We start from the raw sequence: 72,089 nt of genomic DNA, 5'->3' as shown, positions 1-72,089 counted from the left end.
TACCTCTGTGTGTTAGTTGAATGTATATTCTTTCTATTTCTAATTGTGTCTCCATGTTTCACTTTTTTCTTTTTCATTACCTCATGTCTGAGGAGTTTTAGTTTACTACTTCCTTATTTTTGCAAAGTTTGAAAATAATTATTTAATGTAAGAGGCACAAGATTCCTTGCAAAATTCTACATGTTCATTTCTGTGTCTGAATTTAGAATAAATTATTTTAATGGATTTCAAAGCAAACCACCTGACCCTAATAAATAATTTGGATAATTAATCATTACTGCAGGGCATGCAGGTAAAAAGTCTTATTTTTTAATTTCCCTTGAAGTATAGATATAGTGATGAGTTGGTTAGGGTCTAATTTTTCCTACTTATATTTTCTGTTTAGTGTTTAATATTGAAATACCATTCACATCACAGTAAAAAAAAAAAACAAACACTGAAAATGCACTGCTTTAATGCACAGCTGACTTATGTAATTAAACATTCACAAAAACTTAATTATACTTTAACTTTGGCTAAAATACAGCTTTTAATTGTCACACTTTCAGTGTGACAGTATTTAGTAGTAGATTCTTTGATTGCCTGTGCAGCCCAGGTTCAATAATTCCTTAGTAATTTCTGTTGAATGGAAAGAAAACAGCTTTGTGTAAGCAAATCTTCTATAGGCCATTTCTAATTTCTCGTTTATGATTATGATCAACTGTGTAAGGGTTAATGTAGAAATTTGTGGCTTTTAATTTTCTTTGAAATTTATTTATGCTTATACTTTATAATTGTATTCATTAGTGTTTTTGGTGTTGGTTGTTGTTGTTGTTGTTTTCCGTTCAGGCAAGAGATGTAAACTTTGAGGTAATAAGAATTGTCATTTTATTTACCTTATAGTTTCTTTCCTGACTTTTCATTAACTTTTTTAACCTGATTGTCTTTATTCAGTCATTGGTCTAAAAAAAAGAGTCCATTAGCTAGATTAAACTTTAATTAATTTAGGAGAATAATGTACATAAATTAGATTTTCATTTCAATGATATATGTTATTCTGTCCTGTTATAAATCATACAAAGAACTTTCAACTTTGTTTTCCCTGGAACTAAGCACTATTTTTCATTTTCCAAGTTTTTTTTTTTTTTTTTTTTTTTTTAAGACCATATAATTTTTACCCTAGGAAGGAGTAGGTAAATGAGCTCAAAGTGGCACATGTTTGTTTCTCACAGAATTTCGCAGTAGCCAGTAAATGTTATAATGTACTATATGGAAAATGAGTTGGTAAAAAATCATCCAATTCTAGAACCCAGAGATTATTATAAACAGTAAGTAGGTGAAGTACACTTATGAATTATGAAACATGTTGTGACAGTGTATTTAAATGCATTTTTGAATTACTTACATATATTATTCTCACATTGATTTGTTGTGCAGTAGTTCAGTTTATAAGAAATTTTCCTAGATCTATGCATCATTTACTTTATTTATTTTCACAAGTATTTGCAGTGTGGTAGAATTAAAAAAATGATTGTAAGCTTAAATTAAAAATGTAAAAATTGCTTATATATTATTCTGAAAGTCATTAGCTTGAAAAATAAGATTATTATGGTTGCTGTTGTCTCTTGTCCACTCTGTTTTTTATTACAAATACTGTCTTCATTTTTGAACCAATTCAATAAAGACAGAAAGCAAAAAAAAAAATTTTCAATTGGTCTTTATTGACATCATAGCTTTTAGCCAGACATAGGTAGAGTACACTGAAATATGAAGAAAATATTCCAAGTCAAAATACAGATTTTTTTAATGAGATAGTAGCTTTTCATTGGCAGGTTTTTTTGTGCCATCAGCTTTTGAAGAAATTGCTATTATTTTGTAGAATTGAAGTGTTTTATGGCATCTAAGTATTACAAATAACGTTTCATTACAAGATTTCTAAGACAGAAAAATTTTCTTTATTCTAGTAAAATATAGCAGTTAAAAACATTAGTGAAGTCAAGGTTGATAGGAAACATTGTGGATATTTCTAGTTAGGTAATGTACAGTTTAATGGCAAACAGTACTGGTTTGTGATCAATACTTAGTGATTTAGATGATCATATTTAAAATTTTAAACAGTAGTTGTCTCTAGTAAAAATACAATCAAATTAGACACGTTTGGTTTGTATTCAATCTTCCCTGGGCTAGAGGCGAATACTTTTACCATGAATAGAAGCTCAGGGAATGAAAAATAATAGAAGAGGTACATAATTACAAAGAAATCTTGTGTCTTTATTTGCATTGCAGGTATATATGTATTTTATATACTGGATGTATTTTTAGTACTAAGATAGGTTAACTTTTCCAACTGACTATATTATTGAATAGAGCAGTGGAAATATCATTAAAACTGATTTAATGATAGCCACACTTTCATTTAGAAATTTTTGAGATTACTACTGTCAGAATACTCATAGATAATATTGCCTGGTTTATATGTGAACTGCTTTTTGCCACTAGAGGGTGCTTTTAGATTATTTAATATTGCCAGCTTCCAATTCTTATTTTAAAGGCCACTTAGCAATATAGGTATGAGATAGATATCATGGTGTTACAGAGATTTATAAAAGACAGTTTTTATTTTGTTGTGATTTTAGTAATTCATATGTTGATTTTTTAAAAAAAGATTTTACTGATTTATTTGAACAGAGAGAGAGAGATCACAAGTAGGCAGAGAGGCAGGCAGAGAGAGAGGGGAAGCAGGCTCCCTGCGGAGCAGAGAGCCCAATGTGGGGCTTGATCCCAGGATCCTGAGATCATGACCTGAGCTGAAGGCAGAGGCTTTAACCCACTGAGCTACCCAGGCGCCCCTCATATGCTGATTTTTAAGAATCTTAGTCTAGGGGTTCCTGGGTGGCTCAGTCGTTAGGCATCTGCTTTTGGCTCAGGGCATCTGCTTTTGGCTCATGATACCAGGGTCCTGGGACTGAGCCCCGTGTCGGGCTCCCTGCTCATCCGGAAGTCCATTTCTCCCTCTCCCACTCCTCCTGCTTGTGTTCCGTCTCTTGCTGTCTCTCTCTCTGTGTCAAGTAAATAACAAAGATCTTAAAAAACAAAAAACAAAAAACCTTAGCTCATTTTGGGTACCAGGGTGGTAGTAATTAATAGAAATGTTTAGTATTTCCCCTCATACTATTTTGTTAGCAAATTTGTGCATCTCAAACATATTACTTAAATATTACCAGATACTCCTTGTACTATTTATTTCATCTTAGTTGCACATTTCCTTTTAAGATAATTTTTTTTTCAATCATTTAACCCAACTTAATGATATCTAATATAGGAGAGTGACATCTACTTATTATTTTTTATTATTTTATTTTAATTCCATTTAGTTAACATACACTGTTATATTAGTTTCAGGTGTACAATATAGGGAGGGATTCAATACTTATATACATCACCCAGTGCTCATCACAAGCGCACTCCTTAATCCCTGTCACTTGTTTCATCCATCCCCCATCCCCCACACCTTCCCTCTAAAAACCGTCAGTTCTTTATAGTTAAGAGTCTGTTTCTTGATTTCTCTCTCTCTCTTTCTTTTTTCCCCTTTGTTCATTTGTTTAATTTCTTAAATTCCCCACAGAAGTGAAATCCTATGGTACTCGTCTTTCTCTGACTGACTTATTTTGCTGATCATTGTACTTCATGCATGTTGTTGCAAATGAAAAGATTGAGAGTGACATCTATTTAAATAAGTAAGTTGTTAGACCAACTAATATGAGATACACAAAACTAAAACTTTAACTTATATTTACTTGACACTTTAAAACTTTATACTTGCAATATTTAAAAGAATATACATGTTCTTCATTCTCTGATATGCTAGGGATAGAGAGCAATAAATAAGATGTGATTAAGTCCTTGCAGTAATGTTGATGTAACTTATTTGGAGAAGCTGATATATACACAGGCAATTACAATTTAGGACAAAAAGGAGGATTCGTTTTCATGAACTTTTATTATAAAGTACCAATAAAATACCACTGAAATGTTGAAGGTAGATCTTCTTATCACATGTTATACAGCTGCTTTTTTTTTCCTGCTTTTTTTCTTTTCTTCCCTGTCCCAGTGCTTAGGAGGAAGCCTGGGAGAATGGGAGTGAGAGCTGCGCTTTCTGCACCTTTGCTGGGGAAAAGGCAAGGGTAGTAGAAAGGGTGTGTGTGCAATGGAATGTCCATTGGAATGTAAAGTGTGAACTACTTGGGACTGTCCTGAGCATTGAGGAAAAATGATGCTGAGTAAAAATTACTAATTCCATCTGTTCATCTCACTTCATATAACTCTCCACTCTCCTTGTCCTTTTTCTCTCTGCTCAAATACTTGTTTCCTATTTTGAATTTGTACGGATAAGGTTGGAGATTGCCAGTAGTTCTGAGTAGTGGTGCATATGCTTAACAATGAAATGCTGATTTTCATTCATCAAATCAACAATCTTAAATTATATTAAAACTGAAAACTGTCATAGTGCACCAGGATGAATGCCCTTATCCACTAATGGTGGAAGTAAAAATTGATAACACTTTTTGAAAAGTTGACTAATTTTATTTTAAAAGCCTTTAAAATAGTCATGCCTCATAACTTAGTAATTTTGTTTCCAAGGTACATACTGTTTCTTGAGAAAATAATCTGAAGTACAGAAAAATACTTATGCAGACCATATTTAATAGGACTGTTATTTGTTGTGATAAAAATGAAACCATTTGGCCAACCTATAAACACAGAGAACACACTGATAGTTGCCAGAGGGGAGGGGAGTGGGGGAATGGGCAAAATGGGGAAAGGGGAGTGGGAGATTTAGGCCTCCAGTTAGGAAATGAGTAAGTCATGGGAATATAAGGTACAGCATATGGAATATAGTCAGTGATGTTATGTTGCATGGTAACAGACGGTAGCTACACTTGCGGTGAACATAGCATAATGGATAGAGAAGTTGAATCACTATGTTGTACACCTAAAACTAATGTAATATTGTGTGTCACCATACGTAAATAAAAAATAAAAATAATAATAATAAAAGGCCAATTGAAATCACAAAATTTCATTTAGTAAGTTAATAACTAAACTGCTTATTTTAAGAGTTTTTATTTATTTATTTGACTGAGAGAGAAATTACAAGTAGGCAGAGAGGCAGACAGAGAGAGGAGGAAGCAGACTCCCTGCTAAGCAGAGAGCCTGATGAGGGGCTAGATCCCAGGACCCTGAGATCATGACCTGAGCCGAAGGCAGAGGCCCAACCCACTGAGCCACCCAGGCGCATAAAAGGCCAATTGAAATCACAAAAACATTTAGTAAGTTAATAACTAAAGTGCTTTTAAATAATTTTTAATGGTATAACAAGGTTCTGTTTTATCACTAAGACAACTAGTCTAATACATATGTAAAGAATGGCACAGATAAAGTCTCGAAATATATTCCTCAGAAACCTTTGAAATTTTTTATTTTAAACCTTAATTCCTCAAGGGTGATTCTCTTTGGAAACATACTATCCAATTAACTATTAATTTGAAAATTTAAAACAATAGGCTTGTTTTTTAGTATGTCTTACTACAGATAAAATCAAAACTCCATTTAAACAAGCAGCATGTACGCTAGACCAGCTCTTTATCCTCAGTGAGGCACTATGTTCACATGGTCTTCCCTTGGTCAACACTGGCGTTGTTCTCCTTCTTGTATCCATAGAACGGTTCTATCTCACTGATGCCATTACCAAAAAACCTGTATGAAGAGGAGGGGCAGTTATTCATGGCCTTAAATACTTTATTATAGTTTAAGTAGAAAACATCAAGCAATACTAGGAATTAAAACCTGTCCCAAGTCCTACCTAATAGTGAGAAATTTTGATCTATTTTAAATCTAAATTTTGTTACTGTCTGGAATGGGCATTTGTTAAACATTTGTGGTTAGCATCTTTTAGAAATTCTCCTCTGTGTGTGGTGAGTTTTTGATTTGGAATCCCACTGCCTCAAGAAGATCATAACCAGAGTTTAGTTTTCCATCCTTTCTTGCAGCTGGGGAGTAGTCCTGTCACCTGACGACTGAACAGACTTGGATTCTACAACAAGCAAAGTGAAGAAGCAGCCGTAGAAGCAGAAGCATCTGTTGTTGTGGGGGGAGGGTTGGGAGGGTTGGTGAAGTTTGCTGGAGAGGCACGAGCTTCAAAGGTGACAGTGGCAGAGTCCAGGTGTGCTTTGTGCCCTATGGTAGCACTTGGTCTGACTTTCCTCCTCTGGAGCAGTCTGTCAGTCTAAATTGGGTCTTGTTTCTGGCTACAGAGCCACCAGCATTGATTATCTGGCTCTCCTAGAGATTCTGTGAATTACCCAACAACTTTTGATAGATTTTTTTTTGCTTAAACTAACTGGACTGAGATTTGTTATTTATACTTAAAAATTCTCCAGTGATAAAATTTGACCTGACCTCATGCTTCCCTTTTATATGGCCATGGTAATGGGAAAAATGCTTACAATCATATTCTACAGGAGGGAATCTTCAACATACTGAATCAAGATACCTTTCCTTATCCCAGTTATGGTAGCAAATAATCACAAACTGAATTTTTTTTTCAGGAAGATAGAAACATTTTTATTTATTTTTTTATTTAAATTCAGTTAGCCAACATATAGTATATCATTAGTTTTTGATGTAGTGTTCAACAATTCATTAGTTGCTATAACACCCAGTGCTCATCATATCACGTGCCCTCCTTAATACCCATCCCCCAGTTGCCCCATCCACCCACCCACCTCCCTTTCCACAACCCTCAGTTTGTTTCCTGGAGTCAAGAGTCTCTCATGGCACAAACCGAATTTTAAGAAATATGCTATAATCATAATTACACCTATTGGGCAGGGCTACTTTGAGGATTATCAGAAATGTGCCCAAAATCTCTGTGCAATGTTTGACACTTAATAGGCTATCAGTAAAAGGGCAACAATATTTAGTAGCAGTAATAATTTTGGATATATGTGTATGTTACATGTTCATCAAATTTTTTAATTCCTATGACGTGCCGGGCACTGTTCTACGTGCAGTGAATGAAGCAGTTGAAAATCTGCATCCCTTTGAAGTTCACATTCTAGTGGAGGAATACGAAAACATACTAGATAAATTAGTAAACATTTATTATTAGAATGTGACAAGTGCTATGGAGTAAAATAAAGTGGAGAAGAGGTGGTTAGAGACAGTAGGCGAGTGGAAGAGGGTTGCAATTTTAAATACGGTACTTCAGGGATGATTTCATCAAGGAAGTGGTATTTGAGCACAGACCTGAAAGGGGAATGAGGCATGAATGTTCATCTCTGTTATGTATTGCATTGCTTATTGGATTGTTCCCCCTAATGTTCGGTGTTTTCTGCTAAAAAGAGTATTCAGTATGGTTGAAGCACATGGGTGGAAAAGAGAGTAAAGGGTATTTTATGCAGAGGGTGAAAAGGGCAAAGGCTCTGAGGTGGGAGCCGAGTACCTCTAGAATGGTTTGAGCAAGGAGGAGATTAGAAAATTAAGTCAGGTAACGCAGCAGCCAGACTGTATATGCTTTGGAGGCCACTGAAATTATTTTACTCAGTCAGATAGGAATCAGGGGATGACATGACCTGGCTTCAACATACAATCTGTATATGTTCTTTGGCCTCTAAATTAGTGTGAAATAAAAGGCAAGAGGAAATAGCTGTTGTCATTTCACCCCAAAGTGTGTATATTGATCAGATTCAGTACTCTAAACACAGCGCTCAGAAAAGTGTCACATGCTACAGTGTAGATTGATATTTGATTATGTATAATTTAGATTGAAACTGAGACTTTTCAGCTCCACCTGAGTATAACAAAATGAAAGGTATCCCCATTTCTCCAGACTGCCATCCCATTCCCTAATCTTCCACTCATTAGAAGTAAAACCCTAATTTTTTTTTTTTATTGACAATTACTCTGTCTCATTTAGGGAGGCAGAAGTTAGTGATTAATTCTACTTTCTGAATTTAGTACCTAATATTCATAAACTTGTCTTTCATTCTTATTTCCTTATTCATCATTGTAGAATAGTCTTACTAGAACCTTCAAAAGTAAGGGACAGATATTCTAAGTTACATTGAGAAAGAGGGTTTAATATAAGATGCATGTGAATTAAAAATGGAAGGTCATTAGGTGCTGAGGCAGCTCCAATAATTAATTGGTCTATCTGCCAGCCTGTATTCTTCTCAGAGCTCATTTGTGCATTCTCTGTTGTCTATCTTCTTCACTCACTGCTATGTATCTTTTTTGCTCTCCCATTCATTCAACTTGTCAGTATCCAGCTGAATTAAACCTCACAACTTTCTCTTACTCATACTCATTTTGGCCAAATTCATTTGGAATTGTGGTTCAAGTTTCTGACACAGAGCACCTGAATTACTTCATCTTTTCAGGCTACATGACCTACATCACAGATCATTCATTAGTCAGTCTATCAATTAGTTGTTCTTAGGGCTGATTCCCTTTACTCCCTTCTCATTAGCTGGGATAGAGGTATGAGTTCACATGCCAAAGAACAGAGCCACTTAGAAGAAATCTTGGATGTTGGAGAACTCCTTACATGAAGTATGGACATCACAGAGAATGATTGACATATTTAGAAAACAAGTATCTGTTTATATTTCTAAAAACTTCAAATGAGCAAATCTGAAAATTGAAGTGAAAGTGTTTTATGTAGAAATGTGTCACTAACTATTAGTATTAATTTAGAGCCAATATTCTCAATGGCAGTGGAGAGATAAAGCCCTGGGAAATCTGTAGCCAAAATTTAGTGAAGGTGGAGCGTTGGATAGTTTTAAAAGGCTAATTCATTATGCCTGTTACTTTCACAATACAAACATTAGAAAGTAATGCTTGACAAAATCTCTGCTGGTGGGGCTATGCTGAAAGTAAATTAAGAACTTAAAAAAACGAGAGTTTAAGTTTTGCATTCGGGGAAAGACACGACCTCGCTTGCAGATGACAATGACTGTCTATGTAGAAAATATATATATATATATTCCTTGACATATATGTGTATGTATATATATATAACTAGAACTGGTAAGTTCAGGTTTAAGAAGATCTTAGGATACAAGGAAAATATAAAAAAACAAATCTTTCCCATCTACCAGTGATGAATAGCAGAATTTGAGCTTTAGATACCATTCACAGTAGCATGTGGGCATGCATACGCACACACACACACGTAAATAGTTATGCATAAAGCTAACAAAATTTATGTATGCTGAAAATTCAAACACTGATGAAAGAACTCAAAATATTTAAATAGAAAATATAGTGTTATTAATGCAAAGAATAAACATGGTGAAGATATCAGTTCTCTGCAATTTAATCTATAGGCTCAATGCAAAATGAATCAAAATTTCAGCAAGATTTTTGTGGTATTACAGGCTGAATCTAAAATGTATATGGAAAAGCAAAAGAACTACAATAGCCAAAACAATTCTGGAAAAAATTCTGAAGATTTATTCTACCCAATTCCTAGATATAAACGTAGAGTAATCAAGTCAGTGTGGTATTTGGAGAAAAGGTAGATACTGATCATTGGAACAGAACAGAACATCCTTAGGTTCAGACAGATACGACAAATTGAATTACAAAGGGGCAAAGACAATTCAATTGACAAAGTACAGTTGACCCTTGAACACCACAGGTTTGAATTGCGTGTGTCCACTTTTATATGGATTCTTTTTTTATAAATATTATAAAGGTATTTCTCTTATGATTTTCTTAACATTTTCTTTTCTCTCACTTTATTAGAAGATTACAGGGTATATGAAGAGCTATATTAAAAAATTTAAAAAGATTACAGGATATAATACATATAACATACAAAATATATGTTAATCAACTGTTACTGGTAAGGCTTTCCGTCAACAGTAGGCCATGTTGTTCAAAGGCCAACTGCATAGAGTTTTTTTTAACAAATGGTACTAGAAGAACTGAATGTCCATATGCAAAAAAAAAAAAAAAAAGCAACTGTGATACACACCTTATATTAAAAAATAACCCTAAATGAGTCATGGACCTAAACTGCAAAATGTAAAATTATGAAACTTCTAGAACATTGGTTTCAACTTTTTTCCTGAGACACTTTGGCATTGTCTGCAGACATTTTTGATTATCACTACTTGGGGGAGGATGGTACTGGCATTTAGTGGGTATAGACCACATTCCACAATGAACAGCCCCCCACCCCCACAACAAGGAATACTAATTTCTTGGTTTGGATAAATGTACCATGGTTATGTAAGATGTCAGCCTTAGCGGAAACTTGTAAAGAGTATACAAGACCACTCTGTACTATCTTTGCAGGTCTTCCATATATCTGAAATTATTTCAAATATGTAAGTAATAAATCTCTAAAAAAATTGTGATAAGCTTCAAAGGTAGAAATTGGCAAACTCACATCCATCTCTCACATGGTAGCACCTGGTAGGTTATTGAATTATTTACAGAGATTAGCAATGAAGGCACAAATGAAGGAATCCTCAACTCCACCTGGTAAGTGTGGGAAGGCTTCAGAAAGGAAGAAAGCCTTAGACTAGGTCTTAAGGAAAAGAAATAAATCAGCAAGCAAGAGCAGTAAATCCTGAATTGTAAATGTTGTCACTTGTCTTAATTTTCATCATGTAAAATATAGATAGAAAATTGATTCACTTTGATGGGGCACCTGGGTGGCTCAGTTGATTGGGTATCTAACTCTTCATCTTGGCTCAGGTCTTGAGCTCAGGGTTGTGAGTTCAAGCTCCACTTAAAAAAACTGATTCACTTTGAGAATAAAGTCCTAAAGTGTATCTAACCTCCCTCACTTGGAAAGTTTGTCCTATACAGAAAGAATGCACTTCTTTCTTACCATTTTGTATGGAGAGGATGTAAAATAAGCAAGTGAAAGTAAATCCTAGGGTATTCCCAAACCAAAGTAACTATTTTGCATCTTTCTCAAATACTAAATAATTCATGAATCTAGGTGCATACATATATTTTAATACTGAGATTTTAGGGGCGCCTGGGTGCCTCAGTGGGTTAAAGCCTCTGCCTTCGGCTCGGGTCATGGTCCCAGGGTCCTGGGATCGAGCCCCACATTGGGCTCTCTGCTCAGCCTCTCTCTCTGCCTGCCTCTGCCTACTTGTGATCTCTATCTGTCAAATAAATAAATAAAATCTTTAAAAAAAAATTTAAAAAAAAATACTGAGATTTTAAAAACTGTTGGAATTGATTATCAATGTACCTACCTATTTTATTTCTCTTGTCCTGTTATACTTCTACAGATTCTATTATTCTATTATTCTAGTCTATTATTATTCTAATGTAATTTTTGATATTAATATGCTGGTTTAATGTAATTTGTTTTTACTTATTAACCATGATATGTCTGGCTTTTCCCATTAAGAGCTGGAGGGAACACAAAAGATCATACACTCTTTCAGGAGAAAACATAAATAGAATTATGTAAATAATAGTTATATTTAAGATAAAGTATTAAGATGAATCTGATCAGATAATAATGCATATACAGACAATTAAGTGCTAGGCAACTAAAGGAAGAAACAGTAACATTATCCAGAATTATCATGGAAGCCACAGCAATTGAGGAGAAAGAAACTGAGATGCCCTTGAAGTTTGAGCAGGATCTGGAAAGAATTTGGAAGAACTTTCTAAGCAGTAAGAACATAATAACTAAAGACATGAAGATTGCATGGAGAGAGTACCATAAAGATTATCTGACTTAGAGTTTCTGGAGAAGTATTTTCAGTTGATTTGATGAAATATCCTTTGTAAGCTGGCTGTCAATGGAAGTATGAGGTAAGGCAAAGAAACTTTTCTAGTTTTAATAGAACTATCTTAACCCTGAAAGGAGTATTTCCTTCAACAGATTCCTTGAAAGCCTATTTTAAAAGACCCTTAACTGAGTCCCTTTGTATAATTCAATATTCCCTGAAGTACATTTAGGTAATGGTTTTTACATAAAACTAGCATTCTCTAGTCAAATTTTGAAAATGTTACGTTAGTGTTAAAAGTTAAAAAAAAAACAAAACTGTATGAGCTTACACAGCCTTTAATAATATACTGTATAAACTGTGACTCTCCAAAAGAAATTTATCTGACCTGAGAACATAGAATCCTCCCTCTTTTTCTTTTTCCTTTTTTCATTTCTTCTCGTTCCTCCACTTTTTTCTTCATCCTCTTCGTCTCATTGTCTTATTTTTTTGTAGCATTGTTGAGGATTAGGGTTTCTTGGAACAAACTTTAGAAAATGCTGATTTAAAGCCTCCACATACATATTTGAAAGAAAAATTCACTGAAATAAAACAAGTCTTTAATTGGGGAGTAGAAATAATAAAACTATAATATCCAAGTTTGTTATTAATTAGCCTGCCTGTCTCTACTTACCTTGCCTAGTGGTAACAAAGAAGGCAAATACAAACACGAATGCATGGGTATTTTTTCCCCCAAGTATTTGACACAACCATGTATGCTGAATGCTGTTTTGAGTGTAAATTTTCTCTAAAATTCAGATCTATCATAAACAAATGAAAATCAAGGAAGACAATTTTGATAACCTTCAGCAAGCATTTTAAAATATTGTTCCTTATTTTACCATAATCTCAGAATGTTTTTTTCAACACTTGTTAGGGATGTTTTAGACTGCCTTTAAGGAAACACTTTCAAGGACAGTTTTAAGAGTTTACCTTTAGAAATGTGAAGTTCCCTCATTTCTATTGCTAATGGTTTACCAACAATGCCAATTCATCAGGGTGGAGGTGTATCACACAGCTGACCATGTTTTATGGTAGAAGGAAGCACAGTTACTTGGAAAAGTCCCTCTGAAGATAGGGTTTGGTGAGGAATCGTCTGCTCCTAAAAATATTCGTCAGCTCCCTTTCTGGAGTTAATATGAAAACCAAACAGAAAACATACTTGATTCAAAGCCTTGTGAACGGAGCAACCCGTGAACTCCATACAACTTTCTATACAATTCTACACAGCTGTCTGCACCTGTGAGGGTGAAGGGCATAGGGGTTAGGGAGAGTGAGACATCCACACAAACTGAGAGGATGGTCTTTACCACCACACAGTGAGGGCGAGACCTGAGCATCACTTGAAGCTCAAATCAAGCCAGTCAGCACTTAATTAGGGGCTGAAGAAGATGTTCAAGAGCAGGAAGGATGTGAGTTGAGCCGACTGGTGACTGCGGTAGAACTCTGACCTGTCTCCACTAGGGTTTTCATTTCCCTTTATAAGCAAGCGAGGACCATTGACAGACCTTCTAAACTGGATCTGGTATATACAAAAGTCTCTTTTAAAAGATTAAAATTTAACATAGAAAGTAATGTTCCTGTTCTTATATAGTTTTGGTCTCATGCACATTCTGAGTAATAAGGTTTAAAGTCACATATTCAATGACAGAGCTCAAATAGTAGTACAGTATTAAAAATATTGTCTTAAAAATTCTTCAAAATTCATGAAGTGAATCTGACAGTGTTATTACATAGGTCATTTATTATCAAAGGAGAAATGTTATCCAAAGCCAGCAATTTGCTTGTAATACTGTATGAAAATATTTTTATATAATACAGATATAGTGTCAAAATTAAATATACATTCCATTAATTAAAAGGTCAACATATATTATTCTGTTAAAAATATGCTTCCCAAATTGCAAACTCATTTAGAAAAACTTTATTACACATAAATGACAAAAGTAACTCAGTATTATGGTTGGCATCCTTAGAACAGGTGACTTTCTATTTTGTGAAATCATTCTTTATGGTCATCTTAAAACATTTGCTATACCATTAATGAAGGCACTGTCTTATGCATTCAAGTTTAATTACACGTCTTAATCTCACTGAAGTATCTTGGACTCCTCCATACTGCTTCTTTAACCCTTACTCTCTTTGGCATTACCCACATTTGTTAACTCTGAAACACAGAGACAGCACAGAAGACAACAATTTCCACTCTCCTTGTAGCAGGCTGGTGCATAAAATTATTTGGATAATAAAGCAATGTTAATTTTTAATTCCTGCAACCTTTATATGCTTCACAGATTTTACATGTCTTCTGAAATTTTAAAACAGTTTTAAAAAGTATTATTGCCTTTAATACCTTACTTGGATTGTCTTGCAAAAAAATCACAGAATTAATACTGATTGATATATGTCCAAAAACATATGAAGGTTTGTCGAGTGCAGCATTTGGTTTGCACTGTTTATATCCATCTTCTAGTACTACGGTATGAATTTCTCAATTGCTCTAATCCACTTTTACCAGGATGCATTCTGTAACTTCTAGGGTACTCTACCCCCCATATGAGCAGATATATTCTTGAAGGATACAAGTGAAGTTCATATGTCTTTATATTGCCACTCCATATTTTTCAATGTTCTTTAGAGCCCCTCAAAATTTTATTCCAACAAGTTTTTATCTTTTGTAGTAGTATCCCTAGGGAACACAAGCTCTTCTGTTTTCTCTGTTCCTTTACAGATTTATTGTCTTCCTAGAAAAATATATTAAAACAAATTTTAAACTTACATTGAAAAAATACACATTTTCAAGTGTTCAAACTTTAATTTCCATCATGTTAGGTTATGCTGAAGGTTTGCTAACTAACCAGGATGGCTACTTTCTTCATACACTTGTTTTCTAGTTTATGTGCTCCTATAGAAGTGGTTTGCTCATGTCTTTTGCCCATTACCTATTGATGTTCTCATTTTGTTGCTTTATTAAAAAAAATGGTGCTCTGATATTTTCCCTAGCCTCTTTTATTTTAAAGTAGTGGCTTTAAGGGTCACCTGGGTGGCTCAGTTGGTTAAGCTTCTGACTCCTGATTTTGGCTCAGGTCATGGTCTGAGGGATGTGAGATGGAGCCCTGCATGGGGCCTAGGCACTGCATGTGGTGCCTGCTTAGGATTCTCTCCTCTACCTCCTACCCCCACACACTGTCTCTCTCTCTCAAATAAATAAATAAAACTCTAAAAAAAAAAAATTAAGCAGTGGCTTTAAAAACTGTAGCTTAAAGGAATCCAATTTCTAAGGGGTACATCCCATCTCCTTTTATTAACAATATAATGATTATTTTCAAAATGAACCATAGAAAAGAAAAAAAAATTCAAAGGGAAACATAAAGGAATTAAGTTGAATAAAAAGCTGATGAAGAAAGAAAATTATACAATCATTCTCACCAAGTTTTTAGTGGGTTGGACTTCACCCTGGGAAGGTAGCTTTATTCCTTCCTCAAAAACAAAGTCACTTTGATAATATTGAATATTAATTGTCTATTGCTCCTTTCATTAATGTCTGCTAAATTTTATTTTGTTTTATTTTATTTTCATGGCTAAATTTTAAAATGCTGTCAAATTCATCTAATCTATTTGAGAATAATTTCATTTAGAAATAGAATATCAGGAAAAAGGAAAAAGCAAGATAGGTTAGTTTTCTTTTTCCTTTTTCTTTTTAACAATTTAGGATGTTTATTTTTAAATTTTTTTATTCCAAGTTTTTATTTAAATTCAAGTTAGTTAACATGTATGGTAAAATTGTTTTCAGGTGTAAAATTTAGAGATTCATCCCTTATAGATTTATAGAAAAGAGAACAATAGAAATTTCATATAGAAGACTAACATAAGTAAGGGGGCAAAATTGGAAATAAACTTGGCGAATCCAGGACACCAAGAGGAGACTGGCTTGCATCAAGTAGATAATGTAATGATAAATGAAGTGATTCACATTCTATCATCTTTATTTTCATCTCTGTCAATAAGGCTCAAGGATAATCTTACCATCTTACCGCCTGGACAACTATAGGTATTAAAAAATAAGAACACACAGGAACCCTTTTATGTCATGAAAATGTTAAAAATTTCTTTTTAAGAAATCATAAGAAACCTTTTGGCTTTTGTGGCCATTGGTAAAAATTTCTGAAGAGGGGGGTAGTGGTAATAATAATATATCATTTATTGAAACCTTTCTAGTACTAAGTACTTTACATGAATTATGCCAATTAATTAACCCTGTCACCATCCTGTAATGTAGATATTATATTTTTCTCCATTTTGCAGATAAAGAAACTGTGGCCTAGTATCAAGATTGTGTCTTCCAAATTTTGTTTTATTGCTTATATTTCATAACCACTAGAAGACAAGTAGGGAAAATTAGCCCTATACTTACAAAATTATTGAAGCAAAAAAATAAAAAAATTGGACATATATATATTTATATATATATTTTCACATGTGAAGTTTTAACATATAAAGATATTTGTTAAATGCTTTTGATTATCTGTTTTATTGGCTATGAGTTCTTATAAATGTGTACATATATGGACTAAAATTATTAATGAGTTTTAGAGGTAAAAATTCACCATTCCCACCCAAGTTATGACATTAACCTCCACCAACATTATTATAGCAATGATGTATGCACTTCCTTATTTTTACTCCGCTTCTGTAAACTATTTGCCCTAGCAAAGAATAGGTGCTTTCCTATTCTAGAGTTAAGTAAATATATTTCAACTTTAAGTGATGATAAGCAGTTAGAATTCTATGATACCAGATATGATCACCAGAGAATTATAGTATCCTATCACAGGACTAGTTGATATTTTTGTTCAAAGTAAACAACTTACCTTGGGGGTACAGTTCAACAATTGTAATGTGCCCTGTGAAACTCTTAATAAGTGGAGATTGAAATCCTCACTGTCATTCACTTTCACAAACTGCTTCAACTTGTGAGCAGCACGATATAAAAATATACCTTCCTATTACAGAAAAAAAAATCAGAAGGGTTGTGGTTCAAACAAAATATCAAAAAGTGATAAGCTTTTATAAGGAGTCTAAAGCCAGAGAGGTATTGCCAAATATTGCCCCACCTCCGCCCCAGATTTCTATTCCAGTTAATCATATGACTGACAAGTAACTAGACTAAAACTGTTTAGCTCCTAAGTGACAATCTGGAGTGCCTAGAATTTGGCTTAATGATTATTTGACTTTTTGAAGCCTCCTTTCTTTATAATATAAATTTATGATCTTATCACTTATGGATGAACCTATAACAGCATTATTCTATTTTAAGTGAGTCAACCAAAGGAGAGGGCTTCAGGAGACAACAATAATGGAAGGTATGTGGTTTCTCTTCTTATTTTTGTACCTGTTGAGCTATGGATGAATAGCTGGCAATTAGAAAAAAAAAAAAAGGTCCATTCCCACCTCAAACAAGCCTTTCAAATATTTAAAGTAAGAAATTAGAATAAAAAGAATTTATGAATATATAATGTGATACTATGAGGTTAACTCAGCTACTGTGAGTTTAAAAAAGACTGAATATCATACTAGTTTCTATAGAAGGAACTAATACAAACTTTCGTTGTAAGGTTTGTAAATTGTAGTATTGCACCAACCAGAAGCAGTAGTTGTTTGAAGATAAGCAAATATTGAAGGAAGAAATTTCAAAGGCCTAAAAGTAAATTATTCCCATGACTTATGTTTGTGTGTGTGTGCAAGTAGTCACTCTAACAAGGATTTTCCTGCACAAAAATGTCACAAATAAGGGACGTGTATCTTTGAATTCAGCAGTTCTAGCATTTTCCAAAGTGAAAACTGAAATGCTAAAATAGAAAAAAATATTTACTGAGTAAACATAGGATTTTTTGTAAAATCAAAGTATAAAAGAAGACCATAGTATAATTTAATAGGTCAGTGAGAATTATCAGGTTAGAATGAAAAGATTATGTTATTAATATAATCAATATAATTATCTAACACTTAACAAATAATATAAGCTTCTATAAAATCAAGTTTGAATGACATATAAATCCCAAAAAATTATTATTACCTTATTATCATCACATGCATGTTTTTTTAAAACTTTAGGTTCATTGTTCGGGCAATTGGTACGATTTTTTATCATGGTGTCCTGTAAAGAGTAATTATATAATAGTATGGTTAAATTGGGGACTTTTCTAATATGTAGCAATTTTAAAAACAACGTTGTAATACTTGCTCTTAATATGTGCACTTTAAGGAAAATAACTTCAGCATGGCTCAGCTGACTAGGCATAAAGAATAGTTTTCTACAGTTAAAGAATAAACCAGTATAGACACAAACCCTCACATATTTAGAGCTTCCCCAGACTCCCTAATTTAATCCCAGAAATCACGGTAAGATTCTGATTCATTGGGGAAATAGAAGTGCCTATTTTAGAGGTTATACTATGTAGACAAAGCACAATAAATTCTGAAATCACAAAGTTGAGATGCATTTAAGAGGTTTTCCGGTCCAATTTCCTGCCACTGCAAAACAGCAACAAAAAGAATTTACATAAGAATAAGAGAAAACCTCTTGACAGAGAGAGTGAAGCTGAAATTTATTTTGCAGCATTTTTAATAACCCAGTTTGTCTGGGATGCTTGAGATAGAACTTTGCTAAGAAACAAATGGGATTGACTGTGTGTGTATTGTTATGTAGGAGTAGGAAGGCAGATAATCCATGTTAATTTTTAATTTCTAAGGAATGTAGTAGTAGAATGTGGAGATTACCCAAATCAGGAATTTAGTTGAGGTATTAGGAAGAATTTCCTAAGGATTCAGATTCTCTTATACACAGGATTAGACTGGTTTTGTCAAGCAAACTAGCAATTCTATGCTATCAGAGCTTCCAGAAGGACTTTAAGCAATCACAGCCTGTATGTTGTCACCAAAGAAACAGGGTAAGTGGAGTAATGGCAGCTTTAATCATGGGGTTCTAGTCTTCACCTGCCTTTCAGAAAAGTGTGCATTACTCTGGTCACCAGTGAAAAGTATGAATGGTCTCTGGGTTTATCCTGACTTTAATTGTATTTACTATCTGCTTTACTGTAGGAATGAGTGTGTGAACATTCATTTAACCACTCAACACTTACTATCAGTCAATGTGCATGGTCCCTGCCAAGCCCGAGGAGTAAAAGAGACTAAGAAAGCACAGTTCCAGTTTCTTGTGCCATTTGATATAAGGGCAGATATTGCATCATCCCTTGGACACTTTTCCATCACTTCTTATCTTTGTAAAAGTATGCTTTGTAAACAAAATATTTGTTAGTACCAACCTCCCCAGTCATACTGCAAATATCTTAGGTGCAAATGGATATATTTTCCTATAACTAACTTCATGTTGCTATTATACACACTCCTGAAGAGGTAGTGAGGAATTAACATTTTCCTATTAAATTATCTTCCTATAGATTTCCATTTAACTTCAAAAAACCCCCAATAAATCATATATACATTTCTCTCTGATAAAACATGGAGCATTTCATTTTTGCCGTACCATTATTTAAAAAAAATAAGAGATACTCTTAACTTTAGAGAACAAATTGAGGGTTGATGGAGGGAGGTGGGCAGGGGATGGGGTAAATGGGTGATGGGCATTAAGGCATCATACACTTGTGATAAGCACTGGATGTTTTATTAAGTGATGAATCACTAAATTCCACAACTGCAACTAATATTACACTGTATGCTAGCTGAAATTTAAATAAAAATATGAAACATTAGGAAAAAAAGAAGATAGACAAATGTGCATGTTTCCAAATTTACCAAAAATATTATACAAAAATACATCACAGAATTAGCACTCATTTCTTGGATCATTTTAACAAATTGCATGGCACACGAATATATGAAAAACCACTTGGTTAAGCCCTTGTTCCAATGAGTTTAAAAACGACTCATTTATATGTAGTCATATGTTGTTATATGTATGTACAACATAAGAAAGATAATATTATGTCAGTTGATTTGTTTGCTAAATATATACTGTTTGTTACAGTATACACACACACACACACACACACACACACACACACACTGTTTGCTACAGTATATAAAGATTTATTATACACTAAAAGATTGACTCCTATAGAGGTAACAATTATTGGCTTCAGTGTTTTTTATGAATACATTAGCAGGCATATATAAGTGCCAATTACAGTTAGTTTCTGAAACTGTTTTTATTCAAGCCTGGTGAGAAGGATGGCTCAGTCTAAGGTTAATAGAATCACAGAGTTGGAGAGAATCTTAGATATCCATCTCTTGAGTCACTTTACTTGATTTACTTTACCAATAATAATTTCTTATAAGCATCATGACATGTTTGAAGATTTCATCATATTTAATAAGGATATGGAAAATCAAAAGAGAAAAGCCAGGATCACAATGACTGTAAACTGCAATATTTTCCAGTATAAAACATGGTGTTATATAAATTGTTCTAAAAATACATAATGTCCTTTCAATCTGTAGACTTACGTGTCTTCCATTTCAGTATAGTTTTCTTTGAATTTTTTCTGTTACACCTGTAACAGTATCTTCTTCAGAAACACTAATTGTGTTTACAATGGATTTTCTATTTCATCTTTGCTTTTTATATCTTTGTCTTTGATTTTTTAAAATTTCATATTTTGTGGTTTTCTCCACCATGTCTTCCATGTGCCTGTTCTAACAGGGCACTTATTTATGGTTTCCATTTTATTCTCTATTTTTTCCCTAAATCCAAAGAGCTCACCTTCATTTTCTCTGTTATCTCTTCTCCTCACACTGTATTATTTTTTAGATTTTTTTACTTCAGTTTCTTAGGGAGTGTTATGAAGAAAAATCTGACATTTTCTACTGCTTTCATGGGTAATTGATCTTTGATCCGAATTCTTCATTTTCCTTATCTATGTATTCATTTGCTTTTTTACATGTTCACTTGCCCATTTCTTTTGGTAGTATCAATGCATAGTTTTTTTTTTATTTTCTGGTTATATATATTTTTAAATTTAAAATTAATTAATTAACATATAGTGTATTATTAGTTTCAGAGAGAGTTCAGTGATTCATCAGTTGTATATAACACCCAATGCTCAATATACATCATGTGCCCTCCTTAATGCCCATCACCCTGTTACCCCATCCCCCCACCGACCTCCTGTCCAGCAATCCTCAGTTTGTTTCCTATGGTTAAGAGTCTTTTTTGGTTTGTCTCTCTCTCTGGTTACATCTTGTTTTATTTTTCCCTCCCTTCCTCTATGCTCCTTTTTTTTTTTCTTAAATTCCACATATGAGTGAAATCATATGATAGTTGTCTTTCTCTGATTGACTTATTTCACTCAGCATAATACCCTCTAGTTCAATCCACATCATTGTAAATGGCAAGATTTCATTTTTTTTGGATGGCTGAGTAATACTTCATTACACACACACACACACACACACACACACACACCACACATACCACATCTACTTTATCCATTCATTTATCTGTGAACATCTGGGCTCTTTCTATAATTTGGCTATTGTGGACATTGCTGCTATAAACATTGGGGGTGTAGATGTTATTTTCTGGTTATCTTTTGAAGGGATGCAAAACTAAATTAGATTATCTTTTCAGCCAATATTCAACTCTTCCCTCTACCCCATCAGAGGATATATCCGTTTCTTAGGGCTGCTGTGGCAAATTACCAAAGTTTAAACAGAAGTTTATTTTGTCACAGTTCTGCATGCCAGAAGTCCGAAAGGAATGTATCGGTTGGAGAATCTAGGGGAGAATCCATTTGTTTGCCTCTTCTTTCTTCTGTTGGCTACCATCATTTTTTGGTGTTCCTTGGCTTGTGGCCACATGGTTTCAGTCTCTGTCTGAAACTCTATCACCTTCTTCTCTATGTGTTTGTCAAGTCTCCCCCTGCCTTTTTCTCTCTTTTTTCCCTTCCAAGTTTTTATTTAAGTTCCAGTTAGTTAACATACAATGTAATATTAGTTTCAGGTGTAGAATTTTGTGATTCAACACTTACATGCAATACCTGGTGCTTATCACAAGTGCCCTCCTTTATCTCTGTCACTTATTTAACCCACCCCTCCCCCCCCGACCACCCCCACTTTGGTAAACATCAGTTTGCTCACTAAACTTAAATATCTGTTTCCTGATTTGCCTCTTTTTCCCCTCTATGTTCATTTGTTTTGTTTCTTAAATTCCACATATGAGTGAAATCATATGGTATTTTTCTCTGACTTATTTTGCTTAGCATGATACTCCCTAGCTCCATCCACGTCATTGCAAATGGCAAGATTTCATTTGTTTTCATAGCTGAATAATATTCCTATGTGTGTATGTGTCTTCTTTATCCATTTATCAGTCAATGGACATTGGGGCTCTTTCCATAATTTGGCCATGTTTTTAAATTTTTTAAAGATTTTATTTATTTATTTGAGAGAGAGAGAATGATCATGAGAGGGGGGAGAGTCAGAGGGAGAAGCAGATTCCCCACTGAGCAGGAAGTCCAATGGAGGACTTGATCCTGGGACTCCAGAATCATGACCTGAGGCGAAGGCAGTCACCCAACCAACTGAGTCACCCTGGAGCCCTTGGCTATTGTTGATAATGCTGCCGTAAATGTCAGGGTGCACGTATCCTTTCAAATCAGTATCTTTATATCCTTTGTGTAAATACCTAGTAGTGCAAAGTGGGACTTTTTTTGAAAAACCTCCATACTGTTTTCCAGAGTGGCTACACCAGTTTGCATTCCCACCCCCAGCTTTCTCTTACAAAGATACTTGTGATTGCCATTTGGCCCAAGCATAAGACATAATCTTGTGTCAAAATTCTTAACTTAATAACATCTGTAAAGACTCCTCTTCCCTATGAATTTCTAAAGATTTGAACCTGATATCTTTTAAGTGGCCTATAGCCTCCTTTGGAGAAATATTTCCATGACTGTTGATGTTGAGTTTGACCAAAAGACTGTGTTTTGGATAGTGGCTTTTTGCAAACTGGACAACAGCAGAGGTTTGAGATGTATTTGCACAACTGAATTTGCCTACTTGTATTCATGTGTTTCAACATGAGGAGAATAAGCCTCTGGTAGCCGTTTGTTCATTATTTATTACTACAAAATAAATTATCACAAACCTTAATAGTTTAAAACAAACATTTATTACTATATAGTTTCTGTAGATTGGGAATTTGGGAGGCGCTTAACTAGGTACTTCTAACTCTGTGTCTTCCATGAGGCTATAGTTAAAATGTTGTCCACGTTAATAATCACTTAAGGCTTGACTAGGACTAGAGGATCCACTTTCAAAAGGCAAGATTGTTGCAAATGGCAAAATTTCATTCTTCTTTTATGGCTGAGTAATATTCCATTATATATTGTGTGTGTGTGTGTACACCCTTCCCCCCCCCCCCCGCATATTCTTTATCCATTTTTCAGTCAATAGATAGTTGGGTTCTTTTCATAATTTGGCTATTGCTGATAATGTTTCTATAAGCATTGGGGTGCGTGTATCCCTTTGAATTAGTATTTTTGTATTCTTTGGGTAAATACCTAGTAGGGAAATTGCTGGGTCATAGGGTATCTCTATTTTTAACTTTTTGAAGAACCTCCATACTGTTTTCAATAGTGGTTGAACCAGTAAGTATTCACCAAGAATGCAAAAGAGCTCCCATTTCTCTGCATCCTTGCCAACACCCGTTGTTTCTTATGGTGTTGATTTTAGCCATTCTGACTGGTGTGAAGTGATATCTCACATTGTGGTTTTGATTTGTATTTCCCTGATGACCAAATGGTGTTGGGAAGACTGGACAGCAACATGCAAACAAATGAAACTGGACCACTTTCTTACAAAATACACAAAAATAAATTTAAAATGGTTGAAAGACCTAAAATTGAGACAGGAAACCATCAAAACCCTAGAGGAGAACACAGGCAGCAATCTCTTTGACATCGGCTGTAACAACTTAATATGTCTCTGGAGGTAAGGGAAACAAAAACAAGAATAAACTATAGGGACTTTATCAAAATAAAAACCTCTTGCGCAGTGAAGGAAATAATCAACAAAACTAAAAGGCAACTTATGGAATGTGAAAAGATATTTGCAAATGACATACCTGATAAAGGCTTAATACCAAAATGTATAGAGAACTTACAAACTCAACACCCCAAAAATGAATAATCCAGTTAAAATATGGGCAGAAGACATGAAGAGACATTCTTTCACAGAAGATATGCAAATGGCCAAAAGACTTATGAAATGATGCTCAACATCAGTGGTAATGACTTTTTAAATAAATTCCAAAGGAATGATTCATGAAAGAAATAATTGATAATCTGGATTTCATTAAAATAAAAACTTCAAAACACATACATATACATACATATTTTCCCTGATTATAGTAATTATAGTAGCACTATCTATATTAATATATGTACATAATGTAATATATCATGTATGTAATATATAATATAGTAACACTGTATACAGTATAATTACATTTATATTATATTATATTATATTATATTATATTATATTATATTATACTGACACACACATACACCTATCTCTTTGAAAACAAAGTTTGCAAAGTAAACTTTTTAGAGACTTGTTCCTTAGGGTTGTTAAGATAGATAGGGAATCAACAGAAGATTAATATGTTATCATCTAATGACTACATCTATGATTAGCCTTGCAGCCATGGTAAAAAATTAAGAATCTAAGTGTTTCTAAATGAGGTCTTTCCACCCAGAGTGATTTTTATCTAGATAAGATGAATACCAACGTTGGAGTACAACATTATTTTGCCACACAAAGTCACATCAAGTGGCTCAGCATACATTCCAACAGTAGATTCTTGCCTTACCCATATGGATGCCCCAGACATTTCTTTTTACTTGAGATGTAACTGGCATGTAACATTAGTTTCAGGCATACAACAATGATTCAGCATTTGTGTATATTGCAAAATGATCACTCCAATAAGTCTAGATAACATCCATCACTATACAGTTAAAATTTTTTTCTTGTGATGAGAAGTTATAAGATCTACTCTATTAGCAACTTTCAAATATACAATATAGCACTAAATAATCATAGTCACCATGCTTTACATGACATTCTCATGTCACGTGTACCTTTTGACTACACTTACCCATATCCACCCCCATCCCCATTGGAATTTTTAGAGCTTATTTGGCTCTATGGCAGGCACTAGCACGCAAACATGCTATAGATACAATGTTGCACTTTCAGGCACAGTCTGTAGACTGGAGGAGGAAGAAACAATTTTAATTGCACTGAGGCAACACTAAGAAAGTTTATAGAAAAAGTAGAGAAAAATCATATCTTAGTAATAATGATGATATAATTGACTTTTAAAGTTTAACAATATTTTCTAACCAACATCAAGATTCAGGTGTGGCTCTAGGTACTTAAGATCCACAGATCAACAAGTACTCCTGTGATACTTTGAATCATGGTGTTGAATGTGTGTTTCTGTAAAAGACACAAATCTTAACTACTCTCTCTTATTCTCAGAAAGATCATTTGAATTCACTGCTATTATTACTCCATTATTACACTGGGATATAATACACAATTTCAAAGGAAAAAATGGAGGCATAAAGAGACAGAGTAATTTGTCCAAAGGCACAGTTAGTGAATGTTAAAAAATTATGCCTAGGCCATCTAACTCCAGAGTCCTTTTCATAACTGTAATGCTTTATCTGCTTTCTTTTGGAATAGTTAAGTGAAATATTTGTTATATAATGGGAATTTTTCAGTGGAGAAGCCAATGTTTCAAGGAAAAGAATAGATAACTAATTAAATAAAAATTGAGTCTTAAGAGGAGGCCATGTGGAATAAAATCTCAAGTGCATTTTTAAAGTTGTTACTTTTGGATACAGGAAGATATGTCTTTCTCCAAGACAGAAGGGAAAGAGAAGATTGCCTTATTTCTAAGAATTTTTGCATTAGTATTGCCATATATTGTATGTGAAGATTTCTTTACAATAATTTTTTATTAAAATAAAATATTCTTCTTTGTAGACATACAGATGGCTAACAGACATATGAAAAGATGTTCAACTTTTCAAGCAGAAGATGCTCCCTGATGAAGTCAGGGAAATGCATATCAAAACTGCAATAAGATATCACCTCACACCAGTCAGAATAGCTAAAATAAAAAACAGGAAACAACAGATGTTGGTGAGAATGCAAAGAGAGGGGAACCCTCTTACACTGCTGGTAGGAATGCAAGCTGGTGCAACCACTCTGGAAAACAGTATTGAGGTTTCTCAAAAAGTTAACTACCCTAAGATCCAGCAATTGTACTACTAGGTATTTATCCAAAGGATACAAAAATACTGACTCAAAGGGATATATGCACCCTGATGTTTATACAACATTATCAATAATAACCAAATTATGGAGAGAGCCTAACTGTCCATTGATTGTTGAATGAATAAAGAAGATGTGATTTATATGTATCACACACATATGCACACACAGAGACACAGAGAAATATTACTCAGCCATGAAAAGAATGAAGTCTTGCCATTTACAACAATGTGGACAGAGCTAGAGAGTATTATGCTAAGTGAAATAAGTCAGTGAAAGACAAATACCACATGATTTCATTCATATGTGGAATTTAAGAAACAAAACAAACAAACATGGGGAAAAACAGAGGAAAACCAGGAAACAGACTCTTACCTATAGAGAATAAACTGATGGTTACTGGAGAGGAGGTGGGCAATGGGATGGGTTAAACAGGTGGTGAGTATCAAGGGGGGCACTTGTGATTAGCACCAGGTATTATATGTAAGTGATGAATCACTGAATTCTACAATTAAAACTAATATTACACTGTATGTTAACTGGCTGGAATTTAAATAAAAAACTTAAAAAAGAAAAAAAAAAGAAAATATTTTTCTTTGTTATCTTTGATAATACTTCTGAAGTTTATTTTATTCATAGTGTGACCACACACCCCAGTTTTCTGGGACCATTCTTGATTGTACCAGAGTGGCAGCCTATTGGTTAGCTTCCTCTTACATTTTTTTTTTTTTAAGATTTTATTTATTTGTCAGACAGAGAGAGCACAAGCAGGCAGAGTGGCAGGCAAAGGCAGAGGGAGAAGTAGGCTCCCCGCCAAGCCAGGAGCCCGATGTGGGACTTCATCCCAGGACCCTGGAATCATGACCTGAGCTGAAGGCAGATGCTCAACCAACTGAGCAACCCAGGTGCCCCCTTCCTTTTACATTCTTAAAAATGTACTAGATTGGGCAATAAATTTTTTGCTCACCCTACTTGCACTATGGTACTTTGATTTTTGGTTTGCATGGTATAGAGTTTTCCTATCTTTTTAAAAAAATTACTTTTAACATAACTTAAAAATACTTTTAATGTCAAATATATTACTTGCTTGCCATTATTCAAATAATATTGAGATATATGATGAAAATCTTTTTAATTTCTCTCCTCTGTCCCCACTATAATCACCCACCTGAGGTGATTGGTATTAGCAGTTTGATGAAAATATCCTTGCTCAAGAAAACCGATGTTTATATGTAATGTACACATAAACTTTCAAAATTCACATATATAGGATATGTGAAGGAGATATATATATACACACACACACATACACACACACACACATACACACACATATATACATATATTATATATATATGATATATGAAAGATGTATGAAGGTATTTTCTTTCACCATTTAAAAAAATTTCATAGGGGTGCCTGGGTGGCTCAGAGGGTTAAGGCTCTGCCTTCAGCTCAGGTCATGATCTCAGGGTCCTGGGATCGAGCCCCACATTGGGCTCTCTGCTTGGTGGGGAGCCTGCTTCCTCCTCTCTCTCTCTGCCTGCCTCTCTGCCTACTTGTTATCTCTGTCAAATAAATAAATAAAATCTTTTTAAAAAGGGATTCATAATATATACATTACTTTTTGTTATGTATTATTTTCACTTTATATAGTGACTATCATTCTAGGCCAAATATATCTAGGACCATTTTTTCATGACTGTATTATATTCCATATCCTGTGTATTCTAGTTTATTCAACAGTTTTCTTAATGTTGAACAGTCAATATTTGCTCCTATAAACAGTGCTATAATAGGCATCTTTGTGTGTGTATACATATATATTTTTATGTATGTATTATCCCCTTTCAGATAAATGCTTACATTTCTGTAGAATTGTTCCCCTCATTGAAATTTGCTCAAGAAAATGGTATATTTATTTTTAATGAATCTTATTTTATTAATGAATTTTATTAATGAATTTAATGAATTTTAATTTGACTAGCAAATAAGGGAGCCCATTCTGTCACATCTTTGCCAGCAACAGATGTCATCAGCCTTTAACATTTTTATCAGTCTTGATATGTGAAAATCTATGCCTCATTGTAGCTTAAAGTTGCATTTCTATTACTATTAGAAAATGAGCATCATTTCATGTTGACATTTTGCATTTCCCTTTATATAAATAGCAGGTTCTTATCCATTCTTAGGTTGTTTTTCTTTTAATAAACAGTTTGTACATTGTATATAAGAAATATTTTAAAACTTTCTATATTTTATTTCAGCTGTGTCTCTCATATAATGCATATTTTTTGTACAATTAGTTTTAATTTCAGAATTTAATTCTTACTTATTGATATTCATTATTATTTCTTGTGCTCTTTTTCATTTGTTTTGTAATTTTATCATATTAAAGGTAATTCTTAAAAAGTATTTTCCAGGGGCACCTGGGTGGCTCAGTGGGTTAAAGCCTCTGCCTTCAGCTTGGGTCATGATTCCAGGGTCCTGGGATTGAGCCCCACATTGGGCTTTCTGCTCAGCAGGGAGCCAGCTTCCTCCTCTCTCTCTGCCTGCCTCTTTGCCTACTTGTGATCTCTGTCAAATAAATGAATAAAATCTTTAAAAAAAAAGTGTTTTCCAAAAAACTGTTAAAATTATATTCTTTCTCAATATAAATGGTCATTCTGAAACACAAAGAGGGATATATTATCTATTTTACTTTTTCTCAGTCCTCCTGTAACCTCCTGTAACCACTTGATTTGTATATTATTAGTTTTTAGGTTAAACATGTTATTATTGTGTTCCTATATTTGTAATAACTATCTAGACATCACAGAACAGTTCAGTATTTAATAGTATTCATTTTATAGCATCATTTGTTCATTATTGAAATATATTAATATCTTGTTTGACAGGACCAATCTTGCTGTCAGATTTTTGTTGTGATTGTTTTAGATAAGAGAGTTGTATCTTTCCTGAGCGCTATGTGTTTTTATTTTCTTTGGCACATTGATTAAAATTTGCCTACGTGTAGGATTGTGGACTCATGTTCTTGTTATTACAGATCTTAGTAGAGATTGGTCAGGTGAAAGTAAAAGTGGGTGAAAAATTGGAGGGTGGCCTAACATTATCTTCCTTTATTGGAAACCTTTTCTCTTTTTTCTTCCAGGATGATACTTGTTTGAAAAACTTCTCTTTGAAATATACTAGATTTGTTTCTTCTTATTATTGTTGACATAATCAACAGAATTTTTGATATGTATATTTTTATAAAATACAGAGATAGATCTTTCTTCAATTCTGGAATTTTTGTTTCTATTTCATTTGTTATTTTTTTTTCCTACAATATGTATAATTACACAAAGTCTTTGCCTTTTCTTTTCTTTTAAGAGATCTTTACATGTGTGTCTATGAAATGATCACAGCATAAAGTAGCTTTTCTTTTTTACGCACACATTATTATAATATAAACCTTTACCTTCCTATCTTATTGAGATAAACTCCTCTCATTTACCAAGTTCATTATTTTTTAAAAGATTTTATTTATTTGAGAGAAAGACAAAGATGGTGAGAGAGAGAGCTTGAGTGGGGTGAGGGGCAGAGGGAGAAGCAGACTCCCTGTGAGCAGAAGCCCCCATGAGGGGCTCAATCATCTCAGGACTGTGGGATCATGACTTGAGCCGAAAGCAGACACTTAACTGACTGAGCCACTCAGGCAGTCTGCCATGTTATTTCTGAAATTCCTCCTCGTATTATCTAATGTGTGCTCTGTAATAACTCCTCAGTTCTTCCACCGATCTCTTTAACTTGCTGTCAAGACCTTCTTCTAGAGATGATGGTATTCATGAATTCACCACTTTCTTGAGTAAAGCTAGTGAGAATCGGTCATATCCCACCTCTAGTTGTGGAGAGGAATCACAACATTTTGTGTCGAAGCATTTTTCTGGCTGCTGGAACTCCAAACACTCCCACTGTAATGAACATTGTGTTTTCTTTCCATATCTTATCAATTCCTCCCCCTCTTCATGACTTAGCAGTCGCATGATTTCTGGGACTTACTCCACTCCCACTTATGGGTTGGACTCTAACTGGTCTAAGACTTAGATACGAAGTTAATAAGGGTTATCTGATCTTCCTTGCTCAAAGTAATTGGCTCAAATAACCAAGGTCTAAAGCATTCAGGTCCTTGGTGTTCTAACCACTGTGTCATAACAACTGTTTCACAGGCAATCCAATAAAAATACAGCTAGGGCCTTGATTAAATTGGCTATACACAAGAGAATGATCATTCTTCTGGATCTGAAAGAAGCAATAAACTCTGGTTGCTACTGACAAGCCACAACATGAAGCCAAATGGCACACATGGAAATGTAGAGTGAAAAGAACTGTAAAGAAATGAAGCTGATAGATGAATGTGTAAAAAAGATATGGTACGCACACACTGGATTATTACTCAGCCATAAAAAGAATAAAATCCTGTCATTTCCCATAACATGGATTGACCTACAGGGTATTTTGCTAAGTGAAATAGACAGAGAAGGACAAATACCACGTGATTTCATTTATATATGGAATCTAGAAAACTAAAAGAAATAAACATAGATACAAAAAACACACTGTTGGTTAACAGATTGGAGAGATCTTGGGGGGAGGCAGGTGAAACAGAGGTACAAGCTAGATTAAGAGGTACAAACTTTCAATTATAAAATAGTCATAGAACTGTAATATATACCATAGGAAATATAGTTAATAATATTATAATAACTTTGTATGGTAACAGATGGCAACTAGACTTATCATGGGGATCATTTCACAATGTATATCCAGTGATTGGAAATATCCAATCAGTATGATGCACACGTGAAACTAACGGAATATTTTATGTCAATTATACTTCATTTAAAAATAGCCAATATATACTCTTTGATGATGAAGTTCATTTATGTTCAGTTTTCTACTACTGATAAGTGAAAGCATACTAACTGATATAACTTCTTCAGCCTGAAGGATTTCATGACTAATATTCTGGACTCTGGCTGCTCTAAAAACAGTTCCTCTTCTGTTGCAGCTACTTCTACCAATGAGAATCTGTGGCTCACTCTTGCCCTACTTTCACACGGTCACCTTCAGCATTAGAAAAGCTCTCTAGTCCTCTTAACTGAGATTTTTAGAGCAACTCATTTCCAGTTCCAAAGAGAGGAGGGAGTTCCTTCTCCTGTATTTAAAAAAAAAAAAAAAAAAAGAAAGAAAGAAAGAAAGAGAAAAAGAAAGAAAAAAGGAAAAACAACCAGAAAACAGTTACATTTCTTATCCTCCCAGGCATGATGGCAAACAATACCCACCATATCAATGATCACCACCACCACTACACCCCAGAATCCCAGATAAGCAGATTCACAAACAGACTAACTGAAAAAACTAATGATTGGCAGAATTAGCATACAAACACAGGTTGGCACGGTTATAAAGCTCATGCTTTTTCTACTACACTAAGGTTGCCATCCAAGTAATGTGGTCTTGATTAAAATTTTTGATCAACCGGGGCGCCTGGGTGGCTCAGTGGGTTAAGCCGCTGCCTTCGGCTGGGGTCGTGATCTCGGGGTCCTGGGATCCAGTCCCGCATCGAGCTCTCTGCTCGGCGGGAAGCCTGCTTCCTCCTCTCTCTGCCTGCCTCTCTGCCTACTTGTGATCTCTCTCTGTCAAATAAATAAATAACATCTTTAAAAAAAAATTTTTTTTTGATCAACCAAGTTAATTATTTTTTTAAAGATTTTTATTTATTTGAGAGAGAGACAGTGTGAGAAAGGATGAGAGGGGAGAAAGTCAGAGGGAGAAGTAGACTCTCCCGCAGAGCTGGGAGCCAGAGGTAGGACTCGATCCTGGGACCCTGGGATCATGACCTGAGCCGAAGGCAATAGCTTAACCAACTGAACCACACAGGGGCCCTAATCAACCAAGTTTAACAGAAGAGTTGAGAGTATAAGTTCTAGCCAAAAACCAAGAAAATATATTATTTTCTCAATCCTGAACCCTATTCACATGTGCTAAAATTCTAAGTTAAATATATAGTACTATTAATTAACAACTGTAAATTTATTAATCAAATTTCTGAGGTTGTTGAAGTATAATAATTTAATTTTCCAGTCCTTCCTATGACCAAGAATAGCCCAAATAAAACAGCTCTAATTAATATATTGTCATTTTGTTTCTCATTTAACTTCCAATCAGAAAATAGTGTGTTTTATATTATGTCTCCATATACATAAATAATAGCAGAAATAAAAAGTTAAATGCTTTAACAATTAACATTAATGATCATTCACTATAGAGAGCACACTAGGAATAAAAACAAAGAGGATCAGTCCAAAAATAATATTGAAAATGATTCTTATCAAATATTTCAAAGTAGTATCATGAAAGTGCCTCCAAAGTACTTTTTATACAGAAGAGTTAGAAAAGAAAACTTGTGTTTGTGGGTTCCCACTTGTAGAAATACCTCTAAAGAATTTCTCTGATGTGGCTCAAAATAAGAAAAATCAATCAGCAACATTTATTAAAAATACTTATGGTTCCATGAATGCACAACAAAGGAGGACACTACAAAAAGATAATAAATAAATCTTAGCTATTAAACCCATTCTTTATCTTGTGCAAAATTATATAAGCATTGGATGCCTAATTTGGAGGTGAATATATATTTTCTACTCATGAGATCCCTCTCCAGCATTACCAGCACACCCTAGATACATAACTTGGTATTTTACTCATTTGTGTTAACCAAAGTGTGGTCACCAAAGATTGATGATAAGAACCTGTGTTCCAGGAATTCTATGATTCAACAATTGGCAAATTTCCCTAAATCTCAATGTGCAATATTAAGTACAGACACTGAATAATCACTGAAACCTGGTGGCATATCCACCTGTAGTTGGTATAATGCCACAGACCAAAAAGTTATGCACATGCTCCTCTGGGTGTGTAGGAATATTATTATGAGATAGAAAGTTTCATACATGGCAACCATTCTCTGTTTCTTTTAAATAAACTAAAGTCCTACATCAATGCAATGTAAAGAAGACTGAAACAGAGGAGTGGATAGCCGGATCCTAACGTTCCTCTATTGGCATGAAACAATTTTTCAGCGGTAATGGACCTCAAAAATTACGCAAGTCAAAGTTCTAGTTTTATGAATTATAAAAGTGAGGCCCTATATCAGTTAATTGACCTGTTCAAAGTCCCAAAGCTAGGACTCTGACGGAAACATTTTTCTTTCCAGACCAACAATCTCTCTAGAACAGTATGCTGACATGATCTAGCCTCTCCTTGAATTACCTCATCTGTAAAGTGAGTACACTGAACTTGAGCAGTGGTTTTCCAACACCCTGTTCCTTGTAACCCTGGGGTTTATGGAATGACACAGAGGCCACTTAAAATAGGCACAAGATGATAAAGAATACTCAAGGCTCAAAACCTCACTGGAGTTCTATGTAAGATTTATTTGAAAAAAAAAATTCATGGATAAATAAAAATTTGAAAACCACAGTTATTGATGATTCACTTCTAAGTTTTAAATGCAAAGTCGTCATTTATACATCTGAATTTTAATAGAATTTCACTCTCATATATCAAGCAATTTATAGCCATTTAAAAATATTAAAGGTTTTTATTTGTTTCTGTTCTTAAAGGTGTGAAGTAGAAATTTAGAAGTCATTGTTACAGAAATATTATTTCTAACATGAATAAGATTATAAGAACCACCACTTGTTGAATGCTTACTAAGTTCCAGGAATTGTTTCATCAGCCGGTCATATACCAATTCATGTTATCCATATAATAGTCCAGTGAAGTGTGGGTACTAATTTTTATCCCCATTTTAGAAATAAGGAAACAAAGGCATAAAAAGGTTAAATATTTATCCAATGTCACACAGCCAGCAAGTGGCAGATTTAGACTGAACATTCACACATGGTTCACTGAGTCATGGCATAAATAGGTTCACACTAAAATATTCATTGTTTAATTAAAACCTATCTATGGTCTTCACGGTATGCAGAATCCTTTTATCTCTATAAACTACATTTCTAACTTCATAATACTCAACACCAATGATGGTCATTGATTTAATAACCTGCATAAATAATCACCATTAATAGAAAACAACTGAGGATCACATATAGCTTTTACATGATCTACAACATCTGTGACATCTTGCTTGGTTATCTGGCTAAGATTTACCTTTATATGCACATGATAAAGGAACCAGATTTTATAAAGCTTATGATATTGGTAAATCTAATACTGACCTAGGCCTGGGTTCAAAACAAATTTAAAAATTACTAATATAGTAATTCTCACAAAATTGCTATTAAAGCATGGGAGTATTAGAAACCATTGTCCTCAAAGAAAAAAGACACAGATTTAGTAGAAGCCTGGCCAGATATGAGTAAACCAAAGTTTTATAATAATAAGCACCTGATACTCTATGTAGACAACCTGAAAGATTCCACCAAAAAATTGTTAGAACTGATACATGAATTCAGTAAAGTCACTGAATACTGATACAAAAATCAAAGTACAGAAATCTGTTGCATTTCTATACACCAATAATGAGGCAGCAGAAAGAGAAATCAAGGAATCAATCCCATTTACAATTGCACCAAAAACCATATAATATCTAGGAATAAATCTAACCAAAGAGGTAAAAGGTCTGTATTCTGAAAATTATAAAACACTGGTGACCAAAATTGAAAATGACATAAAGAAATGGAAAAACACTCTATGCTCATGGATTAGAAGAACAAATATTGTTAAAATATCTATACTACTCAAAGCAATCTACACATTTAATGCAATCTGTATCAAAATGCCACTAGTATTTTTCACAGAGCTAGAACAAACAATCCAATGGAAAAAAGACTGTCTCTTCAACAAATGTTCCTGGGAAAACTGGACAACAACATGCAAATGAATGAAACTGGACCACTTTCTTACAAAATGAATTTAAAATGATTGAAAGACCTAAAATTGAGACAGGAAACCATCATAATCCTAGAGGAGAACACAGGCAGTAACCTCGCTGACATTGGCTGTAGCAACTTCTTACTAGATATGTTTCTGGAGGCAACCAAAACAAAAACAAGAATGAACTATTGGGACTTCATCAAAATAAAAAGCTATTGCGCAGTGGAAGAAAAAAATCAACAAAACAGGCAACTTACAGGATGGGAGAAGATAGTTGCAAATGATGTATCTGATTAAGGGTTAGTAAATATGTAAAAAATGTTACATATTTATGTTATAATGTTAGTAAATATGTAAAGAACTTAAAAACTCAACACCCCAAAAATCAATAATCCAGTTGAAATACAGGCAGAAGACAGGAATACACACTTTCCCGAAGAAGACATACAGATGCCAACAGACACATGAAAAGATGCTCAAGATCACTCATCATTGGGTAAATACAAATCATAACAACAAATGAGATATCACTTGACACCTGTCAGATTGGCTAAAATTAACAACACAGAAAACAACAGATATTGGTGAGGATGTAGAAAACGGGTACTGTTGGTGGGAATTCCAACTGGTGCAGCCACTGTGGAAGTCATTATGGAGGCTCATCAAAAAAGTTAAAAATAGAACCACCCTGGGGTGCCTCGGTGACTCAGTCAGTTGAGCGTCTGACTTGATTTTGGCTCAGGTCATGATCTCAGGTTTCTGGGATGGGGCCCCACATCAGGCACACACTCAGTAGGAAGTCTGCTTGAGTTCTCTCTCTCTCCCTCTTCCTCTGCCTCTTCTTCTGTTTTCTCTCTCTCTACCCCCATCAAGTAAATAAATAAATAAATAAATAAATCTATCTAAAAAAAATAAATAAATAAAACTGCCCTAAAATCCAGCATTGTACTACTAGTTATTTATCCAAAGAATATAAAAATACTAATTCAATGGGATACATGCACCCTGATGTTTACAACAGCATTAACAGCAATAGCCAAATTATGGAAAGAGCCAAATGTTTATGAAATAAAGAATTGATAAAGAAGATGTGCTATATGTGTGTGTGTGTGTATATATATATATATATATGTGTATATATATATATATATACACACCATATAAATGGAATATTATTCAGCCACAAAAAAGAATGAAATCTTGCCATTTGCAATGACATGGGCAGAGAGCCAGAGTCTATCTTTCCTTCAGCTCACTGTGATCTAATGTAGTCAATCTAGTACTTGGCCTCTCATATTCTTTCATTAATAAAACTCAATGAGTCCTAAAGTTGGAAGTGATACATAAAGTTCAGGCAGGTAGTAAGGCAGTTAGAGAGTAAAGTATGTAAGCACTGAGATTACAAATTCATATTTGGCACATTTTTAATTGCTGACTGTCCTATGTGTAAGATAGTATATAATCATTACTGCCTATTAACCTTAAGACTGATGAGTGATTAACATCTCCTAAAATGATCAATGTGCACACATTGGCACGTTTACAATCAGTTCTCCAGATCTGTATAAATCTCAACTTCTGTTCCTTAATGGTTTAGTTAAACATTTATTAAGCATCTGAACCTGCCAACTCAAAGATGGATCATATATTCTCTAAGAACTCCAGCGACTGAAGCAAAAATTACAATTTTATAGGGCTTTGAAGAATGGTAGGTCTTAAGTAGGCAAATGAAAGGGAATAGAAGACTATTTGAGTCAAACTTGGAGTCCAAGGTTTTCAATGCAATACTGTATGCATTTATGAAATGCCTGTTAGTGGCTATGTGTAAGCTCTTAGGTATTGAACATCAGTATAAAAACACCAGCATTCCAGACTGGGTCCTAATCCTGTGAAGTTCACAGTTTTGAAGGAAAGATAGACTTCAAAAATTGCAACACAAGGGAATAATGCTGATAATAACAGTTAAAAATGTTTAGAGAAAGCAACTAATTCAATACTGGAAGCTTGGGAATTACATTAAAAGTCAGTGGCCCTTTGTGGATTAAGCTTAGATGGAGATTTGAGTGTAGAATGTTTAGAAGTTAGACTGTGATCAGATCTTAGAAAGCCTTATATGCCAACTTGAGGAATGTTGACTTGGTTTTCTATGACTAGATAATAGGAAGCCACTGAAGACTTTTAAACTTCAGAATGGCAGAATGAGATCTGAGCTTTTGAAAGGTAACTCGTATAGCTCATACAAAATAAATTAGAAATGGGAAGCAAGAACCAGAAAGATGGGTTATTTCAGCACTGAGTTTACATATGGCAGCTGATGTCTTCTGAGAGTTTAGGAGTATGTGACTAGTGATATTGTCATTCAGTAATTTTTGATCATATGAAAACACAATGGAAAACTTTTAGACTGTTAAAATGTAGTTCTTGTAGTAGGAACCAGTAAACGAAAAGGCAGTTAACACTGAGCAGTTAAAGGGGCAGAGGGACAGAGTGTCTTAAGCAGACTTGGTGCTGAGGACAGAGTCCAGCTCAGGGCCAATCTCACCACCCTGAGATTATCTGAGTCAAAACTAAAAGCTGGATGCTTAAAATGACTGCACCACCCAGGCACCCCCATGATGTGCCCCTTTATTCTGTTAATTCCATTTTCTTTATCCATTTGGGGAACATTTTCCTCTATCATAAGTTATTTTACTCTTCCATTTGATGGGTTTTCTTTTGGAGGAACAGTAATCCATAAATTGACTTATTGTTTTCTGGGGTGTTTCTGCATGGTTGCCATGTTGTTTTCATCTTAAGTTTATAGGGGACCACTCTGTGCTGATATTTATTTGATCTCATAGGTCTCTTTTCACCTATCAGAGAACACGTCTCTTCCCAGCACTTCTGGTGAGACCATGTTATTGTCTACTTCATAACAATTTTTTCAAGTCCATTATGGGGTTTGGTGAACTGCCTTTCTTGAGGAGAGAATGGTCACTTGGACTTCAAGGTTCCCTTCCCATTAGGAGTGAAGCATTCCACTTTTGATAGAGACTGGGATATTCAGGAGTGATTTCCACTTCACTTGCCTTTCCCTAGCAGATATTTCCACTGGCTTTCTTCAAAATGGAGTATTAGTGAGCTCTTTTTCAGAATTTTGTCCACTTTAGCCACTATCTATATGAGTTTACATAGCTGCCATAACAAATGTACACAAACTAGGTGGCTTAAAACAACAAATATATATTCTCTGGAGGCCCAAATCCACAATCAAGGTATTGGCAGATTTCCATGCCTCTTTTCTGGTTTTTGGAGGCTGCCAGCAATCCTTGGCATTCCTCGTAGCTTGTAATGCACAAGTCCAATCCTCATGGATTTTCCTGTGATTCTTCTCCTGCTCTTCATTTCCAAGAATGCTTGTTGTTGGAATTTGGACTCAGCTAATCTAGGTTGATCACCTCTTGAGATTCTTCATTTTATCTGCAAACACCCTTTTCCCAAATAAGGTAGCAGGTACACAGACCTATTGGGGTGCCACCATTTGAACCACTATACTATCTGTATGATTATTTTTAGAGGAGTGTTATTTTCATGTCAGTTCCTGAAAGTTCTTTCTCATTTGGGGGCTGCCAGTTTTCAATAACTTGTGTGTGTGTGTGTGTGTGTGTGTGTGTGTGTGTGTGTGTAAAAAGTTTTAGGTACCCAACTTCAGCTCATTTCAATGGGTTTCGATCTGTCATCTCACCCCAGCAGTACATTTGAAATCATGAATACCAGTGACAATGTACCTTTAGATTCTATTGGGTGATCTTCTAAAACAGTATGTTTTCAGCCCATTGTGAAGGTTAGAACATATGTTATACCATTTCTTCGTTGTAATGAGATCATAGTAGTTTTCAAAACAGACACGACATGCTTTAACAGATTCAGAGTACTCACAATGTCACATCCTTACAAATTTCCCAATTAAACTAGCTTTATTTCCACTTGTTAGATTCGTATAAATTCTCTTTTCATTTTCAGAATTAGCCAAGAATGTAGAGAGTTTATTCAGTGCAAACAGGCTAAGTTTCCTTCCATATGCCATGTAAGGAAAACAGAACCATGCAAGCCATCCACAACTCTCTGCTTAGGCTTTTTCTTTCTGTTTTAATTTCTGTTGCAGATATAATGCATCAACACAAAAAAACCAGTGCAACATAGTCTAATGTTCTTGTTGATCCAGATATGTGTATAATTTCAGGCACAGGCCCAAGGGCCCAAATTTATAGTTATTTAATTTATACTTGTATGTGCAACATTGTCTCCAAAGACATCTATGACAGCAGGGTACTCAGATCTAAAAGTGATGCCAATCCTTACACTCTTTTCCAGGGTAAACTTTCCCCAACAAATATCTTGAACAACAACAAGGATATTGGTGGTGGTGAGTCTAGGGAACCAGTCAAAACTCCTTTCTTTCTCAATGAATTCTTCCTATCAGTAGATATCAGACAGGAATAATTCAATCTTTCACAAAGAATCTAATATCATGAGGCTTCAAAAAATAAGAGTCTGGGTTCTTAAACTCACCCTGCCCAGGAAACTATCTATGGAAGTGTAATTATTTCCTCCCTAGGGACTAGTTGTACATACCAACAGATTTTGGATTTGGAGAATTTATGGAACCATAAAATACATACTGCTAGCCTTGTTTTATTTTTTAATGAATGAATGAACAAATGAATGAATGACTTTACTGTTTTAATAGACTTTATTTTAAAAAAATTAAAAGATGTTATTTATTTGAGGGAGTGAGACAGAGAGAGCACAAGCAGGGAAGAGAGGCAGAGGAAGAAGGAAGTTCCCCACTGAGCACAGAACCCAACATGGGTGTTGATCCCAGGAATGGAATCATGATCTGACCTGAAGGCAGATGCTTAACCAACTGAGCCACTTAGGTGCCCCAATAGACTTTGTTTTCAAAATCAGTTTTAGGCTTACAGAAAAACATAAAAAAAGGGCACAGTTCAAATATATGCCTTCAACATTGCTTCCCCTTCATTAACATCTTGCATTAATGTGGTATTTTTGGTACAGTTCATGAATCAATATTGTTACATTATTGTCAACTTAAGTTCTTAGTTTACATTAAGTTCACTCTTTGTGCTATAAGTCCTATGTGTTTTGACAAATGTATGTCATGTATCTACCATTACAGTGTCATATAAAATATAGCTTCACTGCTCTAAAATTACTCTGTGCACCACTGATTCATTCCTACCTTCCTTTCTTCCCAGCCCCCAGCAACCACTGATCTTTTTACTTCCTCCATAGTTTTGCTATTTCTAGAATGTCATATAGTTGGAATCGTATGGTAAGTAGCCCTGTAGACTGAATTCTTTCACACAATACACATTTAAGACACCATCATGTCCTTTTGTGGCTTGACAGCTCATTTCTTTTTATCACTGGTTATAGCCACTGAATGGATGTGCCACATTTTGTTTATTCATTAACCTGTTGAAGAATGATGTGGTTGCCTCCATTTGGGGCAATTATGAATAAATAACACCTTTATAAACATATAGCATGACATTTTTACTGTGGATGTTAGTCTTGAACTCATTTGGATAAATCCCTAGAATCATCATTACATGATATGACTATGTTTAACTCTGTAAGAAACTGCCAAACTGTCTTTCAAAATGGCTGTACCATTTTGCATTCCCATTGGCAATGAATAAGAGCACTTGTTGCTCTGCATGCCTGTCAGCATTTGATGTATGATTGTTTTTAGTCATTTTAGTTATGACAGGTTTTAGTCCATTCATCAGATGTTTAGTACTACCTCAATTTTAATTTACAATTCCCTAATGATATATGACACTGAGCATCTTTTCATATGTTTATTTCCTATGTGTATATCTTCTTTGCTGAGGTGTCCATTCAGGTATTTGCCCATTTTTAGAATTACATTGTTTTTTGTTGTTGTTGTTGAGTTTAAACATTTTTTGGGGGGTGGGGATATTTTGAGTACAAATTCTTTATCAGATAAGTGTTTTGAAAATATTTTCTCCCAGTCTGTGGCTTGTTTTTTCATGCTTTTAACAGTGTCTTTCTCAGAGCTGGGGTTTCTGGTTTTGTTTTGGTTTGGTTTTAAGATTTATTTATTTATTCATTTATTTGAGAGAGCGAGTGAGCTGGGTGTGGGGGGGTGTGGGGAAGGAGAGGAAGAGAAAGAATCTCAAGCAGACTGCCTACTTAGAACAGAGTTTGACACAGGGCTCAATCACAGGACCGTGAGATCATGACCCGAGTTGAAACCAAGAATCAGGCCTTAACTGACTAAGTCACCCAGACACCCCCTCTCAGAGCACTTTTAATTTTAATGTAGTCCAATCTTTTTTTATTTCATGTATGGCACTATTAAGTGTTGCATCTAAAATGTTATCACCAAATTCAGTGTTACCTAGATTTTATTCCCATTTTACTTTCTAGGAGTTTTTATAGTTTTGCATTTCACATTTAGATCTATGCTCCATTTTGAGTCAATTTTTGTGAAAGCTATAAGGTCTTTTGTATGTTGATGTTCAGGTGTTCCAGCACTATTTGTTGAAAAGACTATCCTTTCTCCAATTGAATTGGCTTTGATCTTCTGTCAGAGATCAGTTCACTGTATTAATGTTGGTCTCTTTTGGGCTGTCTATTCTGTTCTATTGATTTGTCAGTTATTTCCCCAATATTACACTGCTTTGATTACTCTAGCTTTATAATAAGTCTTGAGTTTGAGCAATGCCGGCACTCTTTGTTTTCTTTTTCAATATTTTGTTGGCTTTTTTGAGTCTTTTGACATTCCGTGTGAATTTAGAATCAGGTTGTTGATATCTACAGAATGACTTCCTGTATTTTGATTGACACTGCTTTGATCAAGTTTGAAGAATTGACATCTTTACAATATTAAGGCTTCCTATATATGAACAGGAAATATCTCTCCATTTATTTGGTTCTTCTTGACTTCTTTCCCTAAGGTTTTATAGTTTTACTCATATAGATATTGTCCTTTTTAAAATAGATTTATCTATGATTATTTCATTTTTTGAAGCTTATCTAAATGGTATAATTTCAAATACAATTGTTCATTGCTGGTATACAGAAAAGCAACTGTCTTTTGTCTTTTTGTGACCTGAAACCTTGCTATAACTGCTTATTAGTTCCAGGTTACTTTAGATTTTCTATGAAGACAATCATGTCACCAGGAAACAAAAACCATTTCAATTCTTCTGAATATAGTTTGTTTTCTCTTCTTTTTTTGTTGGATTAGCTAGGACTTCCTGACTGATATTGAATAGGAGTGATAAGAGGGTATATTGTTAACTTGTTCTTAATCTCAAGGGAAAGTATTGCTTTCTCACCATTAAATACGTTAACAGTAGGATTTTTATAAATAAATTTTATCAGTGTGTTAAATTATTCTCTATTCATAGTTTGCTGGGAGTGTTTCTAATGAATCACTGTTGGATTTTATCAAATACTTTTTCTGCAATTACTGTAATCATATGATTTATTTTTTTGCCTGTTGAAATTATAAATTACATTAACTGATTTTCAACGGTTGACCCAACCTTGCATACTTGAAATAATTGCATTTAGTCATGATGTATAATTTTTTAAAAATACATTATTGGATTTCATTTGATAATACTCTGTTAAGTTTTTTTTCCCACCTATGTTCATGGAAATACTCACTTGGAGATTTTCTGTCTTATGTGCCATGGTCAGATTTTGGTACTGGGGTCAGATAGGCCTCATAGAATGAGTTGGTAAGTATTTCCTCTGTTTTTGAAAGAGTTTTAGAGAACTGATATGCTTTCTTGCTTAAATGTTTGGTAGAATTCACAAGTGAAACCATCTGGACCTGTATTTTGTATTTTGAAAAGTCATTAATTTTTTATTCAATTTCTTTAATAAATGTAGTCCTATCTCGATAATGTATCTCTTCTTATGTGAGTTTTGATCATTTCAGTCTTTTAAGGAATTGCTGCATTCATCTAAACTATCAAATGTGTGTCCACAGAGTTGTTCATAATTGTATTAGTCAACATTCTCCAGAGAAACAGAACATTCAATAGGAATCTATCTATCTATCTGTCTGTCTATCTATAGAGAGAGAGGAAAAAAGGAGAGAGAGGGAGTGAGAAGTGGGGGTATTTTAAGGAATTGGCACATTTGATTGTGGGTATTCGCAAGTTCAAAATCTGTAGGATAGGCCAGTAGGTTGGAACCGCAAGGAGGCTAATGTTGCAATCTTAAATCTGAAGGCAGAATTCCTTCTTCCTTGGGAGAATTTGGTCTTTTCTCTTACAGCCTTCAAATGATTGAATGATGTCTTAGTCTGCTCAGGTTGCTATAACAAAATACCACAGACTGGGTGGCTTAAACAACAGATGTTTATTTCTCACAGTTCCAGAGGCTGGGGAGTCCAAAATCAAGGTGCCTGAGTGATGTCAGTCAATTTGGTTCCTGGTGAAAACCCTCCTCCTGGCTTGCAGGGAGCCATCTTCTCACCGTGTTCTCATATGATGAAAAGAGAAAGTTCTGGTGTCTCTTCTGCTTCAAGGGCACTAATCCTATGATGGGAGTTCCACCCTCATGATCTCCTCTAAACCTAATTATCTTCCAAAGTCCCATCTTCTAAGACCATCACATTTGAGGACTTAATATATAAATTTTTGTAGAACACAGACATTCAGTCCATACAAATGAGGATCACCTGCATCATGAGGGGTAACCTGTTTTCCTCACAGTCTATTGATTTAAATGTTAACATCTAAAAAAATACCTTCACAGCAACATCTACACTGCTGTTTGACCAAATAACCAGGTACCATAGCCTAGCCATGCTGACACATAAAATTAAACACATAAACATTAATATTCCTTTATTATCCTTTAAATATGCATGGGATTAGTAGTTATGACCTCTCTTTTATTTCTAATATTAGTAATTTGCATCTTTCTTATTTTCTTGGTTAGCCTGGATGGAGAAAAGTTTACCAATTTTATTGATCTTTTCAAAGAACCAGATTTTGGTTTCACTGATTTTTTTTCTATTAATGTCTTGCTTTCAATTGCTTTTCTAGTTTTCATTATTTCTTTTCTTCTGATTAATTTCATTTTAATTCGTTCTCTCCCTTCCATTTTCCTAATGTGGGAGCTTAAATGATTGATTTACATTTTTCTTCTTTTCTAATATATGCACTTAATGCATATATTTAGCTCTGCTTTCACTGTGTCCCACAAATTTTGTTAACATTCAGTTTATTACCTTTAAATTTCCCGAGGCTTTTTTTTTTTTTGCCTGTATTTATCTAAAATGTTGTTTAATCTGCAGATATTCCATCTATTGTTCTAGTATTGATTTCCAGTTTAATTATGTTTTAGTTTGGGAGTATATTTCACATGATTTCTATTTGCTAAAAGTTTGTGAAAATGTGCTTTATGACCCAGAATATGTTTAGAACATGGTGATTACTCTATGTGAGCTTGCAAAAAACGTGTATTATGCTGTTGCTGGATGGATGATGTATTTTATAAATGTCAATTAGGTCCAGTTTTTATAGTGCTTTGCAGTTGAACTATATACTTACTGATTTTCTCTCTGCTGAATCTGTCAATTGCTGACAGAGGGGTGTTGAAGTCTACAACTTTAATAGTGGTTTTATCTATGTTTTGCAGTTTACCAGTTTTTGCTTCACAAATTTTGATGCTATGGTTAGGCATACACATTAAAGTTTGTTGCCTTCCTAAAGAATTTACCCCTTTATTATTATTTAAGGCCCTTACTTTACTTACTAGTTATCTCTGATAGTCTTCCTTACTGTGTGCTTTGCTTAAAATAAATATAGCTTCTCCAGGTTTCTTTGGATTAGTGTTAATATGGCATACCATCCTTCATCTTTTTTACTTTTAATCTACATGTATCTTTATACTTAAAGTGGGTTTCTTGTGGATAACATATATTTGGGCCTTTTTTTCCTTTTTTTTTTTTTTTTTAAATCCACTCAGCAAGTCTGTCTTTTAAGTAGTGTATTTTTATTTCATTCTTATAACTAAAATAAAGTCATTGCTAGGAAAAAAAGACTCACCTCTTGAAAGGTAACTTCTCTTGTTAAATTGCAACTGACTCAGTCATACTGCTAAATTATATACACAGGAAATTTGTTTTATCTTCTAGCATAACTTGATAAAAGAAGAACTAATTTAAGACTAATTTTAGCCAATTTAAAACGTCTTTCCTCTGTTGATTGGAGTTAAACATATTTAGACATACTTATAAAGTAATGTTTGGCAGGAATTTGATCATTTATTTGTCAACAAACCAATGAAATGGAAGATCGAAGTTGATAGGTCCTAGGTCAGAGAGATTTTAAAGCGTGAAAGAGCTTTTGGAAAGGAGAGAGAGTGTATCAGATTTGAATTTTGGAAAGATAACTCCAATGCCAGCAAAGAGGACAGATGCACACTGGGAGATCAACCAGGAACCCCCTGGAGGCTATGGAAATGGTCTCGTGATGTCAATGACTGCTTGGCCTGAAATGATTAGTGGAAGTCAACAGAATGAATGACCTGCACAGGTGTTGAGAGTGTGTACTAATCTGTAGAGTTTGGTGATGGATGAGCTGAAGGAGCAGGGGTGCCAAGGATGATCCCAGGCTTTCAGCATTGAGATACTGGGCAAATGCAAACATTGTTACCTAAGATAGAAAATGTAGAAACAGGAAGAGGTGAAAAGTGCTGATAATTAGTTCTCTATTATGCATGATGTGTCAGTACAATACATCGGGGTAAAGATTTCTAATTGATATTTAAATTACATGGTGCTTAAGTTTATGAAAGGGGTGTAAACCAGAGGACCATCAATGCAAAGACAAAACTTGAATCCGTAAAGGCCCCTCAAATAGAGATGGAGATGGAGTTGAGGACACTGAAAATTGTAAAAGCCTAGTATAACCCATTCACTGGATTTCATAACTTAATAACTTACAATAAAGTAAGCCCTTTGTGTGCCTCTAACTAGACTGAGTCATTCCTAGAAAGTATATGGCCATTCCCAGCAGCCTTTATATTTTTAACCAGCCTTTGTTCTGGTGACTAAGAGTTATGTAATTCAACCATATAAGTTATGTAATTCAACCATATAAGTCATGTTTAGACAAAATAGTTTTTTTATGGAAAAAAACAATATTATATAATATCCCAAACTAGTTCATATTGAATATCAGAATGGTACTTGACATTTGATTCTAACAAATGTCCATAGAAACAGATGTTCAAAAGAAGAGACTTCTAGCCTATTTGAAACAAGTTCTGGCTTCTCATGAACTTGTGGCATTAATTTTAAATTCATCTATTATTTATCATATATTATTATAATTCATAGTTACTTATGAAAAACTACTATGTATATGCAAAGTATTCTGTTGAACATTCTGTGGGACACAAAGATAAATCAAGCATAAACTGTCCTTAAGATACTTATAAACTAGTATGAGGAAATAAGACACAAACTTAGGTAAGTATACAAGGAGTACAGGGTCACAGAGAATCACAGACAATTGAGAATCATGGACAATTTAAAAATGAAATTAAGTAAACAATCCCATTTACATTAGCATCAAAGGCACATAAAATAATTAGGAATACATTTAACCAAAAAGTTTGAAGTTTATAGTCTGAAAAATACAAAATATTTGTTAGAAGAAATTAAAGGAGATCTACATAAATGGCAAAGCATCCCATGTTCAGGTGTTGGTGGATCAGAAGCGTTGTTATGCATTGCTAAAAAGATAATACTCCTCACATTTATCTACAGGTGCAAGGAATTCCCTATCACAGTCTCAGCTGACTTCTTCCTAAAAAATGAAAGCTGATTCTTAAAGTTCATATGAAATTGCAAGGGACCTGAAAGAGCCAAAACAATAGCAGAGCTTTACCCTGTTTTTTCTCATACTAATGAGCACATTTCCTGGGGTCTGATTTCCAGGTTCGCCCCTGCCAGCTATGTTGTCCAGATCTTGGTGTCCTCATTACATAGAAGTGTTGTAGGAATTATATAGGTTAATACATGGAAAGTGCTCATGGAAGTATTGGCACATTGTACACCTTGATTTTGTCTTAGTTATTATTATTACTATCATCACCTCACAGGAGTACTGTGAAGCTCAAAAAGATAAGGTATATGAAACTTTTTTGTAAGGTACTGCTTATCATTTTGTACTATAGTGACACACACATCCATCATCTTTATAGGGTATAGAAGAACACGGACTATTAATTTTTTATAGCCTAATAATAATAATAAATGCTCAGAAATTCATATTTTAGCTTTCTGTAACTTTTATGATCAAATCACTACAGACTTTCAGTTATGCTGGGAATAAAGTCTAAATATCATTGCATCAAGACCACTCTCAATCTTGCTATAAAGTATAGATCCACTTATGTCTTCCGCTCTATCACTGGTCTTGAAAGTGGAGTCACAATGGACCATCCACTGCAGTGTGGGAGGAAAAATTTTAGAAATTCTATCTACATGTAGTTTTTATGACATCCTTTGCAAATTTTCTCCAGTTTTATGTGTATCTTTATTAATGCTTGCAAAAATACTATTAAGGCTCTAATATGTAAATAGATGCTAAATGTCTATTGGAACGGCAAGCTCAAAAAATTTTTACTGGAAATCAGTCCACTCTCCCACAACATGGTCTTTCTCCTAGCACCAAGCAGGTCCATTCAACTCCTCCTAGAACACAGCTTCTATCTTTTTCCTCCCAAATCTAGCTCACAGCCAGTCTGTTGGTTTTGAATGGCCGTGTGGCAGCTCTTCAAGCTGCAGCTTGCAACCTTCACACCAAGACTTAGCCATCACCGAAGGAAAGCTTCTTTGAAGAAGGGTCTATACCTCGTCCATCATGGTACCTACCCAGAAGCCCCCACCACTTCACCACACGAAAAGGTTTTCCATAATAACAGGTTCCAAATAGATGTTTGCCCCATGCATACGCTAACACCGATATTGTTATCAAGAGGCAAGAGAGCGCGCTGCTTAACAGCAAAGGCTCTTATCCGGGTTCTGCCCCTCACAAAATGGCCGGCCACAAGACTCAGCTTCTTCCTCTGTGAAATTAAAGTAATAAAAGTACCTCTTTTCCAGGTATATTGTGAAAGTGTATTTGGCTAGCACCTGGAACAAAACAAGCGCTTCATAAATATTAGTATTATTATGGTCTTCCTGAGATTGAAACACTGTAATGTCTGCAAAGCATCTAGGACACACTGAGTTAGTAAGGGGACTGAATTTCCTCTACTAGTCATATTGATACAAATAGTTCTTGGTGACTTCTTTCTCCTTCCTCCTAATTTATCACCTCATCTTTATAGATGACTTTCTTGCGATTATCATGGCACTATTCACTTGAATTGATTAGTTCATATACTCTTCCTCATATAGTCTTCCATATCTGATGAATTAATCTCTTAAGAAGAGTTGCCATGTTTTGCTTTGGATTTTGTTGTTATTGTTCAAGATTTATTTATTTATTTTACAGAGAGAGAAAGTGGGGAAGGGGGAAAGAGGCAGAGGGAGAGGGAGAGACACTTAAGCAGACTCTGCACTGAGTGCTGAGCTGACGAGGGGCTTGACCCCATTACCCTGAGCTCTTGCCCTGAGCCGAAACCAAGAGCCGGCCACTTAACCAATGGTGCCACCCAGACACCACCAGGTACTGTTTCAACAGGATCATTGCTGCTGTTGTTTTTTTGCTGCTGTGCCTTTTAATCAGATAAACTCCTTTATATTTCCAGAAGAAATGTGCTATGAATATGGTAGACAAAACTCTCCTTTTGGATTGTCAACAGCATTTTTCTTTGCAGTTTTACACACAGAGTTATTTATAAGTGTTGTAGGACTAACACTAGTTGATTCCTTGCCTAGATAATAAAATTAAATAAAAGCATTATCTTGATTTAAAAATTAACTTAGTACCTTTAATTAATGCAGAAAATGTCAAGTGTCAAAACTTCATGAAATACAAAGTGGGGTAACTGCCATTTAGAGTACGCCTTTTTCCTTGTCAATGGGTAAAATCAGGGACCTCTGTGGTCTCTGGTCAATATTATCTTGAGTTCCCCATATCCTTTCAAGAGGTAGAACAATGAATTTCCCAAAATGTCATGCCACTTTGGTATAAGTATGTAGTGAAGATTATAGTGGGATGGCAAGAGGGAGAAATGAGACCATTTATCCCATCTTAAGAACATTTGAGAGGGTTTTCTTTTACATTTGGGGCTTTAAGAACTGATTATCTTTTCAATCAACACATCCCATTATGTTGATCAGCTCTTAAATTGTAAAAAAAATTATTTTTGTAAGTGCTACAATTGTGTAGAAAATCCCAAAGGATCAACAACAAGAACAACACCTCCTGGAACTAATAAGTAATTACAAAAAAGTTTCAAGATACAAGGTTAATACACAAAAGCCAAGTGCTTTCCTATATATCTGCAATGAACAACTGGAATTTGAAATTGAAAACACAGCACTATTTATAATAGCACCCTGGTTTAGATTTAAGAAAATGTAAACAGGATCTATATGAGGAAAAATATAAACCAAAGAAAGGAATCAAAAAGAGATCTAAATAAATGGAAAGCTATCTCACTAGAAGAAGACTTAGTATTGTTAAGATGTCAGCTTAGATGTGAATTCAGAGACCTCATTGATCAAAATATACAGGTAGCAATAAAGTATATGAAAAGATACCAACAGGTGCCTGGGTGGCTCAACTGTTTAAGTGACTGCCTTTGGCTCAGGTAATGATCCTGGAGTCTTGGAAACGAGTCCTGCATTGGGCTCCCAGCTCCACAGAGAGTCTGCTTTTCCCTCTAACCTTCTCCCCTCTCATGCTTTCTCTTACTCTCTCTCTCTCTCTCAAATGGATAAATAAAATCTTTAAAAAATAATGATTAAAAAATAATAAAGAAAATATACTCAGCATCCTATGATACTAGGGGATTGTTGATGAAAACAATGATATGCCATAACACACATTTTTGAATGAATAAAATTCAAAACACAGACAACACCAAATACTGGTGAGGACGTGAGGCATCAGGAGCTCTCTTCCATTGCTGATGAAAATGCAAAATGGTACTGTCATTTTGGAGGACACTTTGACAGTTTAATGTAAAATTACACATAGTCTTACCATGTGATCCAGTAGTCACTCTCCTAGATATTTATGCAAATGAGTTGAAAATATATGTCCATACAGAACCCTACACATGAATGCTTATAGTTTTATTCATAATTGCCAAAAGTAGGAAGCAACCAAGACATGTCCTTCAATCAGTGAATGGAAAAACAAACTAGTATATCCAGTCAATGGAATTTTATTCAACAATTAAAGAAGTGAACTATTAAGCCATAAAAAATCATGGAGGAACCTTAAATATACATTGCCAAGAGAAAGAATCCAGTCTAAAAAAAGCTATATAATGCATGATTCCAAGCATATGACATTCTAGAAAAGCAAAATGATAGAGACCATAAACAGATTGGTGGTTGCCATGCATTCAAAAGGGAGGGAAAGGAAAGGGTAAGTAAGCAGAGCACAAAGGATTTTTAAGGACAGTGAAACTATTCGGTATGATACTGTAATGGTGGACGCATGACACTACAGTTGTTAAAACCCATAGAACAGTACAACACAAAAGGTGAACCCTAATGATAGCTATGGACCTCAATTAATAATAATGTATCAATATTGGTTCATCTGTTTAACAAATGTACCACACAAATGCAACATGTTGATAATAGGGGAAATTGTAAGAAGGAAGAGTGTTATGGTAATTCTCTACTTTCTGCTTAACATTTCTGCAAACTTAAAACTAAAATATAAATTATACTGTAAGGAAAAAGCCCACCACAAACTAAAAAATTAATTTACAGCAAATTACATATAAATGTGTGTGTAAAAATACCTATATAATACCTATGCGTGTACACACATTCAGATAAAATAACTATACATCTCTTTTTCATGATTGTGTTTTAATGTTGTACTCTTGTTATTTTCCCTGTTCTATTAAAGTGCTTCTACGGGGACTGTCATCACGAAGTGAAGAAATGCAGATAGTTATGCTAAATTATGCTTATAAGAAATGTGGTGGTGAAGTGAACTGAGCTGAAATGCATAGCTGAAGGCCTATTAAATAATTATTTTAAAAGGATATAATGATGCCAACTATAAAACTAGGTAGTTAGTGTCCCATTAAATTTTGCTCTTTAGTTATTTCACTTTCTTTCAAGAAATACAGATGGATACTTGAATATGAAACTGTTACCGTGTGAGGAAAACAAACAAGCACGTACCAAGTCGTTGATGCTGATCATTAGGACGTGCTGATACTCTCTGCCCTCTTTACCTTCAATGTCACAATCGGACGATGCTACTGGCAACAGAACAAGGATCAGGGGAGGAATTCCAAAGATATACCTAAAAGAAACTAAATTGAACAGTGAGTAAGAATAAGCTAAATGTTGTGCATCAGATTATATACCGATTGTGTTGTTTCGATTGGCCTGACCATTTATTTCTAGTAATTTTTTGAAATGCATCGTGGCTTTTGGATAGTGTGGGAAGAACCCTAAAATTCAGTATTCTGTAACAACCAAAGTAGGACTGCATTTTAGAGTTTAGATTTCTTTCACTTTTTTATTTAAAAATTACTCTTTGGAAAAGCACTGAACAGGTGTGATGAAAGCAGACTCTCTGTCCCTGAAAAACACTCTAAGGTATAAATCAATTTATTCATTTTGATTTATATTGAACATTTCTACAAGAAAAAGCATATCCAAGTAAACAGGTAAACTACAGGTAAACAAGTTACACATTTTTTAAATTTTATGATTTGTGGCATGTATATTTATGTAAACCTTGATGATTGTCCAAGTATCCAGCCTCTTCCTGAAAGCAACGCTGCACGTTTATTTCCATGGTACTGTGATTATATTCTTTCTTTTTAATGATGGACCTTAAAGGGTCTACCCTTCCCAGAACTGTGACAAAGCTGACATTTACATTTTGATGCTCTATCTTTTCAGTATATTCTTTGTTTCTAGGTGCCCAGAGACCCATATTTTCTACAAACACAGCTCTGTCTAGCTTCTTGACAAATTAGAAAAACCCATTAAATAATTCACACCCTGGTAACTAATGATTTATATCTGTTTTTGATGAGCCTTCCTACTTAGAGGCAATTGTCTAATCAAAAGGAATGAAATTATAAATGGTATCATTTCGGGCAGTAATAATGCACTGACAGAAAGCCAATTATTCCCAGAGAATTTAAAATGTGATTATATAGAGATGTATTTCTTCATAAGTCTGCCAAAATGTCTTGTTTGTATCTTTCTGCAAACTCTTGAGTTATGTTGACAATATTTCCTTTTAATTTCCCAAATGAAGTTTAGCTGTACTTGATGAATGCAAGACATTTCACATGTGTGTCTTTTCTGATTAGGACTGCAAACAATACTCCTTGGAACCCAAAGAACTAATATTGTAACATATATTAAATGCATCATAAAGTTCCCAGTAACATTATCATCTATTGCATCATTATCTGTCATATAAAAATCAGTAGCACTCCCCAATAAATGATGAGCTATTTGTGACCCATATTTTTATAAATAGAGAAAGTAGGCTACATAGCAGGTATGAGAACAAACACAAATCCTACATCGTATCTTCATATATCACAGACACTTGACAAGGTAAGAGAAACAAAATGAGACATGGAATCGATTCATAGCTCTGCCACTAAAAGTCTATACATGTGCCAGCAAAATTCACTGAGGAGATTAATAATGATCATGATGATGATAGTTAAAGATAGTTACAGATAGTTTACCTATCTGTAAAGATCAGAAGAGTCGTACAATTTAATCTTTTTGTAAAAACCAGACAGTAGGTGCCAAGTCTGAATTCTAACCTGAGTTTACTGTCTCACCAAGATTTTATCAGAAATGGCCATAGTTTTTTGATAACATGTAATTACATTAGTCCTCTGAATGAAACCACTTCTATGAAATACTACAGAGCTTTACCTCTCTCTTGTACTATTGCTCCTTTGTCCTGAAGATTCTCAGGCAATAGTCAATTGCTATTTCTTTACTAGATGCTGACTTTGTAATTGGATCTATACAGACTGCATAGATCCAAACTTCATTTTTCTGTCTTCTTACAGGTGTCCCAAAAGGTATACTTTGGAAAGAGTAGATGATAAGTTATATAGCACATAACTTGAAATGAGTTTTAAGGGGAATATAATAAAATAATTAAATACTAGAGTGAAAAAAGAGACCTTTTTATTATTCTACATAAATGTTATTTTAAAGGTCCATCTTTAATGTTTTGACAAAGGAGTTTATTTTACTTTCTATGAGCACTAGCTGTTGTGTCCTCTTCACCCCAACTTTCAGCAATTAGTGCTCCCCAAGTTCACACTGATCCATTTATTCATTGAATGACATTTACCAGTGCTTTCAGTTATGGCTTGGTTAGAAAACTTAGCCTTTTTTATGTATTACAGCTAGTTTCTCAATCCCGAAGCATAATTTGCCTTGAGGTGCCTGGGTGGCTCGGTTGGTTAAGCATCTGACTCTTGATTTCTGCTCAGGTCATGATCTCAAGGTCGAGAGATTGAGTCCTGCATCAGGCTGTGAGCATGGAGCCTGCTTAAGATTCTCTCTCTCTCCCTCTGTCCCGCCCCCTCCTGCACATGCATTCTCTAAATAAATAAATAAATACATACATACATAAGATCTTCTTGAAAGAAACCTAATTTGCTTTGTCTAAAAAGTCAAAGTCATTTTTGTCATTGTTTTTTAAATAGGTTAGCTTCAGATGGACGAGGCCAAAACAAAACACAGAGGGTTGGAGTATGGAGACTTGGGGTTTTCATCTTGGTATGCCAAGAAGTTGTATTAGAATGGGTTGTGTGACTAAGTGAATGACAGTGTCTTTTAAGTTTCATTTAACTAATCTGTAAAATGAAAACTTCAGACTAAATGATCTAAGGTCCCTTTCAACTTTCAAGCACCTTAAGTCTAAGAATTTCCCTGGCCATCCCAATAGAGTATTTCTTTAGACTTGAAATCGCCTCAGGGAAAATACTGCAAACACACCCAGGGCTTCAGATCCACATCTCGCTGGGTCTGAGATGTGGGTCTGAAGTTTCCACCTCTCAAATGAACAACTGCACTTTGGTCTGCAATTGAATGAAGTCTTTTCTCCACACCACCCAAAGAATAAACATATTCATATTGCCTAGTTCGAGCATGCTTTTGACATTGTTGTCACGATAGGAAAAAACTCTCCATTTATTCTGTTTTGTTTCAGACTATGCATAGACATTCACCCCTTTCTGAACTTTTCTTTAGGTCACAGAAAAGGCAAACCATAAGGAATAATGCAAGGCAAGCTTGGGCCTGTGGAATTTTGTCTTTATATTTCCTGAAGGGATTGAAACTGGAGAATCTGCTTTTCAATAGGGAATTTGGTTACACCAGAATGATGGCTGTCTAAAAATTCTTGTTGGTTTTTAATTTAAGCCAAATAATACATTCAATCCTCAGCTGCATAAGTTACGGGGTCAAAGTGAATATAAATAAATTAGTTTCTAAGTCTATTGAATCCAATCCTTCATCCCTCCTTAAGATAAGTAAATGTTTATTGAATGTCCATTATAAACATTTCATAGAACCGTTTTCACTGGGAATTACAAAAAAAAATACTGAAAAGACATTCAGGATGGAATAGAAAACATTATCTGAGTATATAAGACTTGGCTTTAATATGAATAATTGGCACAAGCAAATTCGTGCATAAATAGAAGAAAAAGTTAATAAACAGAAAACAACCATGAGTTGTATGGAAATCAGCTTGTTAAGGTTACAAACATAAATTTGATTATCCTCATATGACGAAATCTAATTTCTGCCACAATCAATATTAAAACTACTCTGTAAACTCTATCCACAAATCCCATGATAAAACTTAAAAGACAGGGAGCCTGGGTGGCTCAGTGGGTTAAAGCCTCTGCCCTGGGCTCAGGTCATGATCCCGGGGTCCTGGGATCCAGCCCTGCATAGGGCTCTCTGCTCGGTGGGGAGCCTGCTTCCCCCTCTCTCTCTGCCTGCCTCTCTGCCTACTTGTGATCTCTCTCTGTCAAATAAATAAATAAAATCTAAAAAAAAAAAAAAACCTTAAAGACATTTCTGCATCCATCCTATGATATTGCACACAATATTCCATTTAATCTCATAACCAGTTGGGGAGGTAAGTACTACCAGTTTTCACAGTTGTGCAGATGGAGAACCTAAGGAACAAAGAAATTTTTCCCCGTATATAATGTGTATAGTAAGAGGTTAAAGAGTTTAGGAATTCAGCTTTTAGCCACTGAGCTGCACCGCTTCCTACAAAAACAAGAGTGTGTGTGCAGTCAAGGGACTATAAAAAAAAGACATCTTTTTCCACACGAACCTCACTAAGGTGCTTCCTGATCAAGCTCTGAAAAACTGCATTACACACTCTTAATTGAGAAAAACAGACACATGACACCAGGTTATGTGTCAGAGGTAAGACCAGAGAAAATAATCTCATCTGCATGAATGTGAATATGACATACAAATTGATCCTATAAAATAGCTTTTCCCATTTTTGTTTAAGATACTGAAACACTGATGTAGTACCATTTGTGACTCTCCTTTGTACCTGTTCAGGCTTTCTCATCTTTCTTGGTTCCCTGTTTTTATTACTATTGCATTTTTGGTCCTCAAATGTGATTAAATTGCCTAAACTAGATAGTGCCCTTGAGAACCACATAGTAGGGCCTCAACTACTTCAACTCCTCAAAGAAGCAGCAAAGGAAAAGTTTAAAAAGAGTAACCCTATCCTTAAGCTTCTTGTGAAATCTCTTGGAAATGCAAAAGCCACACATTATAATCACTATTAACAGAAATTTAGAATTCTAATACTTTGTTTGCTAATAACTTTTGGTAGATGAATAATACAGATACACTTCAGGAAATAAAGCTCCTTGTTAATAATGCACTTCCTAGCTTCCTTTTCTTTTTTCTCTCTCTTTTTTTAACCTCTCCAATTAAAATTAGAGTTGATGCAGGGATTAGAACCAAGAGCTACAGGAAAGAAATAATTGCAGGAGATCCATGGCGCTGTGAGACAGGTAGGGATATACCTAATTTCTAATTTTATACTAAACTTCTGAAGGGCACCCATTACAAATCATTTTCCATAATCGTCTTCCATACTCTACCCACCCCGCCCCCTTATGTTGCTACTGATCTGGTACTTCTTGGCTATGGATTCTCTAATACCTACGAGAGAGAAAAGTCTTTTGATCTAACGGTGTAGCCTGGAAAGCGCACAGACCACGCATGAAGCCCAAAAGCAATTTGCTCCCTATTCCCCTCACCTTCCCCCACCCGTCTTTTTTTTTCTTTTTCATGAGGAAGTATTTACTATAAAATATTCTAATTTATCTCAGCAGCTCTTCGCCTGTCACATCTCTCTCTATTTTTTTTCCCCATCCAGTAAACTTTTTGTCTCTTTCCCTTGGCCATATGGCTGCCAAGGGAATCCAACTCGTTCGCCTCAGCTCTGCCCTTGTCCGCAGTCCGCACGAATAAAAATACATTAGATCTCGGCAAAGGTCTAGAATTTAGGCTTAAGCCTATTTCATCCTGCCTCCACCAAGAAGCACCCATATAGGGGAAAGAAAGAAAGAAAAAAGAAAAAAAGAAAGAAACCAAAACCCCGAAGCTCGCCTTTCTCGACGCCAGCCCGAGGACTTGGGTTCCCAGCAAAGGGCACGAGGTACAGCCCCAGTCGGAAACTCCCAGCCTCGCTGAAGGGACGAAACGGGGTTTTCCAGAGACCTGTCCCCTTAGGGTTTAAGAGCGAGTCCCGAGGGAGCTTCGCTTTCACTTCTCTAGAGAGTAGGGAACTACACGAGCTCAGGTAACTCGCCCCTTCCCCGGGCGCCTGTGAGTAACTGGGCGCCGCCAGGAGCGCCGAGAGGGCGGGCAGGCGCGGGGTTGCCAGAGGGGAGCGCTGGCTCGGCAAGACTGACGGCGAACCATTGGCTACCTCGGAGACCCGGCTGCGGTGTGCAGCCGCTGAGCAGCGCGGAGGCTGCAGCGCCGGGCTCGGGACCGCAAGCCGGCGTCGGGGGCAGCTTCTCGCAGCTGGCAAGGCTCAGCAGTCCCGACGGCAAGTGGCTGTGGGCCAGGGTACCGAAGCGCAGCTGACAGCCGCCTGTGGGAGAGCCAGTGCTCTCGGCAGGTCCAAAGTGCAAGGCTGGGCTGTTCCCGGACGCGCCTGGGCGCGGGGCCCGGCGACGCGTTCTGGAGTCTCCCGGCGCGCCGAGCGCGCGGAATGGTGCGCCTGGGAGAGGAGCGCTTACCATGGAACATGGTCTGCGGGAGGCGGGCGTGGTCATGATGACCGCAACTGCAGCAGGAGCGAGCTCTCACCGCCCATAGTCGCTGCCAGGAGCCTGGTCTTCCGCGGAGTTGCCGGGAGTCCGTGCGGGTTAGGGCGGCCTCTGCCGCTGGTTCCTCTCACCCACGCCGCGCCTGCTGCTTCATCCATCCCAAGGGGGGCGGCACACACCACGGCCGGGCTCTGCGCTTTGCCTTTCCCATAACTTCCGTAGGATCAGCCGGCAGTGTACTTTCAGTTTCTACTTTGAGCTGGGTTTGCAGGTTTGATCTTTGGGTTCACCACGGGGTGCCTTCACCGCCCCACCTCTTTTGAGCACCTGCGTCGTCCCCTAGCTCTTCTTGTGCACCTGAACAGGCACCAGAGGAGGGCGCGAATTTCCAAAGCCTCACAGGAGGAACCAGCGGGCCTTCTGAATGAGAACAATTCGAGGCAAAAGACTTTCCAAATGACCTCTAACCGTCTTGGCAAAGCTAGGCGATTGGGATCTAAAAGCATTGGTTGCTATATCCACGGAAGCCACAAACGTGTAGTGCGAAAAGCTGGGCAATTACAAGCCTACGCCACCAAGGAGGCGTCGTAGCTCTTGCACGGATGTCGTGGACGATGCCAAGTCGTCTTGGGAAAAAAAAAAAAAAAAAAAAAAGAAAGAAAGAAAGAAAGAAAAAAGAAAAAGGAAGTAAAGAAAGATTAAAAGGGTTACGCCCTCAGCCCCTCAAACCTCTGTAATCAGTCTCTTTCTGCCCTGTTTTGTAGATGCACCTGCCCCGGTGAGACCTCAAAGAAAAATAATCCTGTGGGCGCATCTAATCTGGTAAGTGGTATGTTTGGACCAGAAACAAAGCCCAGAGTAGGTGGAGGAAATGGAGACTGACTGTAATAGTTAATAACTATGACTCCTACCCAGGCATTTATCAGAATTGACCATTTTTACTGTGTTTTACTGAGGAGTTAACTTTTTCCTAAACCTGAATTATTTTAGTATTTCCTGCTTGAATTTGTTTTCTGATATTCTGCAGGAGCCCTGCTTAAAAGGTGAGTGAAGTAATAACAGTGATGATGATAATGGCTATCCTGTATCTAGCATTTGCTCCGTACTATAGTGTGCTAAGCATTTTATACATATATACTCTCAAGCATAATTTTCTATGAGTAGAAAATTTTCTTATCTGCACTTCACAGATGTGGGAACTGAGACTTCCTTAAGTAACTTGCCAGAGTTCACTTAGCTAGTTAGTAATAGAGCTTGTACACAAACCTGGTGTATTCTGGCTCTAGAGTTCATGCTTGCAGCCTCTGTGTTAGCTATCCTTGGGAACAATGTGGAAATTAATGCCAGAGGGAGACAGGATCAGATATCCCATGAGTGTGTCTTTGCTCCACTGTTGGGGACCTCAGGAAAGCTTTCTAGAGTTTCTGAGTTCTAAATTGAGACTCAAGCAGGCACTAATCTAGAGTGGTGAACATTCCAGATTCAGTTATAGTGTGAACAAAGAAAAGAGGAAAAGAAACAAGGGAGAAAGAAGAGAATTACAGTGAAAGAGTGAGATGGAAGTACTCAAGCCTCAAGCTTGGATCTCCCATTTCTCTTTTCATCTCACTGCTCACATCCAGTCCATAGGCAAGTCTTGTCAACTCTATCTCTAAAATACACTCTCTTCGTAACAGCAGGATATTTGATTTACACAATGCCACCTTCTGTGACCACACTCTGGCCACTTGCCACTGTGTACCAAGCTTTCGAGTAGCAGTAGTGATCCGTTGTGATCTGGGTGCTACTGCCTTCTCTGACCCCCTGCGGTACACAACTCACTCTGCTCCCGCCGTTTTCTTCCCTGTGCCCAGCCAAGCCTCTGTCCACTTAGAATAGTATCCAGCACACAGGTATTCAGAAAGTATTGCTGAGTGACAGAACGAGAGAGAACAACTGTATGAGAATGCATGGTTGAGAGCGTGCATGAACAGAAAATATGTAAAGGCAGAAGGGAAATAGAAGAAAGAGCTGGAGAAGGAGGGAAGCAAATGAGAACAGGAGACAGACTAGGATGGAGAAAAACAAGTATTTTCATTTGACTAGAGCCTAGAGTGGGAGGTGGGGAGTGGAAAAACAGGAGGATGGAGTGACTTTTAAAAATGAATTCTATAACTAAACACATCCAGATTAGTTACCTATTAGTCTAAAATCCCTGACAGCAGCATTAAGTTATGTATTTGCATAAAGCCTGCACCTTTTCTTATTTTTTAAAAATAACTTCCTCAAGAGGAAATCCATCTTCCTTTTTCATGAAGTCACCATAAAACCTGGCAGAATAAGGCTTGTGCATAAGTAAACTTTTGGGAATCATGAGAGGAAATTATTCAGAGCCCCAGAAGGGGATGTGTAAATTCCAACCTAAACTCTGACCCCAAATGTGAAGAATCAACTAAAAAAAATTCATAAAACATTTAGAAGTAAATCATTGAAGTAAAATGATATAAATACTTAAAGGGCAAATTGTTAAAGATTAATCAATGTCATTTTAACTGTTCTACAATCTTCTGTCAAATTAGTCAATCAGTGGTAAGCCTGAAAATATTTTCTTGATTAATTATCTGAACTATTTTTGCCCAACATAATATGACTATTGTTTATAGTCTGAGATCTGAATGCTAGCTAACTTTCTGTCTATGGATATTTTCTGAGGTTCCTATGGCTTGATTTTCCAGGCCTAATACTTAACGTGTTTCAAATACACAGATACACACACACACACACAGACATATCACATAAAGCCTCCCCGTGTTCTGTGTAGTGCACATGGGCCGGTGTGTGGAAGGGCTCCTTGTTTGGTTTAATATTCTGCTATCACTGTCTTGGAATTCTTAATTATTTTTGGACAATGGTACTTTCGTTTTCACTTTGTACAGGGCCCTGCAAATTCTCTAACTGACCATGCACACACATATAGGCGTATCTTCAAGGTGGTTTCGGTCTGGTGGGGAAAACATATATTAAATATGTGACTTCAAGGATAAAGAATATTATGAAAAGGATAGGATAAGATATATTTCAAACAAGGGTTTAAGGCAATCTAGACCCATTTTCAAAATTAGTAAAACTAGGATCCCAAAAAGGAAAGGATAAGATATATTTCAAACAAGGGTTTAAAGCAATCTAGACCCATATTAAAAGTTAGTGAAACTAGGATCCCAAAAGGGTTTACCTGTCTAATGGAAAAACAGCTATAAGTGGATAATCTATAATTCTAAATCATACCTGTTTGATTTTCAAGCCCAAGATTGAGGATGGGTTTTGAATTTTATCAAATGACTTACTGAGGAGCTATTTACAAGGTCATGCTTTTTTTCTTATTGTATTTTTTTAAAGAAACTATAAATTTACCATAATGCTAAATTCCAGTGGCTAATATTTAACAGACTTTTGCAATTTTATTTGTAATTGGTATAGGTCTGTTCTTCATATTATATTTAACTAGGCTTGGGCTATTTTGTCAGATTTTCTTAGTTTCATAAAGGGATTTGGAATTCTATTGTTTTCTAAAACTGTGTTTAATCATTATCTGAACTACTTGTTTCTGGGTGATTGACTAGAGTTTACCAATAACACATACTTAATTTCATGAGATGCAGCCTACGGATAAGATGAGATTGTCCGTTTAAAGCATTAGAAGAGTAAAAAAAAAAAAGTTTCTTATAAGGCTGAATCAGAATATTAGGAGCCCTGCCAAAAATGTATATGTCCACATATCAGTGACTGCTGGGGCCATGAAAAGGAATGATATCATCCAACTTAGAAGAGATGAGAGAAAGAGACATGAACATTAGGGGACCATGAGACACAAACATTAGGGGTAGCTGGGGAAATGGGTACCCACCAACAAACTGACCAAATAGTGGACAGCAGGGTAAGAGAGAGAGAAGTCGGTATCCCAGGATAGAATGTCAAAATAGGCTAACTAGTCAGAATTTCCAAATGTCTCAAAAAGATCAAACAAAAGGAAAATTGAAAGGTGTATCCACTGATCTGGCAGAGTAGAGATTGTGGTCAACATGACAACAATTTAGAAGAGCAGTATAGATAGAGGCAATATTCCAGTTTGTGGGATGCAAGGAAGGATACAAAGAGAAGAGACAACTTTTAAAGATCTGTGGTAAAGATAAAGAAATAGGGTAATGGGTTGAAAGGCATGTAAAGCATGATGGAAGTTTTCATTTTCATGCATGAGAGGTACTAGAGCATATTCATATATTAGTTGGTAAAATTAGGTTCTTTGGAAGAAGTAGGAAAGGATAGAACCAAGAAACTCAAGGTACCTGATTTATTTATTTTTTTTTCCTATCCTCCCTTCATTTCTCTCTCCTCTTTCATTTCAGTCCATAAATTGTGTAATTCTAAACAGTCAGAATCCATTAGGAATCTTGTGCCTAATTTTGTTTCTTATCAAAATGTCCCCTCTGACCTCACTTGTGTGCTCTGGGTTGAGTATTGGCTAGTGTAAGAGAGAAATATTTCCCAAATTGTCTTTTGGAAGGAGGAGCAGTGTCTTATATAGCTTGTATCGTCCAATCCTTTTTACATAGTAATGGATATGTTGTTGGCGCTTAGAGATTTCTTTTATATACTAAATTTTGGAGGGACTGTGCTTTTAACCATTGCCTTCATAGATGATTACTTAAAGAAGATTACACTTATGACAATGTTTTATGGAAATTATTTGAAGAAAATGGAAAAATATTTTCCTTTATTTCTTTAAAATCCCTGACAGAGTCCCTTTAGAGCATCCAGTTACTATGTGAGGCTGTTTAGTTGTTCTTATGAGCTCTTTGAACAACAGCGACAGTGTCTTACTTAACCTGGAATTCTCTGAAGTCAACAGAATTCCTATCAAGTTACAAATTCTTCCCAAGTATGACTTATAGAAAAGGGCGATATCAAACTGCACAGGTCTTGACTTGCTGTTCTTACAGAGAATCAGTGCTCTGGGCAAACCTGTATTAATATACATGAATGTTATAGTAAAAACTATTGACTGACATTGATATGTCTAAAGTTCTGGTAGGCTTATTAAAATTCTTATTTAATATGAATTTAGATTGTTTTAAAGATTTATTTATTTATTTATTTATTTAGAGCGAAAGAGAGCACAGTTGGGCAGGGCGAGGGGCAGAGGGAGAAGGAGGGAGAGAATCTCAAGCTGACTCCACGCTGAGCACAGAGCCCACATGGGGCTTGATCTCATGATGCCAAGATCAGGACCTGAGCCAAAACCAAGAGTTGGTTGCTTAACCAATTGAGCCAGGCAGGGCCCCTAAATTTAGACTTCTTTTTCTAAAATGGAAAGCTATGTGCCCTATTTAAATCCTTTTGTTGTTAAATTAGAAAATGAGTTCAATCTGCCTCTCCTTCAGGCAAGCCAAGTTGTTCCAGCACATTTGTCATTGCATTGGACTGTGATTGGACTATCAGAACATCCATTAACTCGTATATGATGTGGAATGATTAAGTGTATTGCAGTAGTAATTAAGTCCATAAAAAGTAATCTAAGAAGAGCTTGTACTTCCCTGAGTTCTCGGGGTATCAGTCATTGCTCTCTGCCAATAGTGTGTTGATTAACTGGCATCCCCAAAGCCTGGAACTACATTAACATGCTTGCCTAAAATTTTAATGTATTAGCTGGTAGTGACATTTATACCTCCATGAGAAGAGCACAAAAATGGAAGTTTTGGAGAGGAGCTCTTGAGTTTAGTTTATCAGAAAACGATTTCTTCAAACAATGGAGAAGAGTGTCTTAGGTTACTTGCGTAATATCTCCTATGAAATGGTGACTATATGCTTTGATTTCTTTATTTCTTTTACAATGTTAATAATTCTCCCTGATGTTTAACTAACAGATTTTCTAATCATGTCTTCCTCATTAGATTATTTTTCTAATAAACACTTCTGTTTAATGTGGGTAACACATTGGTTTTTTTTTTTTAACTAGTGAAATGTAGTATTTTTCTATTTCTTATTATTTCCTTCTTTTCAAAATGATACTCTACGTCATTTTCATTCTGAGACTTTAAACTTTTACTCAGATTAGAAAAAAGAGGATCCTTTGTTTCTAATTCCAAACTAACCCATATTAGAACTTTTAAAAAAATTTTAAATTTAACTTTATGAAATTAGGGCTGTTTACCAAATGCAAATATATCCTCATGTATTAAGCTATTTGAATTTACTTTTAAACTTTTAGTATATATTTTTTTCATTTCATGTACATGATCCAAGTGGCCTATGATGAGATACAACAACAAGACAAAAACAAATATCGTGTATACTGGGTCACTGATCATTTAAGAATGGTCCTCTGAGACTAGAGTTTTTTGCAAGCATTGTTCATGGCCAGGTATAAATCAGGGAATTTAAAGTAAGATCCCCAAACAATCAAAACAAAACAAAACTGAGGACTTTCAAGAGCCACAAGACACCATCAGAAGGTTAAAAAAAAGATTAAGGGTCCAAAGAAATCTCAGGAGGTTGAACCTAGAAAAAGGAAAAGAGCAAGTTCATACTTTTGCTATAGTTATTATTGCAGTTTGTAAGCTCCTGGGAGTCTCTCAGGTGTAATCTGAAACTGGCCCATGTCCTCAGAGAAGAGGGAGAGACAGAAGAGACAAGCCACTCCAAGTGGGCAGGGGTCTTGTGGGTGGCAATAAGACAAGTAGATCTCCACACCTGCTAACCAAATCTTAAAAAGTTTATATAGACGCCTTAACTGAGTTCAATCACATATACCATCTAGATGGTCACAACACCACATCATTATTTCAAGGCTGTATCCTTAGAGCAGCCTCTGTTGGGTGGGGGAGGCAAGCAGAACCTACATTCCAAGGGATGGAGGCAAAAAGGGCAATGGGGAATCTCTGATTTGGGGGTCCAGTTCAAGGTCAGCCAGTAGTCATATCCTCCCAGCGACCTCCTCCAACATGCTAATATGGTTGTTTTGTGTTAATATTGATTGAAACTATTTATCTTCTTTATTACTTTAGTTTTCTCTAGGTCTTTTGATGCTCTTAAGAAATCTTTGTTTTGACTTTAATTTGACTTAATACAATTCCTTTTCCCCTCCCCTTAATCTTTATTGAATATTAAAACGTAAAAGGATATAGACCTCATGACAAACCTGTTCTTGCAAGCAGATCTTTTTGGCAGTTCTCATTTGGATTCTTACCCTACTGTGTCAGTGCAGCTAATTCAATACAGCTTATCATTAAATGGAATTAACTGGACCTTTGCTTTTCCATGGCAGTAAGTACCAGCTCAAACAGTGTGTGTTTCTGACATGTATTGTTGCCAAAGTGATGAATATCTTCCACAGAAAAAGCACCAGCAGAATTTGGTATAGTTGTTCCGGCAGTGTATTTTATGTTATTAGAAGTAAAAGTTAAATAGCAAGCACAAAATAGTAACCAGTTTCACTCTTTCAATGGCATGTAAGGCATCATGAACTGCTTTTATCCGCTTACTACTCTACATGTGTAATATACACTCTAAGAAGAGGTACAAAGGAAATGTCATAAGGATCGCTTTTACCATCCTGAGCTTCATTAATCAGGGGTTAACTTTCTTCCTGAGAATATTCAAGATTAATACATAAAGGTGCTCAAGTCTTTCCCAACCCTAAATAACCCTTCGTTTAATCCTACACATAGTTATCAAGTAACACTATGTGGCATGCACTGTTCTAGGTACTTGGAATATTTCAGTGTAAAAAACAGACAAAAATAATTTCTGGTAAATGGAAGTTTACATTCTAGGGGAGGAGATAAACAAGAAAAAAAGTAAAAATTACATAAAATTTAGAAAATTACTAAGTTCAGTGGTTAAAAAAAAGTAGGATCAGGACAGGGGATTTGTGCAAGTGGAGGGGACGGAGTTGGGGAAGAGAGGTGTGATTTTGAACAGGCTTCAGTAAGAAGTTGACATTTGAGCAAAGACTAAAATGTGACTGAGTGCATCACATGGATGTCTGTTAGAAGCATCTTCTGGAGAGAAGAAATCCAGTACCAAAGATTTAGGGCAAAGAATGCTTGGAGCCTTCGAGCTCTCTGCTTCCAATTAATTACTCTGCTTCCTCCTTCCTTTCTTTACTGAGTACCAAACTCTGTAGTTTACACTTAGAGTTTCCACTCCTATTCATTTTCACTCCATCACACCCTGACTTCTGTCTACCACATTCCAGGTCTTCAGTGAACTAGTTGGTTGATTGTTGATGATGTTATTTCTTAAACGGACTTTTAAAAATTATAAAAGCAGACATGTAAAGTATAAACATTTAATAAATGGAGACAAGCAAAATTTTTAAAAATTAACACTCCATCTAGATATCACATTTATTATGGTTGTGCTGTTAATATATATTTTTAACCAAAATGAGCTCATACTATACATACTGCTCTGCAACATGCTTTGTTTTCATTTACTTGCCTCCATCTTTAAATTTCAGGAATTCTTATCTAAAACCTAGATGTGCAGATTTCTAAAATTGACCCCCAAACTTCTATTATATTGGAGCTTTGGTTTCTTCTTTTAGTAGATTATTATTTAGAAACCACAGTCTGGGCTTTAGAAGCTCTCACTGCTTTTTTTCAAAAAATCCACTTCCAGTTTCATTGATGTGTTCTACTGTATCTCTAGTTTCTATCTCATTGATCTCTGCTCTAATCTTGATTATTTCCCTTCTTGTGCATGTGGTTGGCTTAATTTGTTGTTGATTTTCCAGTTCTTTAAGGTGTAAAGAGAGCTGGTGTATTCTGGATTTTTTAGTTTTTTTTGAGTGAGGCTTGGATGGCTATGTATTTCCTCCTTAGGACTGCCTTTGCTGTATCCCATAGGTTTTGGACCAATGTGTCTTCATTTTCATTGGTTTCCATGAATTTTTTAAGTTCTTTGATTTCCTGGTTGATCCAAATAGTCATAAGCAGGGTGGTCTTTAGCTTCCAAAGCTTGGTCTTTTTCTACTTAGCTTCCAAGTGTTTGAATTCCTTCCAAACTTTTTCTTGTGGTTGAGTTCCAGTTTCAAAGCTTTATGGTCTGAGGATATGCAGGGAATAATCTCAATCTTTTGGTATCATTTGAGCTCTGGTTTTTGACCCAGTATGTGGTGTGTTCTGGAGAAAGTTCCATGTGTGCTGCAGAAGAATGAATATTCTGTTGTTTTAGGGTGGAATGTTCTGTATGTTCTATGAGGTCCATCTGTTCCAATGTGTCATTCAATGCTCTTGTTTCTTTATTGATTTTCTACTTGGATGATCTATTATTGAGAGTGGAGTATTAAGATCCTCTACTGTTAATGTATTCATATCAATGTGACTCTTTATCTTGATTAACAGGTGTCTTATGTAGTTGGCTGCTCCCATACTGGGGACATAAATATTTACAATTTTTAGATCTTCTTGGCGGATAGGCCCTTTAAGAATGATGTAGTTCTAGACCATTTCAGTAGCAGGGAAAATTACAGGTTGGTGTTGATCTTTCTAATTGCATTTTAATAATTCAGCTTCTTTTTCCTTAATTTCTTTATTTAGAATATTATCATGTTTCTCCTAACTGAAGGATATTGACTTCTGATAGAATTAATTTAATTCCTTATTTTTTAACAACAGATATAAATTGGTTGCAAAACATTAATAGTCATATTATATTAAATAATATACCTTCTAGCAGAATTTTAAATTGCCTACATAGTTCTTTCTGTTCCTTGAACACATCCCTTTAAGGACATATATAACATCAAAATGCTGTATTCAAAGTCATTTAAACTCAATTTTTAAAATTTATGGCTATTTTACCAATTTAATATGTGATAGGTTCAGTTGTTTCCAATGGTATTTTTAAAAATTAGCTATATAGAAATGCCTACTGCAGAAGTTCTGTGTGGCAGGTTCTACTTCTCTTTCCTTTTCTATCCCTTTTTTTTCTCCCCCCAGAGGAAAATATTTTCTCCATATCAGACCATAGAGACCATTTTTGTTTTTGTTTTGTAATAGCTGCATTATATGTAAATGGCTCATAATTTTTTTCAACCATAGTCTATTGCTGGCCATTTGTTTTGGATGCAATCTTATAAAAGCACTTTAGGTACCTCTTACCACATAGTCTCCTTGACATCTCAGAAGCATTGGATACTTAATCACTCCTTCTTGGAATATTTTTTCCCTCTTGGTTTTTTTGGACATCCCTAATTCTCATCTTGTTAGACTTAAAATCTTTCCTGGATTCTTTTCCTCTGCCTGTCGTAACATTTTTATTCTTCAGGGTTCTGCCCTCACCTCTCCTCATGTTGCACTCACTTCCTAAGTTACTACATTCACTCTGATGTTTTTGACCACTGGTTTATGTTCATTGCCCACTCCTCCGTGCCGCCCCCCGCCCCCGCTAGTCCTCCATGACCTTAAATTCCAATCCTGTTACTCAACAGGTTATAGTGCATCTACCTGAGTTTCTCAAAGATATCTCTAACTCAACCTATGCCAACATAAGCTTATTTTCTACCTCGTTTTTTCTCATTGTATATTTTTCTAAAATATGTAGTTTAATTGTATCTTTTATCTCTCAGGCTGGAAACCTAAAAGTGACCAAATAAACCACTAAATCCTGTGTGATACTATTTGCTTGCTACTAACTGTCCTCTCTCATCCATTCCTGCTGCCTTTTTTAGGGAGTAGGAATCTCTCTCTCTCTCCTCCACTACAAAACCTCCTTAAAAGATGTTTTTGAAAAACAACTGGACTGTCATTCCCTGCTTGAAGTTTTTCAATGACTTCATGTTTCCTAAGGGCAGTGTCTCTTGGCACTCTGCATGGAATACAAGGCTCTTCATGATTTGGCTCCACCCGCCTGCCATACAATTATTTGGACAGACACCCCACCAGCATCCTGAATCCTCCAGTCATTTGAATTCTCAGGCTTCCCTAGCTCTGTACCTGCTGTGCTTGCAGCCTAGAGTGCCTTTGCCCACCCCATTCTTCAGGTTAAGCTAGGTATTATTTCCTAAGGGATGTTATCTATTTAGTGTCAATTGTATGGACTAGGTCCTTTCTTTATCAAATGCTTAGCAGCTATACTGTAAACGTTTTGATTATTTTTTCCCTTCATTGTGAAATCCTTGAAGACACAGACCTCTTTTTTATTTATGGTATCTTTTAAAGATTTTTTTTTTTTTTTAATTTGACAGACAGAGATTACAAGTAGGCAGAGACAGGCAGAGAGAGAGGAGGAAGCAGGCTCCCTGATGAGCAGAAAGCCTGATGTGGGGCTCCATCCCAGGACCCTGAGACCATGACCTGAGCCGAAGGCAGAGGCTTAACCCACTGAGCCACTCAGGCACCCTTATTTAGATATCTTTTGAGCCCATAACAAGGCTATCTTGCCTTAGGTATTTGATTTAAATGTGTTGAATGAATGGATGTCTACTTCTGCTGTTGGATGTGTTACACTATTAAAACTTTCACAGTTTCTGGAGGATAGACACCCATCTTGTTTGTGGTTCTCTTCTCAATATTTAGCACAATCCCTGGACATCACTGGCACTTAGTACATGCATAGCCAGTATCATCTTAGGCAATGGTGGTTGTATTCATGCTGATATATTTTCTCATCAGCTGATAACTAGGGTTAGATCAGTTGGAGTATCTCACTCAGATATGCTAGATTTGGACAGATTCTACCTTTACACACATAAAAGGTATATTTGTATATTTGAACAAATCTATTACGATTTCATCCTACATAACAGTGACTAGCATATTTCACTATGTTAAAAATGTGGTATAAGAGACATTCCTATCTGAGAAGTTCAATGCCTTCAAACCTCATAATCTAGATAAAATAACACTACAAAGATGAAACAAGGCTTTCTTTTAAAAAAATGGTCTCCAAATAGATTTTGTGTCAACTAATTATGTATTTGTGTGTGTGTGTGTGTGTGTGTGTGTGTGTGTTCTATAACTGAGAAAGAGATATAAGGAAATCTCAAAGTCAAAGGGAAGAGAACCAAGTTAATTATGAAATGGCTCCTTATGTCAAACATTTCCATTTATAGGTACTTTTAAGTTGAAAATATAATAGTTTTAGTAGTAAGGTCTACTTTAATTATGTTGTCCTCCTTCTATTCCTTCCCACAAATAAACAATTTGAAATCAAGGAGACTGGTTCTAGAAATTATTTCAGTATCACTTGTTTTTATTTGCAACATTTGGTTTATGAGAATTATTTGGTTATAGCAATATTTATAATGACTAATAGTGGTTTCTAGGCAGCATTATAAATAGAATTTTATAAATATGTGTCTTGGCAGATGGAAGGTGATGTTGCATAAAGTGAGTCCATAAAATATGTTTCATAGACTAGTGTAGGTGTTGGTTTTGCTGTTGGTTTTGAAGTTTATTTGTAATTTGGAATTGTGAATTAAAAAATATTCTATCTGGATTGGATGAGCAGCAGTTTGATGACCTTCACACTACATTAACTGATGGAAAGATATTTGCATCAATTTTTTAATTAATTTGGTCAGACCTCCTCCATATTGTCCAATATATTTTAAATACTTTCAAAGGATGAAATGCCACTGAAATGTCACTATATTTTAGTAATGCTGATAAGGTAAGGGTGATCACAGGAAGAAACTATGTTTCAAAACTAACAATTTACGTTGAAATAGACACATATTGAAGAATATGAATATTGCTATAATATTCTATATCTTGATTACTAATAAAAAGTGTTATGAATATTTTAGCACTCTGGAATTTTTACCTCTTAATGTTTCTTTCCCTTTTCCATTTCGAGTGGCTGTCTTGCGAATTTATACATCTGTTTTATGTGCATGTTACCATTTTTCAAAATGTATTTTGGAAACCCCTTGTAGAGTAGATTGCAGAGCCCCTAGTGTATTATTTTTCAGAATTTATGGTTTAAGTTTCAAAGACAATGAAAAAAAAAACAATTCAAAAACAAAAAAAATTCTTAAAATATAATTATTAATTTATTTTGGCTAGGTCACAAATTCAAATAGGTGCAAGTGTCATGTAGGTAATGTAAGGTGATAGAGACAGATAACCTTCTAGGGACTAGAACGCCTGCCTGGAGAGCTCAGCCCTTGTCTAAAGGACACCAGAATGCAGTATCAGCATTGCCTGGTTCCCAGTCTTGCAAGCAAGCCTGCAATTTTGCATATTTACTGGACTTTTCCAAGTTTTAAATGTTGGTTCAATTCTTTTGAACACTTTGTTTGCAATCTCTGCTTTAGAGTAATATCTCTTCATAGTGCTTATACCCTTTGTAAGCTCTAACCGTTTTCATAAATTCACCTCTTCTTTTTCTCTCTAAATTATCAAGAGCTTTATGGCAATGTGTGAGAACAAAGAGTAAATGTATCATATGGTCTTTAATCAGTGAGGCCTTCCCCCATATAAAATAGCAACCCCCCCACCTTATCCCTATATATTTTTCTTCATATCATTTATTAATATTTTACAGATTATATATTTACTTGTTTGTTCATTGTCTTTTCCTCTCCACTATAACATAAGCTTCACGAAGATATTTTTTGTTCATTGATGTATGTTTAGTTCCTAGAACAATTACTGGCAAATAGTAGGCCCTAAATAAATACCCATTGCAGGAATGAATATTCTGCAGATAATCAACTGCATATGGGAAGTAACTAACAATTAGGGATATTTACCTTGGCCAGAAAAGACATTGTCAGAAATACAACCAACAGTGTGTTGGCACTGGCTCATACTGGCCTATAAGAGCTGATTGAACGTGTCTCTTAGATCTGCATTTAGTGACATCCTATTGTTTACTTGAAGCAAGTCACAGTGAGAGTATTTCTGCTACAGAATCTAGCAAACAATACAAACGTGTCATTTACCAGCACAGCCCTGGACACAAGAGTTATGAGATACTGGCTTAGCAAAAAAAAGTACTTTTAAACATTTAGAGCACTCCAACAAAGGAATGTCCTAACTCACAGGCAGTATTTAGGTCTATTTTAGAGATTTACTTCTTCAGATTATACATTGTAAAAACTTTGGCATGTAGTTTATGGTGTCCCGCTGAAATATTTAAGTTCAATCTTTCATTTTTTATTGACTGAAGTAAGCCCAGGTATTTTATAGTTTTATTTCCACTTACTTATGATAAGAATAGTATATCAAGTATTTGTGAATATCTTATTTCCTGTTATTTCTGGTTGTTTTCACTCATAAAGTCTTGTTTCTTTGTGTTGTTCCTGGTTATAGTCATATCATTGTGTGCTAGACATTATTTTAGAAACCTCATTTGTGGGAATAATTAGAGGCTTAGAATGATGGACATCCTTCTCTAGAGAGAACTTTTGTTTTCTTATGCCAGCTAACTAGACATTTCCAGCTATCATTTCCAATCTAGGAC

The 72,089-nt window shown here is 35.4% G+C and overlaps 1 protein-coding gene across 5 annotated transcripts; it reads right to left on the bottom strand.

Moving 5' to 3' along the window:
• Positions 1 to 13,698: 13,698 nt before the first annotated feature.
• LOC111156814 (interleukin 7) lies at positions 13,699 to 58,235 on the bottom strand. 5 transcript variants are annotated; one of them, XM_022517896.1, is made up of 7 exons: positions 57,609 to 58,235; positions 51,493 to 51,626; positions 40,003 to 40,005; positions 17,866 to 17,946; positions 16,657 to 16,792; positions 15,219 to 15,265; positions 13,699 to 14,533 (listed from the first exon to the last, which is right to left on the bottom strand). In XM_022517896.1, the coding sequence occupies exons 1-7, from the start codon at positions 57,616 to 57,618 to the stop codon at positions 14,414 to 14,416; spliced, it is 531 nt and encodes a 176-aa protein (XP_022373604.1). In that variant the 5' UTR covers positions 57,619 to 58,235; the 3' UTR covers positions 13,699 to 14,413. The 5 variants fall into 5 exon arrangements, with proteins under 5 accessions (XP_022373604.1, XP_022373606.1, XP_022373605.1 ...); XM_022517898.1 differs by lacking the exon at positions 16,657 to 16,792 and having other exon boundaries at positions 15,219 to 15,268; positions 17,862 to 17,946; XM_022517897.1 differs by lacking the exon at positions 15,219 to 15,265 and having other exon boundaries at positions 16,661 to 16,792.
• Between the last annotated feature and the right edge of the window lie 13,854 nt (positions 58,236 to 72,089).

The sequence above is a fragment of the Enhydra lutris genome, unplaced genomic scaffold, assembly GCF_002288905.1.
Source record: "Enhydra lutris kenyoni isolate GAN:26980312 unplaced genomic scaffold, ASM228890v2 scaffoldscaffold49, whole genome shotgun sequence".
Classification (NCBI taxonomy): domain Eukaryota; kingdom Metazoa; phylum Chordata; class Mammalia; order Carnivora; family Mustelidae; genus Enhydra; species Enhydra lutris.
Note: the sequence above shows the minus strand (reverse complement) of the source record. Positions and strands in the feature narration are given on the sequence as shown.

Coding starts and splice junctions, on each gene's coding strand:
- LOC111156814 (XM_022517896.1), bottom strand. Junction 15,266..16,656: donor GAACTGTACCCCCAAGGTAA/GTTGTTTACTTT, acceptor TTTTTGAGGAAG/GAATAAAGCTACCTTCCCAG. Junction 14,534..15,218: donor TCCAACCCACTAAAAACTTG/GTGAGAATGATT, acceptor ATATTTTTCTAG/GAAGACAATAAATCTGTAAA.